The sequence below is a fragment of the Geotrypetes seraphini genome, chromosome 1, assembly GCF_902459505.1.
Source record: "Geotrypetes seraphini chromosome 1, aGeoSer1.1, whole genome shotgun sequence".
Lineage (NCBI taxonomy): Eukaryota > Metazoa > Chordata > Amphibia > Gymnophiona > Dermophiidae > Geotrypetes > Geotrypetes seraphini.
In genome coordinates this window covers 358,615,142-358,687,230 of record NC_047084.1, presented here as the reverse complement: position 1 = coordinate 358,687,230, position 72,089 = coordinate 358,615,142, and the positions used below count along the sequence as shown (strand labels likewise).

The 72,089-nt window shown below is 42.3% G+C and overlaps 1 protein-coding gene across 1 annotated transcript; it reads left to right on the top strand.

The window, feature by feature from the left end:
- Window positions 1–12,648: 12,648 nt before the first annotated feature.
- LOC117345677 (E3 SUMO-protein ligase KIAA1586-like) lies at window positions 12,649–16,797 on the top strand. The gene is made up of 2 exons (XM_033914690.1): window positions 12,649–12,658; window positions 14,377–16,797. The coding sequence occupies exon 2, from the start codon at window positions 14,410–14,412 to the stop codon at window positions 16,432–16,434; it is 2,025 nt and encodes a 674-aa protein (XP_033770581.1). The 5' UTR covers window positions 12,649–12,658; window positions 14,377–14,409; the 3' UTR covers window positions 16,435–16,797.
- The last annotated feature ends 55,292 nt before the right edge of the window (window positions 16,798–72,089 follow it).

The following is a 72,089-nucleotide window of genomic DNA, read 5'->3' as shown; positions in this document are numbered from 1 at the left end:
GAGGCTCTCATCTCCTCAACTTCCAGGACAGGACAACTTCCAGGATAGGACAACTTCCGGTTCTTCAGTTCAAGGGCCGGTGGAGTCACAATACCAATCTTGCAGGGTTCCGTAATCTGACTCCTTCCCTCAGCACAGCCTCTTCTTCCCCACTGCTGGAAATCTTTGACACCTCATGAGCTATTTCATCGATGTACCTCTCTTTCTCAGGGATACTTCTCAGTCTTGCCACCTCCTCTCTCAGTTCCTTTACTTCTTTAATGAGAGATTCAAGCTGAAGACAGCTTGCACATGGAACCACTCCCTCTGCCTGTGTAACATTTTCTGTTTGCACAGAGACAGAAGCTGTAACCTGATCAGTAGGTTTGGGGACACAATGTTTCCCAGCCATAAAAAGTACTTACACCTGGAAGAAAAAAGAAAGAACAGAAAAATCCTACCAAAGCAATGCCCTGTTCCTGGTTGGCTGAAGAGCCAAAAAAGCTCCGCCCTGGGTTGGGCGGGTGGGAACCAACCTCAAGGGCCACTTGTGGAGTCTGATCTCTAAAAACAATCCTCAGAGTTCAGTCTCAAACTAAGAGGCTGAAACCAGCCAGAGGTCTCTCCTCAAGGAGCACTTTCAGTTAGAGTGAGAGGATTCACACCCCCATGAAATATAGCGCCCATAGCCTGACTTTAAAAAGGTTTTTCAGGCCTCTCTCCCACTTACTACTCCCCAAAGTCTCAAAAAGGTCCTAAACAGATCCAAAGAAGCCTTTTAGTCAACAGCTCTCCTCAAACAAATATACGCAAATTATTTATGCAGTTCACAAGTTGCTGTTGAAACTATCTTTAATGCTGAGCCTCTACAACCTCTCCCGTAGAGCTAGGCTTATTGAGGGTTTGGAACTAGGCCAGCAGCACTCCCCTCGAGGGTTACCTGTGGAGTCTGATTTCTAAGAAAGTCCTCAGAGTTCAGTCTATAATCATAAAGAAAACCAATAACCACATATATCCTGCTGTTCTAATCATTTACATGCCTATTTATACCGGTAAGTATTTATAGAATTAACATAGTAACATAATAGATGACGGCAGATAAAGACCCGAATGGTCCATCCAGTCTTCCCAACCTGATTCAATTTAAATTTTTTTTTTTCTTCTTCTTAGCTATTTCTGGGTGAGAATCCCATAGGAGTCGTTTCACTAAGCTGATGCATACCTAATGAAAGAAAAATGGCCTAACGCAGGATGCGCTAAGGTGTTCTACATTAGTTTTGCCATTGGCGCATGCTAAGTATGTAGGGGTTTTTTCTTCTATATGTGGGGGGGCATGTTAGCAGTGGAGAATGGGCATGGTTGTGTTAATGAACTAGCACGCTGACATTAACACCGCACTAACTGATTAGCGCATCCACAACGCAGGAGTTTCAAGTTTATTAGGATTTTGTATACCGCCTATCAAGGTTATCTAAGCGGTTTTTACAATCAGGTACTCAAGCATTTTTCCCCTCTCTGTTCCGGTGGGCTCACAATCTGTCTAACGTACCTGGAGCTATGGAGGATTAAGTGACTTGCCCAGGGTCACAAGGAGCAGCGCGGGGTTTGAACCCACAACCCCAGGGTGCTAAGGCTGTAGATTCAACCACTGCGCCACACACTCCACTCCTGAACAGGAGACATTAACTGGAAGATTCTATAAAAAGTGAATGGAGAAGCACCCAGAGCTCCCATTTGGTGTCAATTAAGTGCTTGTTAACACTAATAATTGCAACAATTAAACAATTAAAGTTTCATGCAGATATCTGATTTTTTGATATATCAAATTTGGGGGTTCGAGTGCAAGAAAAACCTGGGTAAGGACACACTAATGCAGCTCTCGTGGTAAAAGGGCCTCATAGACTCTTAAATTGGATCTGATATTCAATTGGTATAATTGGGAAAATATGATCTCTGGATTTCTTTCCTATCAATAATCATGCTGTGATGTTCAGAAGCAGATTGGGCAAGAAGGATGTAATTTCTTAGAAGAGGGGTGCTATTGTGTCTCTCTTATACAGCCTGAGATTAATATAGAGTTTGTTTTTCCTGGTGCTTCCAGTCATTTCCTCTAGGTCTGTATTAAGATATTCAAAGCTGTCACCCTCCCCCCAAGCTGGTACTCTACAAGGTTTATGACTCTTTTGTCCATGCATGCCAAGTTCTGACATTTTGTGCAGAGTTGTAAAAAAAAAAATTTCTAACCATAGAGGATTTCAGATTTTCAGGCAATATAACAACCTCAGAGTCGTCATAATTCAAGGAATTGGACACAGACTCTTCGATACACGTCCATTAATAATCTTCCGCCCACATCATCTGAGTCAAATTGGAGCAGGCTGCAAATCAGCACAGATAAATCAGAACATTTTGATTTTTGTCTTTGCTTCATTCTTTGCTAGGCTCAATTTCAAAACTTTAGTTCTGGAGTGGCTAAAAATATTTTAAAGTTTATATAAATACTTATAACCTGCTTTTCCAATTAATAATCGCTTAGTGCAGAGAACAATACAACAGAAATAAAAACAATATTACATATCAATAAAAATATGCATAGGTAAAATGAACAAATAATTCTAATGTGACTATCTCAGATGTGCTAATATTTGTTTTTGGAGGGAACAAGTCCAACTCCTAGCCTGTGACTGTAATTGCATATGACAACTGATTGCTTTCTGGTTCTGGTAGGCAAAATTGTGGGAATTTATAGTGTATCAACAGTTTGTTGATTATATATATCTTCTAAGGTTACCTTCACCCTACACAACATGGTTCTCGACCACTCCATACTACTGTGAAATACTTGATTGATCGCATTTCCATATATACACCTTCTCGAAGTTTACATTCAGTCGATTCTGGAGATTTAAGTGACCCTCCTTTAAAGCAAATGAGATTACATACAACTAGAGTTACATACAACCTGGGCTCCCTCCAATTATTCCGCAAGCAACTGAAAACCTGGCTTTTCACTAAAATGTAATTCTATCCCCCCTTACTCTTCTCTTCTATATATAAGTTCATGTAAACCTTTTTTTCCTTCTCTTCCTATATTTTAAGTTCTTGTAAACTGTGCCGAGCTCCACAACATCCGTGGAGATGATGCGGTATATAAACTTAAGGTTTAGTTTAGTTAGTTTAGTTTAGAATTGGTTCATTTTCCTGTGTCGGCCCTGGTACTTGGAACAATATTCCAGTTGTATACCAAATGGTTCACTAGAATGTGGTTTTAATACCTTTAGGACCCCTGAGGAAGAAGTGTTTTTCGAAACACGGACCATGTCGGGTCCTGATTTCTAACCCAAAGTGAACTACATTTTTTGGATACAAACTGTATATTGATTCAGATTAAAGACTTGACATTTTGTGCATCACCTCTGCAGTTTTCCTTTTTCTTCGTTGTTTGACATATTACTGTAGTTTCGTTGGATTTCTTTACTTGTGTTTACATCATTCTGCTTTACTTTAGACAACAGGGAGATTTGAACACTTTTAAGATACTATTGAAATGTTACCTTTTTTGTAAAATGAAATGAGTGTTGAGCACTTATATTTTTATCTTAGAACTGAATGATGTGCTTCTGGGGAGGCTCTTGTAATTATTTGTTATTTATGGATGTTTTATAATGATTAATATGTGTGTACTTTCTGTGACCCACTTTGTTAAAGGTGGGCAATAAATAAATTATAAACTACTGAAGCTCTTTTATTAATTATAGGGCTCCTTTTATGAAGGTGCTCTAGTGTTTTTAGCACACGCACAAGATTAGCACGCACTAGCCCAAAAATTACTGCCTGCTTAAAAGGAGGCGGTAGCGACTAGCGCGTGGGGAATTTTAGCACATGCTAAGCACGCGCTAAAACCGCTAGCGCACCTTTGTAAAAGGAGCCCTTAGTTTCTGAGTTAAGAAAGATTATGGGGTCCTTTTATCAAGGCGCGGTAGGGGTTTAACGCGTGGAATACCACGCGTTAAACCGCCTGCCGCGCTAGTCGCTAACGCCTCCATTGACGAGGCGTTAGTATTTTGGCTTGCCGTGGGGGTTAGTGCGTGATGAAATGTCCGACGCGCTAACCCCCGTAGCGAACCTTGATAAAAGGAGCCCTATGAGTTTTAGAAAATGGACGTTATTGCTTCAGTTTGATATATCTGCAGCCTTTGATTCAACAGATTATAATATTATGCTGTGTAGACTGGGTACTATTGGAATGGGTAGAAAGGTATTGAATTGGTTTTCAGGTTTTTTAAGGACAAGAAGGTATTGTGTTAAAGGAATTAAGGTAATGTAAACACAGAGTATTGGAGTGCAAATTGTGGTGTTCCTCAAGGTCACCTGTGTCTCCATTGCTTTTTAATTTGTATATGAGCTCTTTCGGTGATGGTTGACACATTTAGGCATTTTTATCTTAAGTCCAGCATTGAATAATCTGGAGGAGGCTTTGAGATTTGTTCGAAAGGTAATTTATATTAGTGGATAATTGGGCAGCTGAATAATAATCCAAGTGGGTTTATTGGTCAGAAAATAGTACTGAGTACTGGAGAAATTCTTATGGCAGAAGAAAAATCTAGGATTTTGAAAATTATTTTAGACGAATTGGTACAGAGTCTTTTGTGTTTGCGTCAATTACAGGCAATATGATCTGTTTTATCTTTAGAATTGAAAAGTGACTGAGATTGTGAAAACTATATTGCAACACATTTTTGAGAAATAGAGACTGTTGAAAGTAAATAATATAAAATAAATTTGGAGGGGGAGGTTTTTATGCTGATTATTGAATTGATTATTGAATATATATATACACACACACAGGGTATACACACAGTATATATACACACAGGGTATACGAAAAGCTTCAGAACAAATGGAGCATAGCACCTTCACAGGTAATACAGCAATAATAGCTCCTAATTCAATAATCAGCATAAAAACCTCCCCCTCCTATATATAAAATATTGCCACTGGTCAAATGTGGGTAGGCTTTGGGCGATAAACTGAATGTTTTCCTAAGATAGGAAAAGCCTTCCAGTAGGAAAGCAGGACTTGATCTTCAGACCTGAGCAATGACTCACTACTCAAAAGAATGCTGCTCCTTCTTTTCCAAGTGGTTCTTTCACCAGAGTTTACCCATGAGTCTTCAGGGGCCACTGACCCTCCAGAGTAGGACCTGATTTATTTTTCTCCTTTAATGCCCATTAGTTTTATTTTAGTCAGCCTTGAATATTTCCTAAAATAAGGCCTTATATCTGTTGCAATTTGAGGGAAGGCCCAACCTGCAGGGAGTGACTAAACCCTTGAATGAATTCAGATACTCAGTTGCCTCCAAGGCTGAATTTTCCATTAGACACAGTAGGCACATGCCAAGGGGCACCTGAATTGTGCAGAACACCATGGATTTGCACATTCCTCACCCTCTTCCCTGGACAGGATCTTCCCCCACTGCCTCCCACCTAGGGGGAATGGCACTGTGTCTGAAGGCAAGAAAGATAAATTCAGCCCTAATTGCCTTGTAAGTCCCCGCTGCCAGCACTTAGATTAAATGTTTTCATTTACATATATATGTGTGTGTGTATATATATATATACACACACACACACAGGGTATACGAAAAGCTTCAGAACAAATGGAGCTTAGCACCTTCACAGGTGATACAGCAATAATAGCTCCTAATTCAATAATCAGCATAAAAACCTCCCTCTCCTATATATAAAATATTGCCACTGGTCAAATGTGGGTAAGCTTTGGGCGATAAACTGAATGTTTTCCTAAGATAGGAAAAGCCTTCCAGTAGGAAAGCAGGGCTTGATCTTCAGACCTGAGCGAGGACTCACTGCTCAAAAGAATGCTGCTCCTTCTTTTCCAAGTGGTTCTTTCACCAGAGTTTACCCATGAGTCTTCAGGGGCCACTGACCCTCCAGAGTAGGACCTGATTTATTTTTCTCCTTTAATGCCCATTAGTTTTATTTTAGTCAGCCTTGAATATTTCCTAAAATAAGGCCTTATATCTGTTGCAATTTGAGGGAAGGCCCAACCTGCAGGGAGTGACTAAACCCTTGAATGAATTCAGATACTCAGTTGCCTCCAAGGCTGAATTTTCCATTAGACACAGTAGGCACATGCCAAGGGGCACCTGAATTGTGCAGAACACCATGGATTTGCACATTCCTCACCCTCTTCCCTGGACAGGATCTTCCCCCACTGCCTCCCACCTAGGGGGAATGACACTGAAGACCCTGTGTCTGAAGGCAAGAAAGATAAATTCAGCCCTAATTGCCTTGTAAGTCCCCGCTGCCAGCACTTAGATTAAATGTTTTCATTTACATAATGCTAAGCTGCTTAATTAGTCTTTATTGACTTAAGTGTGAAAGTCATAAAATGCCATTGGCTTAATGTCTGAATACAATTGGCATTTCATTTTAATTCTCTAGGGAAACATGATAGGATAAAGGGTAATAGAAGAAGGCCTGCTGTCATGTAGTTAGAGGTCCTGGTGGCAAATTAACTAATCTGGGGCAGTCTGGGGTGATGACTTAAAAATAGTTAAGATCTACAAACCTGGAGAAAAGCTGAGCACAAAGAGAAGTCACACACTATAGCTGCCAAGCTTTTTATCTCTTTATTTTTTATTGACATATTTATATTCATATCTAAAATGGAAAAAAAGAGGAAATATTGCATTCTGTATAAAAATTCAATCAGGAAAAAGAAAACCCAAACTAAGGGGTCCTTTTATTATGGTGCACTAACCGATTTAGCGTGTGCTAAATGCTAAGGTATCCATAGAATATAATGGATGCCTTAGCATTTAGCGTGTGCTAATCTTTAGTGTGCCTTAATAAAAGGACCCGTAAGCCAGAATAATGAATAATGTAAGTGGTGACCCGCGCAAAGGTGAGGGGAAGGGAGGGAGATGGGCCTGGGGTGGAGGCTCGGAGTGAGAGAGAGAGAGAGAAAGGGCAGTTGGGCAGATGATGGAAGTGGGGAGAAGGGAGAGAGAGAAGAGGGCAGACGGATGTCAGTTGAGAGGGGAGAGCAGATGCTGAATGGAAGTGGAGAAAGAGTACACATACTGGATGGAAGGAGGGGAGATAGAAAAAGGCATATGCTGGATGGGGGAAAGAAGAGAGTTAGTGAGATAGTGGAGGGGTGAAGGAAAGGGGTGGCAATCTGTGGGTAGGCACAGTGAAAAGAGGGAAACTGAGGACTGAATAGTAAGAGAGAATTTAACTTAGACAGAAGAAGAAAATAGAGAAGAGAGAGATGCCAGAGCATGGGGGGAAAGGGGGAAGGAGACAGAAATATCAGATCTGAGTGGAGGAAATGAGAAGAGAGAGGGAAATGGAAGGAGAGAGATGCCAGACCATGAGGGGAACCGAGGGAAGAAGATGGATGCCAGACCAAGGGCGCAGGGGGAGAAATGGAAAGATGGAAAGGGGTTGGCAGACTGTTTCTGGAAGGGGCAGACAGTAGATGGAAGGAAGATAATGACAAGATGAAGAAAGCAGAAACTGGGAGACAAAGGTTGTTAGATTCCATCAACTCGTGCTCGAATCCTAGTCCAAGTTAGATGAATATTCGAAAAGAGCAAAGAACACCAAAGCCCTCTATAACTTTGCTTCATCGACTGGGTGGATTACAATAAACTATGGAGAACTCTAGTGCAAATGGGAATATCCAAAAACATAATTCAGCTGATAGAGAACCTATATGAAAATCAAGACAACAAAGCCTTCGGGCGAAACATGTTGAACCCATAGGTCCTACCCGATGTTCAAAGATTTAGCTGACAAAAACTACGGTTAAAGCTAAGTACAAAGTTTTTAACTATTAATTTAAAATTAGGAATTGATTTTCACAATGAATTATGCACATGAATTGCACGGAGCACTTTATAAAAATATAATTTATGTCTGATGATGAGACAAAAGCCAACAAGAGAAGTGAGCCTAAGAATAAATTGGCTGGTGGTTGGCTTGATCTGAAGACTAAATTAATTATAAAAAATTGCATAAACTATGACCAGCATCAGTGACAGCTCTCATGCTTGGTCTGCAGACTGGATACACAAAGTACTGTTATATTTAATGTAATTGGGAGAGTTGCACAAAAGAGTCCTACTATTTCAAGAGACTGGCCACCCAGACAATCACTGGAGCCTGGAAGAAAAATTTTAGCACCCACTGCTTGTTGAATCAAAGAAGATCTTTTTTTTCACCCTTACATATCTAGGTGGGTCTAATGAAGAACTTTGTCAACATCATGGACAAGACAAAAGCAGCTTTCAAGTATCTTCATGGAAAATGTTCAAGGTTAAGTGAAGCTAAGACAAAGATAAGTGTCTTTGTAGGTCTTCATATATGCCAACGTCTTCATGATAATGCATTTGATCATACACTGAGTGCCAAGGAAAAACAGCAAGGAAGTCCTTCCAGTTAGTGGTGACAAATTTTCTTGGCAATAACAAGGCTGACTATAAGCAGTTGGTAGAAAACTTTCTCTAGGCATACAAAAGCCTTGGCTGCAGCATGTATTCTCGTCTAGATCTTTATCCATCCAACTGCGGAGCGATGAGCATGATGAATAATTTCACCAAGACATTACCGGAATGGAGAAACATTATCAGGGCAAACAGAGCCCATCATTGCTTGCAGACTATTGCTGGTCATTGAAAAGAGATGTTCCATTTCATGAACACAAGAAACAGGCCAAGAAGCACCAAGTAAGCACAACTTATAAGGAATAAATGTGTCACAATCTAAGAAAAGGTACCAAGTCTTAGTGCATGCTTACTTGAGGAGAAACAAGGCAACAATGTCAGTTGGGTTCTGTTAATAACTAAAAATTTCTGCTAATTGAAACGATATATCTCTGGCAAATGAAATGATAGAAAGAAGTGGTTTACTGCACTTGAATCAGCATCTTCTTGATTACTTAGCCAGCTGAATAACTCAATTTCTAAGACTTGGAGCTCCTTTTACTAAGGTGGGCTAGGGCTTTAACGCGTGGAATAGCACGTACCACATTGCCGCGTGTGCTAGACCTTAACACTAGCATTGAGCTGGCGTTAGTTCTAGAAGCGTGGAGGGGCATAATAAAAAAAAAATGTCTAAGTCCCCTTTTGGTCTAAAGCCTTAAACGTTGAAAGTAGAAGCAGGGAAAATGTCCATTATCAAAAAAAATGTCCAAAAGGAGGTTTTTTCGATAATGGCTTGCCTCTACGTTCAGCTGTTTAAACGCCCAGACCACCACTATGTCTATACTAACAACATATAATCAACCTTAAAAAAGCCTAACTCCCAAACGCCCAAAACAAGAGTTTTTAGGTGAAGGAGGAGCCAGTCCTTCGTCTAAAAGCTGGACTCTGTAACCGGTGTCTGGCAAAAACAACACCGGTTACAGAATCCACCCCCACCCACCTACAACAATTGGGGCAAAAGGGAGCCCAAGCCAGCCCATGTGCTTAAAGCCCCACCCACATTGGCCCAGGCGCCTCAGGCCCTACTTGTGGGCAAGGTTTGAGCCGCGTAGGCCAATCAGGCCCTAAGGCCAGCCATTCAACGGATGGCTGGCCTGCCGGATTGATGGGCTTGGCACCCGTCCGTCCGGCCAACGATTTAAAGGTACGGGGGGATTGGGGTGGGGGGATCGAGGGGTCGGCGGGGGGGGTGTTGAGGGCAGGAGGGCCTGGGATCCCTCCTGCCCGTATTTTAGTGGGGGTGGGAGGTAGTGGGTTCACCTGGGCAGAAGTTTGGCTCCCTCCTGCCCGATCTTGTGGGGGGATCATGCTAGGAGGGCTTGGGCTCCCTCCTGGCCCCATCATAAATGGCGTGGGGGGAGGGGAGGTTGGGGATCACCGGGGCAAGAGGCTTCCTCTTGCCCCGATGCTGTCAGGGACGGTCAGGGCTGGCGGGGCAAGAGGACTTGGGCTCCCTCTTACCCCGATGCTTGTGGGAATGGTGGGGGCTGGCGAGGCAAGAGGGCTTGGGCCCCCTCATGCCCTGATGCTGTCAGGAGTTCGAGGTGTCGCCGGGCAGGAGGGCTTTGGCTCCCTCCTACCCGATCGTAATCGCCGGGGGAGGGCTGATCGCTGCAGCAGAGATGGCTCATCTCTCCTGCTGGTGATGGTGATCGCCCACCCCCCTCCGAACCGTGGCACTTCAGTTTGAGATTCGCCGGCAGGGGAGATGCCCTGCCGCAATGCTCACCCCAAAGTGCTGCAGTCTGGAGGGGGGTGGGCGATCACCATTGCGGCAGGAGAGATGAGCCATCTCTCCTGCAGCGAACGTTACAGTAGGGGGTAGACAGGTTGATGGGGCTGCAGCGATCAGCTCAGCGGCCCCTTTTCAGCAGTTATACCTGTTTTGACTTGGTCTAAGTCAAAACGTATAAGTGCCAACTAGGCAACCTGCCTAAAGTTTTGGTTATACCTGTTGCATGCCTAGGTCTAGGTCGGCCCACCTCCTGCCCTTTCCCCTCCTTTAAAAATGCCTCTTTTTGCTCTATGCATTTAGAGGCAGGGAAAGGCCTAAACTGGTTTTAGATACGTCTAAAACCAGCTTTGATTACGGTTACTTGGACGATCAGGTTTTTTGATCGTCCAAGTACCCATTTAGGCCACTTTTTAGACTCCACCATCCCTATTCGTATTTGTCTTATGCGGTCCCGCTCCTGGGTCTTCAGCTGTGAACACAGAACAGAAATATTTGTTAAGCAATTCAGCCTTTTCTTTAGCTTCCTCCCCTTCATTTTTGAATTTCACAATGCTACTTTTGTACTTCTTCCTATCACTGATATATTTTAAAAATGTTTTGTCTCCCCGTTTTACCATGTCAGCTATTTTTTCTTCCATTTGTATCTTTGCTTTTCTGACTTCTCGATCAGCCTCTCTTAACTTTTCCAGATATTTTTGCCTGTCTTCCTCTTTGTGTTATCTTTTGTAGTTTATGAAAGCTAACCCCTTATTCCTTACTTTCTCAGCTACTACATTTGAGAACCAAAGCAGCTTTCTTTTCCTCTTACTTTTACTTACTTGCCTCACAAAAAGATTTGTTGCCCTTACAATAACTTGTTTCAGTTTTGCCACCTGCATTTCTACTCCTTCCAGATGTTCCCAACCAGACAACAATTGTTTTTTTTATTATGAGCCCTATAGCGTGCGGTGTAGCATGTGGTAATTTCCAGCGTACACTAAAAACACTAGCCCTTGGTCCCTTTTCTTGGATTATGACACAAATTATAGCGTGCATATGAGCATATACTGTATACATAACAGATTTTGTCTCTTCTTTCACAACCAATTGTGCTTATAAAAATTTTTACAGATTTTTTTAAATTTTACATAAAGAGATCAGGTGAAATGTTGTCATGTAAAGCAAACAAACACAGATAAAAAGACCTAGGTTTACAATTTTTATTAAAACTATACTATCTAGATAATATATATATAGCTCACATATAAAATGTAAAAACTTAAATATCTTGGAAACAGAAACAGTAGCCAATCAGAGGTTTTGTCATATTTGAATTCAGCACATCAAAGTCCATAATAAATAGCGCATTTTATTATTGAGGCAGATGACTTCTAAAAAAAGTGTTATGTAAGGAGTACTAGAAACTTACACTGGACACCTGTCTTGTTAATGAAGACACCATCATAGCCAAGGTAAGCATAAAAAAATGTCTAATTAATCACTGTTAGAATCATAAACACAACTTATGAGCCTAGCAATCATACCTTCTTCAGACTATTATGGTTCACTCATAATGCATTTCCAAAATATGTCAAAAATAAATCAGGTAAATAATTTCAGATCCAGGAACAAGAACAACAGATGAATAAAAAATAAATAACAGGCAATTTTAAATTTCGAGGGATAGGTCTAGTTATGTTGACTGAAGGTTCTTCAAGGATAAAATACAGTAAAATGTGCCTGAGGTTGCCCTTATGATTTAAATTTATGAGTAATAAAATTGTTTTATAGATTCTAATTTGCTGAGTTGATCAGAGATTACATGGGTCATGCACATTACTGGGCATTCGCTGAATGTCAATGAGCTGCTTCAACAGCTGCCGATAACAGGCATACAATTTATACTGAGGCTCCAATACATCTTTCTTTCCTTTAATAAAGACATCTGCCAGCACCAGAAATGGTAATCATTGCAGAAGTTAATGGATCCAAGTGACCATTGCCTAACATTTGTATATATGACAGGACAGGATATTATGTGGATGGATGTGAGCAACCTGACCAAAGCAAACAAGGTTTTTCCAGTTTGCTCACTAGGAAAGCTGCTCCTTTAGCCTGAATAGTAGAATACGTGGTTTAAAACTACAGGGCTGCAGAGCCATATACTAATATGGAAAATCAAGGAAGCAGTTGTACTAGGAAGTGCATTGTTGTATACCACTGTAAACTCTGCCAATCTGGAGCATTCTTACATGGGTTTTCAGTCTCCTGTTTGGCAGACTGGGCACCCTTCATATGGTAGACTAGCCCCATCCTGATGAATCCCAGGAGGCACCATGCAAGGGAGAACGCCACCAGTGTTCCCGCTAAGCTGCGCTGGCGTGCGCTGGCGCACAAAATATTACATCGCAGCGCACAAGTTTCTCGTCACAGCGCGCACACGCGTCGCAAAGGTAAGGGGAGGCTGGGGGAGGAATCGGACGTCGGGGTGGGGGTGCGAGGGTTCACGGAAGTTTCGCCCCCCACATTTCGCCCCCAGCAATTCGCCCCTCACATTTCGCCCCCCACATTTCGCCCCCAGGTATGTTTCGCCCCCGGTGGTGTGGCTGCCGCCGTCTCATCTGCTCAGCGTGGCTGGAGTCCTTCCCCTCCCTGGGCGGCCCGGCTGTGTGGGAGGGGGGATTGGGGTTTCCGACCCTGGGCGGCCCGGCTGTGTGGGAGGGGGGATTGGGGTTTCCGACCCTGGCCCGGCTGTGTGGGAGGGGGGATTGGGGTTTCCGACCCTGGCCCGGCTGTGTGGGAGGGGGGATTGGGGTTTCCGACCCTGGCGGCCGCGTCGCTGTCTTCCCCTCCCTGGGCGGCCCGGCTGTGTGGGAGGGGGGATTGGGGTTTCCGACCCTGGCCCGGCTGTGTGGGAGGGGGGATTGGGGTTTCCGACCCTGGCCTGGCTGTGTGGGAGGGGGGATTGGGGTTTCCGACCCTGGCGGCCGCGTCGCTGTCTTCCCCTCCCTGGGCGGCCCGGCTGTGTGGGAGGGGGGATTGGGGTTTCCGACCCTGGCGGCCGCGTCGCTGTCTTCCCCTCCCTGGGCGGCCTGGCTGTGTGGGAGGGGGGATTGGGGTTTCCGACCCTGGCGGCCGCGTCGCTGTCTTCCCCTCCCTGGGCGGCCCGGCTGTGTGGGAGGGGGGATTGGGGTTTCCGAACCTGGCGGCCGCGTCGCTGTCTCCCAGCCGCCCTGCTCCGGCCCCGGGCAGGGCGCGATGCACTGGAGAGCCGGGGAGCCAGAGAGAGAGTTGGGGGAGGCAGAGAGCAGGTTGATTTCAGGGCTGCAGGGCTCAGGGGCGAAATGTGCAGGGGCGAAATGTGCGGGGGCGAAATGTGTGGGGGCAAAACATCCGGGGGGCGAAATGTGTGGGGGCGAAATGTGTGGGGGCGAAACATACCTGGGGGCGAAATGTGGGGGGCGAAATGTGAGGGGCGAATTGCTGGGGGCGAAATGTGGGGGGCGAACCTTCCGGATCCCGGGTGCGAGCAGGGAGGGGGGCGATCGGAAGAGGCGTACGGCAGATGGCAGGGCGGCGAGAGGAGAGTCGGGTGGGGGGGGGAGTAACACCGGAAGAGAGCGGCAAATCCGGGCAAGGCAAGACTTGCAGAGGCGTACCTAGGGGGTGCGGGGGGTCGATCCCGACGGTCCGCTCAGCTCGCCAACAAGGAGAGGCAGCCGGACTCGCGTACGCTCCGACCGCCTCTTCTTGCAAGAAGCCGGGTCTTATTCAATCAGGAGCTGCTTTGACATGCAGCTCCTGATTGGATAAGGCCCGACTTCGTGCAGGAAGAGGCGGTCAGAGCAGACGCGAGTGATTTCCTGCACTAGGCACCACATGAAGTCACCCACCGTACCACTCGATTCGGGTAAGCGCAGGTATCGGTGGGTGGCTTATTTGCGGGGGTGCCTTATTTTATATTTTTGTCTAAAAAGGGGGGGCTGTCTTATTTGATGGCCCTGCCTTATCATCGGGGAAACACGGTACTACTACTAGTAAATTAGTAATGCGCTACAAAACTGAGGCCGCACGAGCGCCATTGTTTATCTATACATGCATGAAGCAAGTTCTTTTCAAGTTTCGATCGTTTGAAGCGTGTGCATAAACTTTCTTTTGCGATCTTCCATAGATTCAGTCAAATAATTTTTACATCCATTCGAAAATGTCGAAGCGTAAAGAGAATGAAGAGTTTGGTAGCAGCACAAAGAAAAAGCGCAGCCAATTTAAGAAGGAATGGCTGACCGAGTTTTTGGTTGACACCACGTTGCCGCACGCGAGTGGACGGAAAACAGTGGCGATGAAAGAAATATTCGAATATAGCGACACGGACAACGCATTAATTTGCTCCCTATGCCGAAAAGCAGGTGTTAACGGAGAATGGAGCACAGGGAAGACTTGGTCTGAGTGGAAAATTGATTATTTAAAGCGTCATCTGAATCATAATTCTCATTTAGAAGCGGTTCAAAAGCTTCACAATCAAAGCCGAGGTTTTCTAATGAATTTCTTGAAAGAAACTCCCGATAGTCGGAACAACAGAATCGAATACGCACAGAGATATAAATCAAGTCCAGAGGAAGTTAACATTTTAATTGATAATATATTGCTAGCGGTAAAGTTGAATTCGTCCATGCTATCCGTCCAGGAAATTCACAATCACATGGCTAAATACGTAAAAATACCTGATAGCTGGAGAAGCAAAAACTATGCTTTCGAGTTCCTTGACTGCATAAATGCCATTGTTAAACGGGAAACATTTACAGAAATCCGGAGGTCTCCTTTTCATACCCTAATAATTGATGAAAGTACTGATATTTCTGTTTCGAAAATGCTCATAATATACATTAAATTTAGAAGAAGTGGCAGCAACATTCATGAGACAGTTTTTGCTGGCATCAAACATCTAACTGCTTGTGACAGCACAGCTATAGTTGATGCTATAAAGCAGTTTTATAGTGAGAACGATTTAGATTTCAGTCGTATGGTCATGTTCACGTCCGATGGAGCATCAGTCATGCTTGGGAAGCATAATGGTGTAGCTGCAAAGTTACGTCAATCAGTTCCTCATCTTCTAGAGCAACACTGTGTAGCTCACCGCGAAGATCTAGGCATAGACGATGCATGGAAAACGATCCCATTCATGAAAGAGATCGAAACTCTAATACGCACCGTGTATACGATTTTCAGTAGATCGAGCGTACGAAAAGCCAAACTGGAGGATATTGCTAATGCTGCAGACTCAGATGTCATTTCATTTAAAGCTATACATGATGTTAGGTGGCTGTCTCGGCACTTTGCTGTAAGTGCAGTGGTTAGAAATTATGACATCCTGTTAGAATATTGTCAAGAACAGGTGGAAGAAGACAATGATCCCGTGCACAAATACTGCCTGACTAAATTGAGTAATCTGGAATTTAAAGTTGCGCTATTTATTCTCTGCGATGTTCTTGAGGAGCTTGGATCACTGTGTAAGCTTCTTCAGAAGAGTTGTTTGGCACCTTTGGATGCATTCCAGTTCACTAAAGCCAAATTAAGGAAACTCAGATCTCAATATCTGGGAGAAAAACCACATTTCAATGAAAATGTTGAAACTCTCATTTCATCTTGTAATTCTGTAATTAAAACAGATCATATTCTTACATTTATTACACAAACTTGTGATCATATGGACAAAAGATTTCCTGACAATGAATTAGAGGACTGGCGTGTTTTCGACAAAGACTGTATCTCAAATCCGTCCAACTTAGAGGAATTTACATTTGGAAACGAACAATTTTCACGATTATCTAACCGTTATTTTCTGTTAATGAACAAAGATGATGAACATTGTTTCAAAAGGCAGCTTATTTCAGAATATTCGGAGTTCAAATATATTATTGCTGAAAAAGTAAAAGCAGGAGCTATACAAACGCTTCAGGAAATGTACAATTTTGCTCAGCAGCATAAACAGTTCAGTGGACTAAATGCTCTATTAGACGTGTGTGGCACCTTTCAGGCTTCAAGTGCCGATTGTGAGAGAGGATTTAGCTTGATGAATGCTATAAAGACAAAGACTCGTAATAAGTTAAGAGTAGAACATTTGGAATGCCTAATTAGAATCAAACTTTATTTAGCCACAGGAAATAATGTAAACATAGACAGTGTTTACAATTTTTGGAAATCAGAAAAAGGCAGAAGAGAACAATCTTAATAAAGAATTTTGGAGCCTAAAAGCCTATGGAGAACTTCCAGAACATGCTAAAATCAATGAAACGGACACATTTGGCCCCGGTGATGACGATGAAATCCAGTTTGATGATATTGGGGATGATGATGAAGATATTGATGATATCTAACTTGAGTGAAGAATTGATTCCATTCCAGTTTCACAACAATTATTCTACAACATATTGAGTGAACTCTTCTCACTGAAGGCAAACTTTGTGCCCAATAAAATGGTTTTCAATATTTTGTTTTAATGTATTTATACTTTTGTGTAGAAGCTGGAATTGATAGATTGTCTAGAAATTGAAAGCATCAAACGTATTGTCTTCTGGACTGTTTTTAATTTACAGTTTACACATATGGATGTAACAGACATAACTACATTTGTTGTAAAACATTTATTAAGATATCATTTCATCCCTACAATTTCTGTAGACTGTTTTAAAATAAATTTGAGTTTTTCTGGTAAAAAAAAAAAAAAATAAAAATAAAGAATTTTGTACTTTCAAGAATTAATGCGTTGTTTTGTGTTCTTAAAAATATTATTTAACGTTATTTAATTTAGCGTGTAGGCCTAAAATTCCTTTGAATACCTCGTCCTCATGTATCAGCAACTTTGACAACATATTTATTTGGCTCATAACTTGCTGGCGCCCGATATTTTTAGCTCACAGTGAAAAAAGTTTGCTCACAACACCCGCCCGCTTAGAGGGAACACTGAACGCCACTGTTTTGAAGATGACAGTTTGCAAGGCAGAAGTGGGTGAGCACATTCCTGCCTTATTTAAGGTATGAGAATCTGGGGGCATAGACATGAGGTCACGGGGTGGGGGGTGACCAAGGTTAAATTGAATGCAGGGGTGTGATAGAGGAAGGGAGGGTGCCACTAGACACCAAGGACATTGATAGAAAGAGAAAGTAGGAGAGAGGGAGGGGAGGAGAAAAAGAGAGAGATACAGAACAATGGAAGTGAGGAAGGTAAGAAAGGAAGAAGACAGATGGAATAGCCTATCGTACTACCTGCATCAGTTCTCTACCTACTACCAATTCAGGAAACTGTTGAACACATATCTCTTCTCATCATAATTCTCATGGCTTATAATCTAATCTAAGGCTTAACTTTATATACCGAGTCATCATTCTAAGAAAGCTCGACTCGGTTTACAGCAGTTAACTTAGATAGAAACCATAAGGAATAATGGCGAAATTTCAAGAAAGTTAATTTTCAAAGTGTTTGACAAATAGAGTGGTTTTTAAAGATTTACAAAAAAAATGGAAGTGAACCAGAACTCCTTAAAATAAAAGGAAGATCATTCCAAAGTTGAGAGAAAACCAAAGATTGACAAAAAATCTTGACTTCTTTACTCCCTTTTCTAGAAGGAAGGGAAAGTTCAAATTGTTGGATGCCTCTTGCAAAAGAAAATCTGTAAACATTCCAAGATAAAGGAATAAGAGGAGTAAAGATACCATATAGGATTTTGAAAACAACACAAGCACATTTAAACTGAACTCTAAAATAAACCGGAAGCCAATGAAGACTCTGAAGCAATGGAGTCACATGGTCAAATTTACGTTTCCCAAAGATCAATTTCGCAGCAGTATTCTGAATTAGTTGCAATCTATGAAGACAGATTTTTGTAATGCTGAGGTAGATAACATTGCAGTAATCAAGGCGAGATAGTATAATTGACTGAACTAAAATGGAAAAGTGACGGTGATGAAAGAGATGTCTAACCTTCCTCAGCATATGTAGATTAAAGAAGCATTTCTTGACCAAAGAGTTTATTTGATCCTTAAAAGAGAGAGAGGATCACAAAGGACTCCCAAAATCTTAGCAGAGAACTCCTTATAACTTACTAGCTGATGACCCGGCGTTGCACGGGTATTTAATTATGGCAATAACACTGTGAATGGATTCAAATAAAGATACTTTATACTGGTGAATTAAATTATTTTTTTACAGCTTAATAAAAAGTACAATATTCAAATTATAATGTTAAATATTTGACAAAATGAATACAATAAAACTAATGCAAAACGTGATTATAAACAACATTTTTAGTTTCACCTCCAGGAGCAAGAACATATAAATTGTTGGGTGAACCCACCCTTGAGCAAGCAACATAGAGTTGTGGGCCGAGAGACCCCCAGAACATATCACCCCAGTTAGTGAGGGATCTGCATACCAAGTTTCGTTCAAATCGGTCAAGCCGTTTTAGATTTACTGTGAGAATGGCAGCTGTTTACATTTTTTCCATTGACATGAATGGGTGAAATCTGATTTTATGTTTGTAGCACCGCCCACATGTGCAGGTGGGCCGTGAGACCCCCAGAACATATCACCCCAGGTAGTGAGGGATCCGCATACCAAGTTTCGTTCAAATCGGGCAAGCCGGTTTTGCGGAGGCAGTTTTTACATTTTTTCCATTGACATGAATGGGTGAAATCTGATTTTCTGTTTGTAGCTCCGCCCAGGTGTGCAGGTTGGCCGCGATACCCCCAGAACATATCACCCCAGGTAGTGAGGGATCTGCATACCAAGTTTCGTTCAAATCGGGCAAGCCGTTTTTGCGTTGGCAGCTGTTTTACATTTTTTCCATTGACATGAATGGGTGAAATCTGATTTTATGTTTGTAGCTCCGCCCACATGTGCAGGTGGGCCGTGAGACCCCCAGAACATATCACCCCAGGTAGTGAGGGATCGGCATACCAAGTTTCGTTCAAATCGGGCAAGCCGTTTTTGCGTTGGCAGCTCTTTACATTTTTTCCATTGACATGAATGGGTGAAATCCGATTATCTGTTTGTAGCTCCGCCCACGTGTGCAGGTGGGCCGCGAGACCCCCAGAACATATCATCCCGGGTAGTGAGGGATCCGCATACCAAGTTTCGTTCAAATCGGGCAAGCCGGTTTTGCGGAGGCAGTTTTTACATTTTTTCCATTGACATGAATGGGTGAAATCTGATTTTCTGTTTGTAGCTCCGCCCAGGTGTGCAGGTTGGCCGCGATACCCCAGAACATATCACCCCAGGTAGTGAGGGATCTGAATACCAAGTTTCGTTCAAATCGGGCAAGCCGTTTTTGCGTTGGCAGCTGTTTTACATTTTTTCCATTGACATGAATGGGTGAAATCTGATTTTATGTTTGTAGCTCCGCCCACATGTGCAGGTGGGCCGTGAGACACCCAGAACATATCACCCCAGGTAGTGAGGGATCGGCATACCAAGTTTCGTTCAAATCGGGCAAGCCGTTTTTGCGTTGGCAGCTCTTTACATTTTTTCCATTGACATGAATGGGTGAAATCCGATTATCTGTTTGTAGCTCCGCCCACGTGTGCATGTGGGCCGCGAGACCCCCAGAACATATCATCCCGGGTAGTGAGGGATCTGCATACCAAGTTTCGTTCAAATCGGTCAAGCCGTTTTTGCGTGATCGCGGCACATACATACATACATCCGATTTTATATATATAGATGAATTTTATTGTAACTTCAATGAATGCTCAGAATTCTTATTGTAAACCGAATGAATCCTTGTTGAAACTTACGGGATATAAGAAACTGTATGGTATGGTAAGAGTAGGATGTGAGAGAGGACAGCAAGAGTGGGGTGAGCAGAGAGAGTATGAATGGAAAGAGGGGCTGAATAGGAGACCCTAGAAAGAGGAAAATAGGTAGGAAGCATAGAAACATGATGCAGATAAAGGCCAAATGGCCTATCCAGTCTGCCCATCCACAGCATTCACTATCTCCTCCTCTTCCTAAGAGATCCCACATTCCTGCCCCACACTTTCTTGAATTCACAGTCTTTGTCTCCACCACCTCTACCGGGAGAAGATTCAATGCATCTATAGAAACATAGAAACATAATGGCAAATAGAAGCATGACACTAGGATCAAAACAAATGGGAAATATATATATATAGTTTCTTGTGGATTTTATTTTGAGTATTGGGTGGGAGGGTGGGGAAAAATTTAATTGTATATTAATGTCTGAAGGTATATTGTGCTTGTCTTGTGATATTTTATAAGCACATATAAGCACATAAGCATGGCCTCTGCCAAGTCAGACCATAGGTCCATCATGCCCAGCAGTCCGCTCCCGCGGCGGCCCCCCAGGTCAATGACCTGTAGTGATCTATTACTCAAGAGCATTTTGTCTTGTATAGTAACCCTCTAATTGTACCCCTGGATTCCCTTACTCCTCAGGAATTCGTCCAATCCCTTTTTGAAACCCAAAACCGTACTCTGCTCAACCACCCCCTCTGGAAGCGCATTCCAGGTGTCCACCACCCTCTGGGTAAAGAAGAACTTCCTAGCATTTGTTCTAAAACTATCTCCCTTCAATTTTTTTGAGTGTCCTCTAGTTCTTGTTGCCCCCGCCAGTCTGAAAAATCTGTCTCTCTCTACCTTCACTATACCCTTCATGATCTTATAAGTTTCTATCATATCCCCTCTAAGTCTCCTCTTTTCTAGGGAAAAGAGCCCCAACTTCTCCAGCCTCTCAGCATACGAGAGGTTTTCCATGCTCTTTATCATTTTTGTCGCTCTTCTCTGGACCCTCTCGAGTATCGCCATATCTTTCTTTAGGTACGGCGACCAGTACTGGACGCAGTACTCCAGATGCGGTCGCACCATTGCCCTGTACAGCGGGAGGATAACTTCCTTGGTTCTGGTAGTGATACCTTTTTTGATAATGCCCAACATTCTGTTCGCCTTTTTTGAGGCCGCTGCGCATTGTGCTGCCGGTTTCATTGTTTTATCCACCAAAACCCCCAAGTCCTTTTCTAGGTTGCCTTTTCCCAATGTCATCCCCCCCATCATGTAGTTGTACATCAGGTTCCCTTTCCCTATGTGCATAACTTTACATTTCTCCACATTAAAACTCATCTGCCATTTATCTGCCCACTCACTCAGTTTGTCCAGATCCCTTTGGAGTTTTTTACATTCCTCTACAGATCTAACCTTACCGGAGAGTTTTGTGTCATCCACAAATTTTATAACTTCACACTTTGTCCCTGTTTCCAAGTCATTAATAAATATATTGAATAGCAGCGGTCCCAGCACTGACCCTTGTGGGACGCCACTTGTGACCCCTTTCCAGTCAGAATAGTGTCCCTTTACTCCTACCCTCTGTTTCCTGTTTGCCAACCAGTTTTTGATCCATCTGTGTATGTCCCCTTCCACCCCGTGGTTCCACAGTTTCCTTAGAAGGCGCTCATGAGGTACCTTGTCGAAGGCTTTCTGGAAGTCTAGGTATACTATATCTATGGGGTCACCTTTGTCCAAATGTCCGCTTATCCCCTCGAAGAAGTGCAGTAGGTTTGTTTGGCAGGATCTTCCAGTACAGAAACCATGCTGGCTTGTTCTCATCAGCTTATTTTTTTTCTATGTGCTCACTGATACTGTTCTTGATCAATGATTCGGCCATCTTCCCCGGAACTGAGGTCAAGCTGACCGGTCTATAATTCCCCGGGTCGCCTCTGGTTCCTTTCTTGAAGATAGGTGTAACATTTGCTATCCTCCAGTCTTCCGGTATTACCCCTGTTTTCAGGGATAGGTTACAAATCTGTTGCAGTAACTCCGCTATTTCGTTTCTAAGTTCTCTTAGTATTCTTGGGTGAATTCCGTCCGGGCCTGGCGATTTGTCAGTTTTTAGCCTATCTATCTGTTTGAGTACGTCTTCGAGGCTTACCTCCATGCACGATAATTTTTCCTCTTGGTCCCCCTTGAAGAATTTTTCCGGTTCCGGAACATTGGATGTGTCCTCTTTTGTGAAGACCGACGAGAAGAACGTGTTTAGTCTGTCCGCCACTTCCTTTTCCTCCTTTACCACTCCTTTCCTATCCCCCTCATCCAGGGGTCCCACTTCCTCCCTCGCCGGCTGTTTCCCTTTCACATTTGTAGTTTGAAAATCTAATAAAGATATATATAAAAAAACAACAAATGGGAAAATGCAATGCTCAGACAACAAAGATAGAAAAAAAAATGTATTTTATTCCATATTTATTAATTGGTACATGTGCATTTCTGGTATCTTACATTTCAGTTTGTAGAACCCAGGTTTCAGACAGCCAAAGTTTCTGGACCTTCACTCAAACTTTTAAATATACCCGCTCTAGGGTAGATATATTCATGTCTTCAAGCCTCTTCTTGTATGTCTTTTGGCACAAACCCCACATCGTTTTTGTCACTTTCCTCTAAACTGCGTCAGTTTAGATTTCTTTATGGAGTCCTTTCACAGCTTAAAATGGCTTTTACCATGAGACATACTCAGGCTTCCTGTGGTAAGTTCCAAATCAGTTCCAAATATCCCGATCTCCTGATTGGCCAATGACTGGCTATGTCGCGTGACATAACCCGTTACCGCCAATATTCAGCAGCTTGCCAGCTAAGTTCAGTGGTCAAAGACAACCTTAGACTTAGCCAGCTAGCTGCTGAACATTGGCATAGATGTCTATGTCCCAGCTGCCCAAAAATAGACCAGAAATTTAATGCTGGCGGCCAGATATGGCAGTGGTATTGAATTTCTGGTATTGCTGTGGACCACGGAAGATCACCGGTGATGTACCAGGGTCTGAATATGAGCCTGAATAGGTATATGTCTGTTTCTGCAGGGCTCACAATTTAAAGGGAATAAAATAATAATAATTTTATTTCTTATATACCGCCCAACCAGAAGATCCGGGTGGCTCATAGCAAGAGAACTGAGGCATATCAGTGAAGATGCAAGATACACTAGATATCAGTAGAATTCAATTCTATACAATACAATAAAATAAAATACAACATGATACAATGTAGAGTGATACAAAGCAAAGTCATCACATAAATTTACCACACAGATAGGTTTTCAGTGATTTTCTAAAGTCATAGTAAGATTGGGAGTGGGCAATCAGAGAACACTTCCGAGAGTTCATTCTCCCCGCTTGAAAGGCTAGAGCAGGGGTGTCCAACCTATTGGCTTCCCTGGGCCGCATTGGCTGAAAAAAGTGTTTCTGGGGCTGCACAAATGCACAAACGCTGCAGCAAGAGAGAGGAGGGAGCCAGCAAGGAGGGAAACACTGCATCGCCCTCGACCGGGGCTGCACAAAATACTTCACAGGGCCACAGGTTGGACACCCCTGGGCTAGAGTTTTGTCTAAAATACTCTTATAGCAGCAGGCTTTTGGAGTAGGGTACATGAACATGCCTGAGTTTCTTGTGTTCTTGCTTGATGTGAAAGGATTTAATTGGGAAGATAATTATGATGGTTGTAATCTAAAGATAGCATTATAGCAGAAGCAGCTGAATTTAAAAATGACTCTAGCTTCAAAAGGGAGCCAATGGAGCTGCATGTAAAAAGGGGTTATATGGTCAAACTTTTTCAGTCCAAAGATCAAACGTACAGCAGCATTTTGAACCAGGTGAAGTCTTTGTAGTGTTTTCTTGGTTGACCCTAGATATGTGATATTACTATAATCTAAGGTGGATTGAACTAGTATCCTAAAGGACACCATGTCAAAATATTTTTTTACAGTTCTTAGTTTCCATAAAATAGTGAAGCATTTTTTAGTCAGTTGGTCTGTGTATTTCTTGAACGTTAGGTGTCGGTCTATAGTTGCTCCCAGGATTTTGATATAACTTGCTATTTCAAATTTTTTGTCATTAAGTTGGATGGAAGTTTCTCTGAGTTTATCATTAGGACTAACTAGGAAGATCTTAGTTTTCTCAGGGTTGAGTTTCAGTTTTGACTGCAACATCCATTGTTCTATTTTTTCCAGGATATTTGAGATTAGGTTGTTTAGCTCTGTTGAGAATGATTGGAGTGGTAGTATAGTGATATCATCAGCGTATATGTAGAATGTCACGTTTAGACTTTGTAGTAAATTAGCCAAAGGGACTAAATATATGTGGAACAGTGTTGGTGAAAATGGAGAGCCTTGCGAGACTCCGCAGGAGTTTGTCCATAGAGAAGAGTATTTACCTGCACTATATGTTTGATAAGATCTGTTTCTCAGGAAACCCTGGAACCATTTGTGTACATTACCCATGATTCCAATTGAATTCAAGCAGCCTATTATTAGATCATGATCTACCAGATCGAAGGCGCTGGTCAGGTCCAGTTGGAGGATCAGGACACTGGTACCTAAGCTAAATAAGTTGTTAAGTTGATTAATTAATGAAGCTAGTACGGTTTCTGTACTGTAACCTGAACGGAATCTGGATTGGGAATTGTGCAGGATATTAAATTTTTGTAAGTATTTGACCAGTTTGTCATTTGCTAAACCTTCAAGTATTTTAGTGAATAACAGAATACTGGCTACTGGCCTGTAATTATTAGCGCTTGTAATGGAGTCCTTTGGGGTTTTTTTTATGATAGGTGTGACTATGATTTGTCCTAGTTCCTGCCCAAATCGTCCTTCATGCAATTGGAAAGTGACCCATATGAAGAGGTTTGTTCTGAAAGAAAAGGGTGCATTGTTCAGCATGTTGCTTAGGCAGATATCTAACCAACAGTACTTTTTCGTATATTTAGAAAACAATTTGCAGAAAAAGTTCCAGTCGGGGGTGGCAAATTGGTTCCAGATCATGTCTGGTCTAATATCAACTGTTGGTCTAATTAAATTCGGTATGTCATTAGTTTGGCCTCCAAAATTGGCTCGTAGAATGCTAATTTTGGTTTTGAAAAAGTCTGCCAGTGTATCGGCAGTTGGGGGGGCTATTCATGATTGTTCGATTTTTGGAATCAACTTCAAATAGAGTATTGACCAGTTTAAATAGTTCTTTACTGTTGGTTTTGGCCTCGCCAATTGTTTGCAGGTAGTGATTACTTTGTTTTTCTGTGATCTTAGTTTTGTAGACTCTAACCTATGCTCTCCTTTTTGTCTTGTTGAAATGGGAATTAAACCTGGAGCCCCTGGTTTATAATCCAAAGCCCTGATAACTAGGCTACTCCCTGTTTGCTGCTTTGTTGAGAATGTACATAAAACCTGATGATATCGTAGAGTCTGGTATGCCTTTTGGTTTCACTTTCAGGAAGGAGACAGAAAGAGAGAGAAAGGACAGCAACCATTGGGGGGTTCATGAGGGGTCGTGCCCTAATCCCTCCAGTGGTCAGCTGTTCCATCAACATTTTTGTATCCTGGACATGACTGAAACAGGTCTAAATAAAATCGGGTTTTTTTAAGGCTTGGATGTTTTTCCTGATCGATTACCACTATCAGATGTCCTAATTTTGGGCCCTTCCTAGTCCCACCCAAAATGTGTCTAAAGCATGCTCCTGTGCTCTTCAGGACAAACTGCAGTGTGGAACATCCAAATTCTGCCATTCTAAAATCACTATTTGAACTTTTTGGGCAGATGGGCCTTTCTTTTGTTTTTTTTTTTAAAAACAAAACAGAAAAAAAGTGGGAAAGGAACACAGTGTCCCTTCCCCACTAATTTTCTGTTTTGTATTATTATACGTGGGATTGTGTTTTCCTTTTTTGGGGGGAGGGGGTACATTTTGAGATATCTATGTACAATACTTAGAAAATGAGCCCCATAGTGTTCAGTTTTAGAGGTTGTATCTTGCTAAGCACATAAAGGGGTCCTTTTACTAAGCTGCAGTAAAAAGTGAGTTTATTTTTCCCCCCATTGATGGTCGTTTGCGAATGCTGTCGTTAGTGTGTGACCATTAAAAAGAATTACCATGGGAGCACTTACTAACACCTATTTTGTAGGCAGTAAGGGTGCACGTGAAAATCCTATGCTAACCAGTTAGTGCACGGTAATGCAACTGCACTATTTAGCTTAGGAATGCCTACTCTGTGTCCCTCAGACATACCCCTCCAACAAAAAATTCTGAAATATTCAATTACTGGCAGATCTGTCCTAGTGCCCCCTTGAGATTTCGACAAACTGCAGATGAACAGCATAGAAATCTGTCTAGAAAATCGGTTTTGAAAAGCATGAATTGGGAAGGGTTTGGTGAGAGAAATATCTCCGTGCCACGGTTTGAACATTTTTCTCTTTTGAAAATGAGCCCCATAGCCACACAAAATGACATGGATGCCTAAGGGCTCCTTTTACTAAGGTGCGTTAGGGCATTAACGCGCGGAATAGCGCCCGCTGAATTGCCCCGCGCGCTAGACCTTAACGCCAGCATTGAGCTGGCGTTAGTTCTAGCCACATAGCGCACAGTAATATCCTGCCTGCACTAAAAACGCTAGCGCACCTTAGTAAAAGGAGCCCTAAGTTTCAAGCGTCAGTGCTAGGTTCCTTTTAACGGCAGGCTCAGTTATAAGCCTAAATTCAGCCATATAAAATGTTTACACCAAACTTCAGTTACTAATCTGATTTCTAACAGTGAAAGACAGAAAGAAGATTCCTACCCTAAAGTGATCAGTCGAGAGCATGAATACATTCTCAACACCTATTAATGGTGGGGAAGAATATCTGGCTTTGACACGGTGGTAAATGAGCCAAATAAATTCATGTCCCAGGTGAGCTTTTCCTAATCCAGATCTTTTGGAACATTCCCACAATCATGTTTTCTGATGCTTGTAAACAGCAAATATCACCACCAAATACCTCTCAGATGTTTATAAATCTTTAAATCCATTTCTTTTCCCCCACTCAGTACTAAGTACAGGATATGAGTGAAGCTGAACGGCCATTAGAAATGCAGCACCAGCTGTTAGAGTTTTATTACATGCAAAGTGTTTTAGAAATAAAGCACTTGGCGCCTTACCTTCTTTCCCCAGGCTCTTATCATCCAAAACCAACATTTATAATTCTGCCGTGTTCATTCCAAGAAGTACAAATTGTTTTGTGAGTTCTACACTGCACCCATGCTCCTTTGAGCTTCAAATACTATATGCTGCTCACCTCTCCAGATATCCATGCTGATACATTCAGTCTCAAAAGATGGTTTCTCTCACAATATGAAAGAGCACTCCTTTACAGTAAATCATTTTTCCGACTAAAAGAAATGCATTTTCTAATCTTTATAACCCAGTGTAGGGTAATAGTTATTACACAGGTGGTTCAGTTGAAGAAACCCCTCCATTGAAATGAACAGGAACAATATGTTGTGTGAACTGACCCTAATAGGTGATTTACTTCACTCTTCCAGGGAGGAGAAAGCCACTCATGACCAAGTACGACAATGACTACAGATTTGCAGGACTGTGCATAGATTATTTATTTAGTTGGTTAGTTATTGAAAATGAAGACATTTTTTTTTTTTAAAGAAATACAAATTTAAAAAAAAAGTTGGGTCCCATGACACTGTAAAAAAAAACAAAAAAGTTTCAAGTTTAATGAGGTTTTGATTGATCGCTTAATCATAATTCTAAGCGATGTACATGATAATAAAATTACAAAGTTTGGGAAACAATACAATACTAACAAAAACTAAGTCCAGTAGAACTATAGACAGACTTGACAAAACTAAGAACACAAGGAGAGGAAGGGAAAAGAACTACAAGTTATTTGAAAGAAAACAAGACATTCAGGGGGAGTACTCTCTCCTAACCTCCCCCTCCCCCCAACTTCCCCAGATCTCCCTTACCCCATTGGTGAAGTTATCTTTATAGGCAGGAACAATCCTGCCCTTCTGGTACTGCACTAGCAAATAGTGATAAAGGACCAAGGTTGGCACCATTCTTAATCTGCGTTGCGATAAATATCCCCAGTAAACCCTAAATCCAGCGCCATTTCCTACAGCTGCACCGAAGGGGCAAAAGCAACAAGAAATTGCTCCTGACCGATGATGAGATCATCCCCACCACAGATGGCACAAGAAGGTCCAGAAGGATTTTATTTATATTTTCTGCAGTAGTAGTTGGTCAAATTTTTTAAATCTAAATAACAAACCAGTATAGTTCCTAGAACATTTCCACAGAAGTTCTTTAGGACTTTCAGTAAGAGTTTGATTCTTTTTTCAAAGCAGAAAAGCATTTAAATATGTCATAAAGCTGAAGAAGGATGTTTTTGTCACACAAAAATGTTTAAGTTGAGCTTTTAAAGCTCGGATTTGAGATGTTTTTTTTTTCTGCAGTTCATCCAGATTTCAAGGGGACATTTTGGGAGAGATGTTTCAGATGGGACTTGGGCGTTAGACGTTTTTCTGCCACAATGGATCAAAACTAGAATGTCTAGGGCAAAAATTGAGACGTGTTGGTCTAGATCTGTGTGGTACCATAAGCGAGTCGAAGGGGCTGGCTCGGAGGGTAAAAGATACTTATCAAGCTCGGGTTATAACCACCAGACTGCCTTCAGCATGCTCAGCACGATAAGATAAGTACTAGTCTTTAAATATCTGTTTGAGTACTTTTCTAAACAAAGTTTATATTTAGGGTCAGCTAAGGTGGCGGGACTTGATGAAGCTATGATGGCCCCAAATATACCCATGCTAGTGAACTTTTAGTTTCACAATACACACTGGGTAGTGGGTCTGAGCACATCAATTCACATAACAAAAAGGATTTTACAATAGTAACTAAAAGCTAGTTAAATACTTATGTGCGTATGAAGTTTTGTGATATTCATTTGAACCTGCAATAACATAGCCAGACAAGATAGTAAAAGGTTAAAGCAAGCACTCTATCAACTCAAAAAATCTGAGGCCTGTTATTTCACAGGGTCAGGAACATAAGTAAATAGACTCTTAATTCAGAGAAAAAGTCTTGATGTGGGCCTTGGCTAACAGGCTCCAAGACATTGTCTCGCACGCCCTAAACACAGCCTGTATAGTGTCTCAGCGTCTCTCTCTCTACGTGGATTGCAAAATCTGGCTCCACTAGATATCACAACAAAAAGGAAAACACAACCCCAAGTATAATCAAACAGAAAATAAAAACAAGTGGAGGAGGGAATGTACACATCAGCCTTTAGAATAACTGTGCTTTATTAAACATACTCAAAATGTTAAAACAAGTCCATATATAAATATGGGACAATTTGGAGAGTCCTTTGTCCTTTTTCATTGGACCCAAAGCAGTCTGTGTTTCGGTTTGGAAAAGAAAGCCTTCTTCAGGGGTATACTGGTGATCTCCAGTAGATGGCGCCAATATGATGAAACTCTTTGAGGTTATGATATGAACTAAATCACTTGCGGAAATAGATAAACCTGGTCTAGTTCGTCGCTGGAAAATCCGTGTTGGGTCCAATGAAAAAGGACAAAGGACTCTCCAAATTGGCCCAAATTTATATATGGACTTGTTTTAACATTTTGAGTATGTTTAATAAAGCACAGTTGTTCTAAAGGCTGATGTGTACATTCCCTTCCCCACTTGTTTGAAGGACTGGCTCCAACCAGATCTCAAGACAGGGTTTTCAAATATCTGACACTCATAGAAATTCTATGAATTTAACTCACCAGCCCATGGAAGAAACCTCTACCATCATTTCATAAAACCCAGCGAAAATCACTAAGTCACTCATTTTCAAAAGAGAAAAACATCTCAAAAGTGGAAAAAAGCAGCAGATGAATGTTTTTCTCATCAAAATGTCTAAATTGAAATCTTTAAAAAGGCAGAATTGGGATTTTCACTGAGTTTGCCCTAATAGCAAGGGGGGGGGTATGTTGGAGGCATGTTTTGGGCAGGACTTGAATGGGCTTACAATCTGGACTTTTTTTTTTTCTTCTTTTTTTTTTTTTTTTGCTATAACGGAACAGAATAAAAGGTCTAGGGCATTAAAAAAAAGGTTGTTTTTTTTGGGGGGGGGGTTTAAATCTAGACTTGTTTCAGTCATGAATAATACTGAAAAAGGTGCTCTAACTGTCCAGCTAACCACTGGAGGGATGAAGACATGACTCTCCCTTTTATCCCCAAGTGGTCACTGATCCCCTCCCACCCCCCCAAAGACACGACAGTGACATTACATTCCAGGCTCTATAAAAGCTCCATTTATGGTTATTCCTTAAGAAAACATCAAGCAAGTAGATGGAGTAGCCTAGTGGTCACTGCGGTGGACAGTGAACAACAAGATCCAGGTTCAATCCACACTATAACTCTTTCATTTCAGTAGAAATACGTGAACCCTCCTAAAACATAGAAATACCTCCTGTACCTAAATATATGTGACCTGCAAGCCTGAGGGCTGTTGTAGTGGTGGACATTTTGGTACAATAAGTTTTCTCTGTTCCTGGAGGGCTCACTATACAATAAAAAGGGTTTTAGGTAGGATTTGTACCTGGGTCCCTTTATGTGATGTCCACTGCACTGACCATTGGGCTGCCCTTCTGCACTGCTGGGATGTCTGTGTGGCCATTTCATTAGGAATGCTGCCAGACAAACATCCCTATGGTTTTTCTACATTTTTCCCTGGGATTTTTTTTATTTTTCTTCTAAAATGGTTCAGCCTGAAAATGTCTAGCTCAAAACCATAATCAAATCCGAAATGTAGATGTTTTTCTGGATAGATTATGGCTGTGTGCTAGATGCTGGATTGAGATATTTTTGGCAAAATGGCCAATTCGGAGTTAGACATCATATTGGAAATGCCCCTCCACATATTAAAGTTATTCAAAATTATTATTTGGAAACCATTAAATATACAGACCAAGTTTTCCAAAGAGGTTTTAAAAGCAGACTTTCTGCTATCCATAGCAATCAAACTAATCTTGCTTAACTGCAAAGATAAATAACACTGGATTTAAATATGTAGTGGAATATAGGTTTGTATTATCCATACATCTAAAGTTAATGCTTGAAATGAAAAAGGATTAGTGTATAAATGTCATCAGATACGGTTCTCTGTTGATCAGTTTTCTAAAGCTTAACAGCCTTATAATGCAATTACTATATGGTTGTTTACAGTTCACATTGTTTTGATGTATTCTGGTTTTCATCATAATTTAGAACAAATATTTGAATACAAAAAAAGATTCCCTCTTGCAGGTAAAAGAGGAAGGGACTTGATATACTTCTTTTTCTATGTGGTTTACACAATCAAAGTGGTTTTTGTAAGATCTGGATCTATATGTGAGGATGAATGCCCAATATGGAGTTCTTACTCCAAAGGTTACCCAATGTCATAGGGTCAACTATACTGTATTGAGATCTCCTACTTTGTCGCTATTGGAAAAATGCTTAGCACATCACATCAACTCCCAGATTCTACAAAAGTTGGGAACCCAAATTTCCCAACTAGTGCGCCAATTTGGGTGCACAAGTTATAGAATAGTGCCAGTTGTACGCCTAACTTAATGGTTAAATTAGGCACCAATTGGCATTAAATACCAATAATAAACCTAAAGTGGTATTAATTGATGTTAATTTCCACTGATTTGGAGGACATTATGCTTCTTCGATGCTGCCTTCAACTCATAACACACGCCATAGCCTAACCTCCCCCACCCCTATTGTCTGTCAGTTTATGCTTAGATTGTAAGCTCTTCGAGCAGGGACCTCCTGCTTATATGTACTGATGACTATTGTACAGCACTGCGTATGCCTTATAGCACTTTAGAAATGCTTAGTAGTAGTAGTAGCAGCACTGCACTTCGATGCTAATCTATAAACATAGCACCTAAATGCCATAGAGCACCACTGAAAAGGGAGCGTGTCTTGCATTTATGCATGTTAAGTTACAGAATACTATCACTTTTGCACGCAACTGCCTACTTTAGGCAGCATTTATAGCAGCCTTTGGCATGATGTATTTAAGTGCCCTTGCCAACAGTTAGGTCTGCTCATGTCAATTTATGACCTATCCTATAACAAAATATATATCATACGAGGAGTCTTAATTAGTTTATCTGATTTAGACTTCTTAGGCTTACAGACCTCAGTGGTACCTCCTGTATGCCACTAAACTTTTAGATCATACAGAATACTGGTACCCATAGTCGTCATCGGCCACTAAAATGACTTTTTAAATATTTTTAAATGTTTTTAAATACTTTAGTATAAATCAATATAAATATAGATACTCATCTTCATCTACACAGGTGGGGGTAGGCACTCCAACATAGATCTACGTTTCGCCCCAAAGGGCTGTATCAAGGAAATCCCCCTTAAATCCAACGGCTCATGCTCCCCTCGTTATAGATTTAATCCTATAACAGACATTCGGTGCACAATTGCCATTGCAACGTGCTCGACTTCAAGAAACGATGGGATAAACGTGTGGGTTCACTCCGGGGAAATGCTTAGGGGAGGGTTCTTTTAGGGGGAGGGTTCTTTAAGTGGGCAGACTTGTTGGGCCGTCGGCCCTTTTCTGCTGTCATACTCTATGTATTCTATGAATTGGCGCTTAGCCCCCATGCTTTTGGCATCCTTTGTAGAATCTACCCCCAAGTCCATGACGACATCTTTATCCCTTGCATCTTCCTCCTGCTTAATTCACTAGCAGGGGGGGAGGGGGTGCAGCTGTGGCTGCTACTCCTTCACGTTATACATTAGTGCCAAAGTACTGTCAACATGTTTTCAATATTTCTCAGGTGACTGAATGCACAAGGTCAACCTTATACCCCCAGAGCTGATTGATATTCCCTCCTCCAAAAACACTGCCTGTTCCATTTTATTTCTTAATTATATTGGTTTATGTCAGAGCAAGAAAAAAAACCAACAAAAAAAACAATACAGGAGTGACTGATAGATCGTGCTTAGGATTCTTGATGAGATTTTGCTTAAAACAACTGAACTTCCAATTACTGATGCCTCAACTTTTCCTCAGCGTTGCCCCTGTTTCAGCATGACAGTTTCATCACCTTAATTAGCTGCCTTGTTAGTTTGTGTCCTGAAGAAGACCCAGCATGGGAAGTACACAGACTGTTCTCACTGTGCCTGTTATTTGTCTAAGAATAATACAAGACAGTAAATGATGTTCAGATGGTGAATCGTGTTAACAAAATATGTTGTTCAATGAACTAAGAGGCCAATTTAGTGAGCTGTGATAAAACAGTGAGTTCTTCTACTATTTTACTGTAGAAAAACCGCTGCAGTGTCACTAAAATGTGGTAGCTAAACCCTACAAGGAAGGCTGCACCATTTTGGAGCAGAGGCTGCCTCATGAACGAGCAAAAGCATTCTTTGCACAAAGTCCCCCTCTACCAGGAACCTCATGCCCTCTATACCACTGCATATTATTGGTGTCCGATTCACAACTCGAACTGATTCACCGATTCAGTTTGGCTAAATCGATTTGGTTTAAAAAAAAAATTGGACTCACTAATTCAGGTGGGGGTGGGGGATTGGCAGTCTGTCCCGACTGCAGGCCATAAGAGGGTGCTCCCGGGGTTGGCGGCCAAACCTTCCCCTTCTGACGGCAGCAGCAGCCTTCAGTGCCGAGCAGCAGCACCAAAGTGCACTCCTGCTTGATGCTACTCAGCGGCTGAAGAAACCCGATCTCGCGGCAGCCACCACTGACTGGGAAAAATGGGGGTCTCAACTTATATTCAGATCAACTTATATATCTGTCAGCCTAGCATTGCTAGCAATTAGCATTTTCGGTTAGCCTAACCAATGTCAACAAAGGCCTATGGGAGATCATATCATTCATGTCTGACCTTAGGGAATGTCATTGCAGACAGCCTTAATTAAATCAATGCTTTAAAGTAGAGAATGACACGGTGGCGGTTTACCCGCGGCTACTGCGTTTAGCCGCGAGTAACCCGCCAAAAACGGGGAATGAAAATTAGCAGCCTCTGCGGGGACGGAGACAAGGCCATCACCGCCCCGTGGAGCGGTGAATGGTCTTGTCACCGCAGTGAGGCATAAAGGATCGTGCGGTCCCCGCACCCCCATCCGCCCACCCGCACGCCGGCTCGATCGTTTAACCAGCTTCCTCTCTCCACCTCACCTTAGTTTGCCGGCTTTCTTTTTCGGCGACCGGAACGCTTTCAAAAGAGCCGCGCACGCGCGGCTGCTCAGTATTCAATCTTCTGCTCTGACCCAACCGGAAACAGGAAGTTGCAGCAGAGCAGAAGATTGAACTTTGAGCTGCTGCGCGTGCGCGGCTCTTTGAAAGCGTGCCGGTCGCCGAAAAAGAAAACCGGCAAACTAAGGAGAGCTGGAGAGCAGTAGCGTATCAAGGGGGGGGCGGGAGGGGCGAAAAAGGTAATGGCGCCAGGCCTTGGAGCACCGAGGCAGACCGCTTCTCCCCCCTCCCAGCCGAACCCCCGCTGACCCTCCTATCTCCCCCCCAAGTGAACCTTTCCGACCCTCCCAGCGAAAGCAGCAAACCTCCCTCCAGTAGCGTCGACTTGCTCCTCCCTCTGCCGCATCACTGATGACGTCATCAGTGACGCGGCAGAGGGAGGAGAAAGCCGCGAAGGAGGTTTGCTGCTCTCACTGGGAGGGTCGGAAAGGTTCACGGGAGGGGGAGATAGGAGGGTCAGCGGGGATTCGGCTGGGAGGGGGGAGAAGCGGTCTGCCTCGGTGCTTCATTACCTTCTTCGGGCAGCAGCAGCGTTTACAATTCGCTGCTGTTGTCGGCTTCAGGCCTTGTTCTCTGCCGGGTCCTGCCTACTTCCTTTTTTTTTTTTTTTTTTTTTTTCTTTTTCTTTTTATTATTCAACAAAATTTTACAAGAATACATCTTGTTACATTAAATACAGGAAAGAAAAACAATACAGAAGTATTACAGATTCATACTTATAAAAATAAATTTTTCCTTTCTTAGACCACCATAATAGGGGGATAGTCAATCGAAACTTTTTGAGAGAAATTTAACGAGGAATTTAAATTAAACGATTAGGCTTTATGTTCTAAACACCAGCTATAATTTCTATTTTCCCTCAGTCCTTGATGATTTTCTTTACATCCAAGAATTCCTTCAGGTGATTAGGAGAAAAAAATGTGTATTTAACTCCCAAATACCTAACTAAGCATTTACAGGGATATGCTAACAGGAAAGTTGCTCCCAGTTTTATAATATCTTGACGCATAGAAATAAATTCTTTCCTCCGTTCTTGTGTAGTCTTTGCGACATCAGGATATATCCAAACTTTTTGCTCCCCAAATAATTTCTGTGAGTTTTTAAAGAATAGTTTCATAATCATATTCACGTCTTGTTCGAAAACAAATGATACTAAGAGCGTAGCTCTAACAGTATCAGTAGTAATTGTTTGTTCAAGAAGACCTACTTCCTGTTTTCATGAAGACAGGACCCGACAGAGAGGAAGGCCTGAAGCGGGCAACATCAGTGAATTGTGAATGCTGCTGCTGCCCAATGAAGTTCAGGACATCAGGACATCGAGGAAGGAGCAGGGTGAAATCGGCTGCTGGCTTGGGGGTGAGAGTAGGGAAAGAATCGTGGAAGTGGAGAAATTGGCACGATGGCTTTGTGGGGGCTAGGGGGAGAGAGAAAGAAAGGAAAAAATAAAGAGGGGGGGCAGGGGGAGAGAGAAAGAAAGGCAGAAATAAAGAGGGGTCAGGGGGAGAGAGAAAGAAAGGCAGAAAGAAAGAGGGGGACCAAGGGGAGAGAGAAAGAAAGGCAGAAATAAAGAGGGGGTCAAGAGGGAGAGAAAGAAAGGCAGAAAGAAAGAGGGGAGCCAGGGGGAGAGAGAAAGAAAGAGGGGGGGGGCAGGAGAAGAAAGAAGAAGGATCAGAAGAAGGACCAGAGACTCATGAAATCACCAGACAAAAAGGTAGGAAAAATGATTTTATTTTCAACTTAGTGATCAAAATGTGTCCGTTTTGAGAATTTATATCTGCTGTCTATATTTTGCACTATGGCCCCCTTTTACTAAAACGCAATAGCGGTTTTTAGAGCAGGGAGCCTATGAGCGTCGAGAGCAGCGTGGGGCATTCAGCGCAGCTCCCTGCGCTAAAAACCGCTATCGCAGTTTAGTAAAAAGGGAGGGGGAATATTTGTCTATTTTTGTATAGTTGTTACTGAGGTGACATTGCATAAAGTCATCTGCCTTGACCTCTTTGAAAACCCGCGGAATATAAATGATAATTAACATTTTCTCTGCGTACAGCGTGCTTTGTGTTTTTAAAATTTTATTGTTGGTAGATCATTTTGACTTGGCCACAAAGGTAAGGGGGAGGGAGGGAGGGGAGCTGCTGAAAGACATCTAGTAATCCTTGCAGGCTTGACTGTGCAGGGAATTATTTTTGTAAAATCATGTTTTGTTATGTGACTGGCATTATCTAGACTTTAATTTCTATGAATGAATAGAATGAAAATGATATAAAATTACTTGCTTGCGGGGACCGCGTGTTCCGGCTCACACAAGGAAGGAGGGGGTGAAAGGGAAAAAGTTTCTCTTCCTTGGAAATAGATTCTGAAGTGACCTCATCAAAGAAGACCAGCACTAAATGTACAATAAATCCCTTAAACAATGTCAAAAGAGCCCAAAATAGAAAACTGCTACTGCCTTGAGACTCCATTATTGAAGGAATCAACTTGAAATCACAGAAGAGACAGGAAAAGGTTAAATGCCTCATGGAATCCTCAGGTACAAAACACAAACCAAATTGTGAATGAAATCAGAGCAGACAGTAAGAATTATAAAATTGATGTCATTATCCATCTGGAAAAAAAGGCGTACTAGAAATAATGCCTCAGCAATACAATTTTCAGAAGTTCTATTTGCTCATGGTAAGGGAGAAGAGAGACTGCTATTGATGGTGGGGGGACTGATAGAAGATATGAAAGAAGGGTGGTAGAAAGGAACAGATGGTAAAGGAGGGAGGGAAGGGTGGTGGTGGAAAGGAATAGAACAGACCCTGAAAGGAAATGTGGAAGGCAGAGTGGGGAGAAGACGCTGGAAGGGAAGAAGACAGATGCCAGACTATGGGGGAGCGGAGGGAAGAAAATGGGTGCTAGACGGGGACGGTGACGGGGCGGTGAATGGGATGGCAGTGGCGGTGACGGGGCGGTGAAAGGGATGGCGTGACGGTGACGGGGCGGTGAAAGGAACGGCGGTGACGGGGCGGTGCAGAGGATGGTGGGCCGGGGACGGTGCAGTGACGGGGACAGATTTTTTCCCCGTGTCATTCTCTACTTTAAAGGTAACAAATGAACTTGTAGCTAAGAGGTGCGAAGAGGTGTTAAGATGTCTGGTGCTTAAGAAGGACAGCTTAGGAGTACAATGGGTCCAGGTGCACAGATAACTAAGATTAATCAGAAACTATTGTCAGAGGCATACTGGAAAGTACATTTGACTCCAGTCTATTCTTCTCCAGTCTAGCACACCTCACTCACCTTCCTGATCAGTGAAACTAACCATTGTTTCAGACAGTTTACTAAGGATGGGGATGCTTAACTTCAATAGATTCTATTGAAGTTTAATAGATTCTATTTGTTATAAAAAGCCCCTTCTCAACATCAACCCCCCTTCTTGCTCTACCTGGAACTTCACGCTTCTCTTTCCCTTGGATTTTTTCTTTGTCTGTCCTCTTTCATTCACAGGAGCACAGATCAGTCTCTGTATTTGTAAAACTTATTGCTTAATTGTAATGCTTAATCTTTACGAACCTTGCTTTTCTATAATATTATGTCTATTTCTATATTATATTCTTTATGCAATCACTTCTGGCTGTGCTTGTTATTTGATTCTACTTCCTTGTGAATCTTCTGTGAGGGTATTGAACTCGTGGCCGCAGATTGTAAGGCTGCTTCAACCATAACTCCACCAAACCTTACATTTTGGGCACACATCCAACCTTACAATATCGACTTATATTCTTATGTATCTATGGTATGTTCAGCAAAAGGATTATTCCTAATCCATTTCTCCTCAAATTTTTGCATAAAGAGATTGGCTACAGAAGGTGCTATAGTGACACCCATAGCTACTCCTGAAATCTGTTGAAAATATCTATTTTTGTACCAAAAATAATTCTTTTGCATCACCAGAGCCACAATCTCAATCAAAAAAATCTACAGGAATTCTTGTTGCATCTGCATATTTGTCTAAAAATTCTTTAATAATGGAAATCGCTTCTAGTAGCGTAATCATTGTATCTAATGCTTTGACACCCAAAGTTACAAGATTCGTCACCTCAGAGATGTTGGTAAGATCTGCTAGTTTTGACAAAAATGTGAAGAGTCTTGCAAATAGGAGAAACAACTTGTCACAATCAATCCAAGAAAGATGGCAACAAAACTCGACAGTGGTTCCAGCAGAGAACCTCTACTGGAAACAATGGAACATCCCGGGGGGGGGTACTGATCATGTCCTTATGAATCTTTGGTAAAATATAGAATGCCGGCATTCTTGGAGTTTCTATATTTAGATATTCAAATTCATGTCTAGTCAAAAAACCCTTATCTGGCCTAGCTGATATTAAATTTTGGATAATCTCAGCTAATACTGGAGTAGGATCCTGATCCTGTTCCAAATAATCAGTAGGGACCATCAGAAGCTTCATGATGTCTTCATATATCAACATGTCCATGACCACCACTGCCCCACCTTTATCAGCCTTGCAAATGCGCAAAGACTCATTTCCTTGAAGAGATTTTAAAGCTAGAAATTCATCTTTGGAGAGATTGTAAGGCTGATATATCTTCCTTTAACTCGTGAATCTTTTAAAATCCCTCATCACCAAGTCTTTAAATGTGAGATGAGCACTGGGGGGACAAGACAAGAGCAGGTAAGGAACATATGATAGTAGCAAAAAAGGCAAAAGTGTACATTTGGCAAGTAAATGTAATGTAATGTAATTTATTTCTTATATACCGCTACATCCGTTAGGTTCTAAGCGGTTTACAGAAAATATACATTAAGATTAGAAATAAGAAAGGTACTTGAAAAATTCCCTTACTGTCCCGAAGGCTCACAATCTAACTAAAGTACCTGGAGGGTAATAGAGAAGTGAAAAGTAGAGTTAGAGGAAAAATAAAAATAAAATAAACATTTTAACAAGACAGCATTGATCTAAATACTTTGGAAGGTAGAAGAGAGGAGAGAAAGGAATAGAAGCAGAAGGGGGAGCCGTTGAACAGTAGAATTCTGGAGAAATTTAAATGATAGAAATAGAAGAAGAAAGAAAGAGAAGTTGTGTATCTGAAATAATTATTGCTGATGCATTTTTTTCCCTTTAATCATTAATCCTTCAATGCATAAGAGCCAGCTCTGTGGGTGTCAGTGGGCATGAAGCACCCCCAATATTAAGTAAGCTCCTTCATTGTGTCTAGGGAGGGGTAATTTGTGTTTTGTTTGGCAGAGTAGGGAGGGATGACCTGATTTGCAACCATTCATTTCCTCCTCCTCTGGCTGCAAGATCGTAGTGGGGAAGAAGGAGAGGGAATGAACAAAGCAACTGCTGCTGATGCCTGCAAATTCCATATGGGAAGTGCAGAATTCTGCACACTCTGAGGACATGGGGGATACCCATGTCTGTTTCATTATTCCCTCTGTCAGAAATTCCCTGACACCTATTTGTTTTGTTTGTCTGTTTTAAATTATATGGTAGGCTCTATTGAGCAGGGATTGTCTCTTACGCGTTTAATGTACAGCGCTGCATACATCTAGCAACGCTATAGAAATGATAGGTAGTAATAGTAGATTCTATGCAAATCCTGCACCGTGATTGTGCAGAATTCCCCAAGATGTAAACATCAGAGCCACCATAACTTCCCTTAGGTCCCTTAATGCCATTGGCTATATCCTGTCTGGTCCCATCACTTTTTCTCATTTAAGTCAGGCCAACTGCTCATGAGCACAGTGTTTTGAATTTACTCAAGGTTCACCCCACTTCCATTCCTGTTGTTGCCTCTTTTCTACAGTTCCACTCCCAGCCCTTCCTCAGTGAACTCAGAAATATTTTTAAACAATGCCACTATTTTCTTACCATTTTCCTCCTATTCAAGTTTCAAGTTTATTTTTGATTTTTTGAATCGCTTAATTTAATTTCCTAAGCGATTTACAGATAAAAAAAAAAATAGGTACATCAGATTAATTATAAAAGGATACATAGGTTTGACACACTATCATACAAAATAATAAATAATGTCATACAAACTAACAGATACACGGGGGAAGAAAGGGTAGAACTACAAACGTATATATAAAAGAGAACATAAATGGTAAAAACAACAGGTAGGGTAGATATTGGGGGAATAAAAAGATAAAAAGGAAAAATTTGATAATAATCATTAATTAAACGCATCTTTAAAAAGGAAACTCTTCAAACTGCCTTTAAACTGTTTCAGATCATTTTCTTCTCTAAGATACTGGGCAAGCTATTCCATAATTGTGGGGCTATTACAGAAAAAATATTCCTCCCTTTCTCCTTTGAGTCTCAAATTGCCACTTCCGCTTCCACCTGTCACTTATGCACCTATAAACAAAAGTATTTTCCACTTGTTTTACCATTTCAGCTACATGTTTTCCCATTTGTATCGCCACTCTTCTGATTACTTTGTTAGTTTCTCTTTTCTGGATATTATTGCCTGTTCACCCTTTCCTGTGATCTCTCGTATTTCATGAACACTACTAGTCTTTAAATCCATTACATTAACAGGTGCTAGAATAGATGTGTGTGTCTGTCTTTCTTTCTTTCTCTTTCTCTCTCCTTGGCCGCTTTCTGTCTGTATGTCTTTCTTTCTGTCTCTCTCTTTCCTCGGCAGTCCACCACTACCCCTTGCCTGCTCCCCCTGTCCAGCAGCAACCTTTCTCCCTTTCTTTTACCTCCCCTGTGTCCAGCAGCACCCCTTCCCTGCTCCCCTTGTCCAGCAGCACTCCTTACTTGCTCCCCCTGTCCCTCTTCCCTGCTCCCCCTGTCCAACAGCACCCCTTACCTGCTCCCTCCTGTCCAGCATGCGACTTCCTGGTCATTTGCATCTGCCCTCCTCTTTTTTAAAGCAGCCTGCTGAGGATCGCGGCCGGCTTTAGCGAACCTCGCATGCTGCTCTGAACCTCAGTAGCACATTCCCTCTGACACGATCATGTACATCAGAGGGAACGTGCTACCGAGGTGCAGAGCAGCCTGTGAGGTTCGCTACAGCTGGCCACGATCCTCAGCAGTCTGCTTTGAAGAGGAGCAGCGGCATCGGCAGCGGTTGGTGAATGAGGGCGGAAGGGGAGAGTCGTCGGCATGTTCCCAGCCTCCGTGTTCAAAAGTGGAATTCGGCACGGAGAGACACAGCATGGCGGCAGCAGTTACAAAACCCCAAGTGCACATGTGCGCTTAGGGTTTTATTATAGAGGATTCACTGCTCCTTACCTTTCATCTACTTCTTTGGGAAACTATAACAATCTCTTTTCCTTTTTAGCCTTACTGACTTTTCTAACAAAAGGTTTGTTGCTCACGGATCTTCTACTTTCCTTTGATCTTCCCATCCTTGCCTCATTTAAATGCTCATCGGTCTTAAGACTGAACAAACTGCAGCTCTACACTCTTGAGGAGCGTAGAGAAAGGGGAGACATGATTGAGACGTTTAAGTACATCACAGGTCGTGTCGAGGCGGAAAGCGATATTTTCTGCCCCAAGGGATCCTCGATCACAAGGGGACACCCGTTCAAACTCAGAGGAGGGAAATTTAATGGTGACACCAGGAAGTATTTCTTTACAGAAAGGGTAGTAGATCACTGGAACAAACTTCCGGTGCAAGTGGTCGAAGCCACCAGAGTACTCGACTTTAAAAATAAATGGGACATCCACGTAGGATCCCTACGGGGGTCGAGCTAAGGAACTGGGTCATTAGTACTCGGACTCGATGGGGTGGGACAGAAGAGTGGGCAGACTTGGTGGGCTGTAGCCCTTTTCTGCCGTCATCTTTCTATGTTTCTATGTTTCTAACCATCTCTACCTGTTCTCTAATTTCAAACTGCAGCATCTTGTGATCACTGGATGCCAGATAAACACTTACTATGACACTGAAAATACTCTCCAGTCGTAAGTACTAGGTCTAACATTGACCCCTTCTATATTGATTTTGTTACTAGTTGCCAAAACAGTTCTCCCTGCAGAAAATCAAGGATCCTCCAACTTCGAGATGACACTACAGCCAGGATGTCCTAATTCACATATGGCAAATTGCAATCTCCTGTCAGTATTATTAGTTCCCCTTCTATATCAATTTTATGAAAGTCTTCAATTAAACTTAGGACCACATAATCAGCAATCCAATTCAATCAGCCAAGTCGACTGTATTTGTGTAGGATACCCAGTTCTCATATTTTAATTCATTTTAAAATGCAGTCTAGGGGCGTAGGGTTTTTTTTTCTGATGCTTCTCATACTTTTTCTACAGAGTCAGTTTCCCTTATGAATACAGGCTTAAAAGATTAAGAAGTCTTACCCATTTTGTAAATGAATGAGCTTGCAGCAGCAGCAGAAATGTCTTTCAAAGCTTACATGATAAAGTTCTAATGCATCAGTTAATGCCCAACCTTCTTCTACATTAGTTGGTCCTATGTTAGAAGGGCTAAGGAATTATCTATTTTGTAAAACTATCTTTAAGAGTCCCTATTGGCTGTGGCCAGTATTAGTAGCCAAGACAGTATGAAGATCACCTTGCACACTTCAAAAGAGAGAGCAAGAAGCAGACAGAGGTAATGATGCCTGACTTGCTCTGGGAAGCACGAGGAGAGCAAAGCGGAAGCAGAGCTGAAAGAACTAAACTGGCTGGAAGAAAGTCACAGGTCATCATGAATACCAAAACTGTAGAATTGTCTTTATATTCTTGGTAGGACATGCATTCACTACTAGTGCTACTATTAATTATTTCTATAGCGCTCCCAGACATATGCAGCGCTGTACAGACTCACAAAGAAGACAGTCCCTGCTCGAAGGAGCTTACAATCTAAACAGACAAGACATACAAACAGGATGTCATGGATACCGTTAAGGGGAATGGTTAATCTGCTGGCTGGGTTAAGCGGTATATCAAATTTTAAATAAACTAAAAAAAAAAAAAAGTACTGAACTGTGTAAATAAATATTGTTCTTCTGAATATAAACTGATCTTTTAATTTTTTTAATTCTATTTATTGCACACTTCCTAAATTTATTATCTGGGCTATGGGTCACCATTAAAGTTAAGTACTAAAGCGGTGGTCTCAAACTTGCGGCCCACCAGGTACTATTTTGAGGCCCTCGGTATTATAAAGAATGATTCTTTAAGGAAAAGTTGTGCCTTAAGTGTCCGGCAGTTGCGTTCTTGAACGCTGCCCATTTCACTGTCCTCTCCACTCTACCACACAATCATGTATAGACGCAGGAAAGCGCTTGCATGAAGTTACAGCAGTGAGGCAGGCAATGTTCCAGAACATAGGGTAACCATTGAAGGCACTGCAGCTTGTGCATGTGTCTGGTGCTGGAAGAGGTAAGAGCTGAAGGCGGTTGCGGACACGACCACTGGACACTTAAGGTACAAGTTTTCCATAAAGAATCAATCTTTATAATACCAAGGGCCTCAAAACAGTTGGTCCAAAATCTTGTCTCTTGCAGTTGATACTTTCTCACTTTCTGCATGTTGCACTGCTTTCAGCTGTGTATAGCTGAAATTATCAGAAAGATTTATAAACTACTAGTGTTTAAGCCCGTTAAATTAACGGGTATTAGAATATATGTGTAGACTTAACAGATCACAAAATTTAATGAAAACTTACCTTGTGAGCAGTCTGTCTTTTTTTCTTTGTCTCTCTCTCCTTGGCCGCTGGCTGTCTGTCTCTCTCCCTGGCCCCCTGTCTGTCTGTCTTTCTTTCTTGCTTTCTGTCTGTCTCTTTCTCCGGCCCCGTCTATCTGTCTTTCATGCTTTCTGTCTCTCTCCCTGCCCGCTGTCTTTCTGTGTGCATCTGTCTTTTGTTCTCGTGCGCTGCCAGCCTGTCTTTCTGTCTCTTTCTGTGGCCTCCCTGCCTGCCTGCCTGTCTCTCACTGTGGCACCATGCCTGCCTGCCTTTCTTTCTGTCTCTCTCTGTGGCCCCCTTCTGTCTCCCCCCCAGAGCAAACCAAGATTGCTGCCTGCCCCCCAGCACACCCCTCCCCCCAAAGCATAGCAAGTTTGCTCCCTTGTCCCCTTTCTCTTCCCCTCCCACTTCCTGTGCGGCAGCACCCCTTTCCTGCTCCCCCTGTCCTGCAGTAGCCCTCTCCCTTTCTTTTACCTCCCCCTGTCCAGCAACACCCATTCCATTCTCCCTGTCCAGCAGTAGCCCTTTTCCTTTCCTTTTCCCTCCCCCCTGTCCAGCAGCACCCCTTCCCTGCTCCCCCTGTCCTGTAGTAGGCCAGCCATCAGTAGCGTTTCTCATCCCCCCCTCTCCCTTCTCCTCCCGGGTCTCACACAATGGCCAGCAGCGGTAGGTCGCAGCTCCTGCTTGCTTTGGTCCTACTTTCTTTTTGGATGAAGGCAGGAGCAGGACTCGGCAGTGAGGAAGGCTGAAAGCGACGTCAACAAATCAACTGCCAGACTCCACCCTCATCCGCGATTCCACCCGCACGTGCCGCAAGCCACCCCACATGCCAGAAATTGAATTTGGCAAGAAGTCAGATCCCACGGATGCAGGGATCACAGATTTTCTACTGCGCATGTGCAGTAAGGGTTTTATAATTAAGGATAGTTATTTCCTTAATTGCTTCTGATAATTTCAGATAATTCACATTTTGGATTTGTAGGTACTTACCTCATGCAAGGTTGTCATTTCTTTAATAAGACATTAACTATTATTTTTGCAACCCTCCAAGTACCTACAAATCCAAAATGTGGCTCTGCAAAGGGTTTGAGCTTAAGACCACTGTGCTAAAGGATTCTTTAACCCACAGAGAGCTGATCAGGTTTGTACAGGTAATAATCTTCCAGCTGGTCCTAGGGCCTTTCAGTGAGTCAAGGAAGCCTGCAAAATAGGAGGTCTCAGTGTTCTGAAACTCATAATTGTGAGGGGAAAAAAACAGATATAGAAGCAGAATAGAAACATAGAAAGATGAAACATAGAAAGATGACGGCAGATAAGGGCTATAGCCCATCAAGTCTGCCCACTCTATTGACCCACCCTTTAAGTCTACTGACCCCCTTAATTATACTGCCACTCTACTGACCCGCTCCTTCAAGTCTATACCCTAGTGACCCTATTCCTTGACTTGACCCTCGTAGGGATCCCACATAGGTATCCCATTTATTCTTAAAGTCTGGGATGCTGCTGTCCTCAATCACTTGCACTGGAAGCTTGTTCCAATGCTCAATCACTCTTTCCGTGAAGAAGTACTTCTGGCGTCTCCACGAAACTTCCCTCCCCTGAGTTTGAGCGGATGCCCTCTTGTGGTCGAGGGTCCTTTGAGAAGGAAGATATCATCTTCCACCTCGACACGTCCCGTGATGTACTTAAATGTCTCAATCATGTCTCCCCTCTCACTAAGCTCTTCAAGAGTGTAGAGCTGCAATTTGTTCAGTCTTTCTTCGTACGAGAGACCCTCGAGCCCCGAGACCATCCTGGTGGCCATCCGCTGAACTGACTCAATTCTGAGTACATCTTTACGGTAATGTGGCCTCCAGAATTGCACACAGTATTCCAGATGAGGTCTCACCATGGCTCTGTACAATGGCATTATGACTTCAGGCTTCAAGCTTCTTTTGATACAACCTATCATCTGCCGTGCCTTAGATGAAGCCTTCGCCACTTGAGTGGCAGTTTTCATGTCTGCACTGATAATTACTCCTAAATCACGTTCTGCTGGTTAAAATTTCTCCATTCAAGGTGTAAGCATTGCATGGATTTCCACATCCGAGGTGCATGACCTTACATTTCTTGGCGTTGAAGCCCAGCTGCCAGGTCGAGGACCAACTTTCTAATGTACGCAGCCATAGTATCCTGTAGATTGCAGTCGCTTACTATATTGCATAGTTTGGCGTCATCAGTGAATAAGTTTACCTTACCTTGAAGCCCTTGAGTCAGATCCCCAATGAATATGTTGAAGAGGAGTGGGCCCAGGACTGAGCCCTGCAGCACTCTGCTTGTCACCTCTGATGTTTCAGAAAGGGTACCGTTAACCACCACCCTCTGAAGTCTGCCACTTAGCCAATCATTAACTCATGCAGTTAGTGTCTCTCCTAACCCCATCGATTCCATCTTGTTCAGCAGCCTGCGGTGTGGGACGCTGTCAAAAGCCTTGCTGAAGTCCAGGTACACGACGTCCAAGGACTCTCCCAAGTCCTGCCTTCTTGTTACCCAGTCAAAGAAGCTGATGAGATTGGATTGGCAGAACCTACCCTTGGTGAATCCATGTTGACTGGGATCCCGGAGACTCCCCTCATTCAAGATCGTATCTAATTTATGCTTAATTAGTGTTTCCATGAGTTTGCAAACTATTGAAGTGAGACTCACCGGTCTATAGTTCGCAGCCTCTGCCTTGCAACCCTTTTTATGCAGAGGAACGACATTAGCTGTTTTCCAGTCCAAAGGAACTTACCCCTTACTTAGTGAGAGATTGAAGAGCACGGCCAACGGTTTCGCCAGAACATCTCTCAATTCTCTGAGCACTCTTGGGTGTAAATTGTCCGGTCCCATGACCTTGTTTATCTTGAGCCCTGTCAGTTCGCTGTAGATGTCTCCTGGTGTGAACTCAAAATTCTGAAAAAGGTCTTCCGCGTTTTGTTTTGCCTTCAACTGTGGTCCGTGTCCCGGTGCCTCGCGGGTGAAGACTGAGCAGAAGTATTCATTCAGTAGTTCAGCTTTTTTGGAATCCGCTACCGCGTAGTTTCCGTCCGGTCTTCTAAGGCGTACTATCCCGTCCGTGTTCCTTTTCCTATCACTAATATACCTGAAGAAGGATTTGTCCCCTTTCTTAATATTTTTTGTCAGAGTTTCTTCCACTCGAAGTTTGGCCTCCCTAACTGCCGTTTTGACTGCTGCAGACCTGGTCCTATATTCTACTTTAGCTTCTTTTTTCTGCGTACGCTTGTAGGAAAGAAATGCTTTTTTCTTCTCCTTAACGAGGTGCGAGATCTCCTTAGTGAACCATTGGGGTTTATTGTTTCTTTGCCATTTATCTACTGATTTTATGTAGCGACTAGTTGCTTCGTGTATGGATGATTTCAGGGACGACCACATAGCTTCCACATTACCGGTCTCTGCTTGGTCCTGCAGCGTCCGAAGGATGAAATCTCCCATGCGTGCAAAGTCAGTACCCTGGAAATTGAGTACCTTTGTTTTTGTGATTGATTTAGGGAAGCCTTTCCTAAGGTTGAACCATACTATGTTATGGTCGCTGGAGGCTAGCGTATCTCCTACCGAGACCTCTGAGACGCTTTCCCCATTGGTGAGTACCAGGTCGAGGATCTGTTACCATCTGTTTGAGACGTGCTCCCTTTATGGAGGTTAATAGCCTCCTGCTGCTGCTGGTTGTCGCTGAAAATGTGTTCCAGTCTGCATCAGGCATGTTGAAGTCCCCTAGCAGTACAGCGTCGCCCCTTAGAGTGATATTCTCTATGTCTTCAATTAATTCTGTGTCCATGTCTTCTAATTGTCTTGGGGGTCTGTATACCACACCAAGATACAGGCATTTTTTGCCGCCTCTTGCCAGGTTTACTCAGAGGGACTCCCCGGTGTACTTGACATCTGTGATCCTGGTAGTTTTGATGTCCTCTTTAATGTATAGTGCTACCCCTCCACCTAACCTGCCCTCTCTGTCCTGACAAAGTAAATTGTACCCCGGTATAGTCATATCCCACCCATGTGTGTCCGTGAACCAAATTTCGGATATCACCACCATGTCTAAGTTGGCATCCCTTATTTCAGGTTCCAGTTCTAGAATTTTATTGCCTAAACTGTGTGCATTAACATACATGGCCCTCCATACCTTGTGTTTGCTAAGTCCCTATGAGGCGTTTCCTACCTGAGTCTGTGTGGCTCCTAGAGAACTGTTTACAATGTGGGTCCCTACCTCGGAAGCAGAGTGTCGACCCATCCCATCAGGATAGTTCCTTTCCACACCAGTATATGAGTAGGTACCCTCCCCCAACTTACCTAGTTTAAAGCCCTATGAAGCAGGTGGGCTAGTCAGTGTCCGAAGATGTTGGTCCTTTTCCTTTCAGAGGCTGTACTCCCTCTCCCCAGTAGGCCCTGCCTGTTTCATTACATCATCTGTTTGACTTCTGATGGTTGGGAACCTTAAAAGCTATGTAACCACAGTGTCACTTCTGAATGAATTTCCAGGCTGTTGGTATAGGTAAGAGCAAGAATTCCATTCTCTACCTCTCAAGCTATGTTGGGTAGGGGAGGATGCAGTTTCAAGACCCAACTTCTGTTAATCTCTTCCCTTGTGTGTCCAGTTCTCAGCAGGCTGATGTTCTTAAGCAATAAAACAAATCTTTTCTTGAAAGGATGTTCAGAGCAGCTTAAAGAGAATAAACAGGCAAAAATCAGGCTTCAGTTCTGTGGTACATCAACAGTACCTAATGTAGCTGGGTTTAAAAAAAAGGTTTGGACAAATTCCTGTAGAAAAGTCCACAAGTTGGCCTATCCTTTACATACATAGTGCAGTAGCAAATGATTGCAACATGCTTTTAAGAGAGCAAATGTTACCACTCTTCATTACCGAGGTACAAGATTTCATAATAAGGACATAATAAATTGGAATATATGACTCCTGATGCAGGCATCTTCACCAAAACACAGCCATGTTGGGTCGTTGCTCAAAAACTGCCTTTCCTTATCTATGTATGTATAATAATAATTTATTTTCTTATATACCGCCCCAACAGCAGTTCTGGGCAGTTCATAACAAGAATATAGGGTTACCAGATTGTACTTGCATAAAATCTGGACCCATAGACCTGCCCCAGGCCTGCCCAGTTACACCCACACTATGCCCCAGCCCCGCCGCCCTCAGCCTGTTCTCGTCAGATGTGATGCAATGATATCACGCACGGGTGCGCGTGATGTCACTGCGTTGCAACCGCACCCTCCCGATGTGATCTGAAGAGGAAGCTTTTCAAAACCCGGACAAAGTGCTGGGTTTTGAAAAGCCGTCCGGGTAAACAGGACAATCTGGTAACCCTATATATGTGCAAACATTTTTTATGCACTGGATAATTAAAACCAATAATTTTATTTGGAGTGACTTAGGCCTGGATTCTATAAGTGGCGCTGTCAGTGGCAGCCACCTAGAAAACGGCCGCCGATCGCATGTCAATCACGCAACGTTGCCATTTATAAAATTGCGGGTTTGTGAAAGGTAGGCACTGGAAACGTACGCCAGGGTTTTCAAGGCCTGCATTTCCGGCACCTACCTTTCATGTGGATCGTGGTTACAGAGGTGCTTTATGATGCCTAATGCCAACAACAGCGTTAGGCTTCGTAAAGCGCCTTTTCGTAGGCACCGGTGGGCACCTACTCTTAAAAAAAACTGCTTTTATTCCTTTTTAAACGGTGTTTTGCAGTTAAGTTAGGTGTCTAACTTAAGGCGCCGTTTATAGAATATGAGCCTTAGTATATTGCTATTCTTGGTTCTTTTGCTTTTGGTTAGTCTCACTACTTTGTTGTATTGAAAAAGTCTATATAGCATTATTACATTACATTACATTAGAGATTTCTATTCCGCCATTGCCTTGCGGTTCAAGGCAGATTACAAAAGAATTACAAAACACGTTTTACAGGAAGATATCTGGTAATTTCTAGAGGAGATAAAGAGTAGATGAGGTTGCTTTGGGGAATCGGGAAGGTATTGGGAAGTGGGAAGGAGCAAGTGGTATTAAGTCGTTTGCATGAATTTCTTGAAAAGTAGAGTATTATTAAGGTACTACTGCTAGACATATGTTATACATTAAACATGTAAGAGACAATCCCTGCTCAATAGAGCTTATAATCTAATTAAAATAAACAGGACAAATAGGGGTTAGGGTAAAGGTAGACTGAGGAAAGTCACTGCTTTTCCCTGATGTTAAGTAGAATGGAATCTTGCTACTTTTGGGGACTCTTCTATATTCTTGTGACCCAGACTGGCCTCAGTTAGAAACAGACCAATGGACTAAATGGACCCTTGGTCTGACCCTGTAGGGCAACTCTTATGTTTTTAGGCCCTGATTCTATATAGGTCACCTAAAAAGTTGCCACCAACTCGTGTGGCACTAAGCATGATTCAATAAAAGTTAGGAATATTGTATAGAATCACACTTAGCGCCATTTATGACAGGGTTTTCTTGGCCTAAAAGTGTGTGCCTAAATTAAATGTACAATAGCTCCTATTTCAAAAACAGGAACCTAAGTGCAAAACACACTCATGTTCCGCGCTTTGGATTAGGTGGTAGGTGCCTGCCAAGTTAGGGGCCTAACTTCCAATTAACTCCTATCGATGCCAATTTTGAAGTGTTAAGTGCCAATTATCGGCGCCAATTAAGCCTACTAGGCGCCTCCATCAGCTAGGCACACAGATGTAAGTGCCTAACTTTAGGCGCACTTTATAGAATTTGGGGGGAGGGGGGGTTGTCCTAGGCACAAGATAATAATAATAATAATTTTATTTTTTATATACCGCCATACCCGGAGAGTTCTAGGCGGTTTACATCAATTAGATTAGGATCTACGTTTACAAGCAGATTTACAAACAAATAATCGATTATGTAATAAGTAAAAACCGAAAATTGACAGAGGATGGAAGGAGCTTGTTGAAGATAGGGAAGAGAGAAGCTATTAAGAAGGGGGGAGAAGGGGAGGAAGGGGAGGCGAGGTGATAATGTGAACCGGGGGCCATTAGGGGTCTTGTTTGCTGAATAGGTAAGTTTTGAGTGATTTTCTGAAGTCGAAGTAGATTTACAACGTACTTTGGAAACCCAACATTCGCCGTAGAGATCCTGAAAACTCGGCAGACCGTGGGGTGAACAGGCTGAACTTAGAAACTGCTGAGTTAGAACATTGCCTTTAAAACCCAAAAGCTTAATACAGACGACAACTCATTTACCGCATGCATTGCATGCATTCCGCCAACCTTATTAAAAGCATGTAGTATAATAGACTTTATTTGAATTATAATTGATCCACCTTCTCTTGCCCTTTTACCCTTGAAATGTGAGACATGCATACCTATGTGAACGCTTCTATTAGGGTTTTGGGATTAGAATGCAGGAACAGTCCAGAGATATCTTTCTTTCGCCAGCTGGCAATCAGCAGCATTCCTAAATACTTTTAACAGTTTGCTGCCTCAAACACATTGCAAACTTCATTAAAGGTAAATTTCCTATTAAAGACAGAGCTTTTGAACCTAACAAAGTGCCTGTGTGTTTTGCTCAGTGGCTTTTTCTAAACCAACCCTAATATTGTTTTAAATATAAAAATGAAAGGCAAAACACCAGGTAACTGAACACTTGACCCAGATGTTGGGACTAGAATAGGGCCTGAAATAAAATACCTTATTTTTTTGGTCCAAAGCACCTTCAGATATGAAACAGTGAAAGTGCAACCTGAGTAGCATAAACAAAATTAAAAAGGATTCATTTAAAACTGAAAAGAAATCCTGCACGGGCAGACTAATGTGATCTGAGTCACAAAAAAAAATGTTAACACACCCCACATGCAGATATTTTGTGTGTATAAAATTGGCATATTGAAGGTGCATTCAAGAGTATCATTCATATACAACGGCTTACAAGCCACAGATTTCTAGTGAGCTCCTTCAGCCTGGAGGCAACTGAATGTCAAGATAAAAACATCATTCGTGTCCTGCTGTTTTCTGTGGAGTTTTACCCTTTGTCGCCCCCTCTTTGTTTCAACATCCTGCTCACAGAAGTTTCTATGCCCAGCGAAACAATAGACCCTTGTCGAGGTCCTGGATTGTGACCCCCATACAAATACACACACACACACACACCCCTTTATTTGGCTATTTGGCTAGTGAATTTTCAAGCTAAGTGTGTTCACTATTTTTCTTATATCACTGTAAGGATTTTTTGCATTAGTTGATATTTTGGGGGAATTTTGTTGTGAGCTCACTCTAGAGATTGTTATTCCTTACTTTTGAAGATTTTTGTGCTAAAAGATTCTGGTTTTCTTGGGAGCAGTGGACTTTTCTCCTGTTCTGAAGTCTTTTAGGAGGTTTTTTACCCACTGCTTTTTGTTTCCAGACCTATTGGAAACCTATGATTGGGTGGGACTTCTCTGTAGGTGGATATGTTGAGTATCAATTATCTCCCCTTGAAGTTATGAGGTTTCATTTGGTGTACATATGTGATGCATTTTTGGCATAACACATTCTAGATTGTTTTCATTTAGCAAAACAGTTTGAGGGATATTTAAGATATATGTTTTGCTACTTGCTTTGATATTCTTCATATATTGACATAACCATGCCTGGAGCTAGAACTGTAGTCATTGATAAGCCTCTTAAAGGTTTCATAAGGATGCTACTGCCTTTTTATCTTCTTGCATAGAAATCCCCCATTTTTTTCTGTGAGTATCTTTCCATTCCAAGGACTAGGGAAACTTTCAGTAACAGGCAACAGTCTATCCATAAGCATCATTATGGGGTAGCAAGCACCACCACCAAATAAATGATTTGCCACCCAGTTTGTAATTTGGGAGGAAAATAGCAGGCCAGGATGCCTCACTCCCAATATGCAGTATACCCCACCCCCATCCCCAAGATCCAGCATTGTTTCTTCTTCCCCTTCCCCTCTCTTCCTCCCCCCCCCCCGCAGTCTAGTTTCTCTCTCTTCTGATGCAACTTCTGTCCCTGTGTTGGGTAATGAACTAGAAGGCGGGAGGATCACTGTAGGGAAGAGGAAGAGAATAGAGAGAGATACTGGACCACAGAGAATTGGGGGAGAGGAAGAGGAAGAGATGCCGGAGCTCAGGAGTGAGGGGGGGAGAAGAAAAAGATACTGCATCCACAGGCGGGGGAAGAGAAACAAAGATGCCTGACCATGAAGCTGACAGGGAGGGAAATATATACTAAACTGGGATGGGGAGTTGGCATGGAGAGAAGATAGAGATTGGATGAGGCAGTAGGAGAGATACTGAGACTGGAATGGGGATGAGCAGGGAGAAAAGAGAGAGACCAAATGGTGAGAAGTGTGAGCAGAAGGGAAGAGAAACCAGATGGGAGAAGGAGAGTGGGAGAGATATGGGACCTAAAGATGGAGAGAGAAAATAAAGAGATGCAGAAATGCTGCCCCTGGGATGGGGGGATGCAGGAAGAAAAGGGAAGAGTGGGGAGAAATTGAACATGAGAAAGAAGGATTCAGAGGAAGGGGAAGGGATAGGGATAGGGACACTGAGGGCAAATGCTAAACAGGATACATAAGGAATGATAGTGGGCATGGAGAGAAAAGACTTGTCAAATGGACCTGAGACCCTCAAAAAAGAGCTGAAGATGGGACTCAGGGGTGGTGGAACAGAGAAGAATATGAATGGAATTAGGGGGAGTTGGGAGGATGACTGGGACCTGGTGATTGAGTTGGGGGGAAACTATGGATGGGAGAAATAAAGACTTTCTAGGGGATAGTGAGGACCTGGCAATTGATAGGTATGACTAGAAGTTTTGGTGGGTTGGAAAAATGAGTGAGGGCGTGAAAAGGTGGAATGCGAAAGGGGATGAAATATGGGGGAATGCTGAGACTTAATGTGAATGACATGGAAGACTAGTTTCTTCAGTTTGGCTGAAACTGAATCTGCAGCTGAAATTTGCCACTTGTTTCCAGCTGAAGCTGGCACAGCCCCTCCCCCCCCCCAACTGAAGGACCTCAACAACCTTCCTCCCTCCCCTGAACATAAGTACCCCTTCCTGGAGTCACCTGTAGGCCCCTCCCTGGGCCTTCCATACCATCCTGGCTGCCAGATCTTCCAGTAGCAATCTCATGAGACTGCTGCTGGAAGATGTGGCATCCATTTTTAATTGTTGAGATGGCAGCGCAGGAGCAACTGGGGTAGGGTTGTCATATTTGTGAAGACAAAATAGAGGACACATGGCCCTTGCCCAGCCCCGCCCCACCCCCAGTCTCGCCTCTCTCTTAGGTGGCTGTATGCAGTCAGGATCATAGCAAGCTATAATTGTGCACCATGCGACTTCCATGGCCTTCCATGGCGTCCCCCTATCTTTTCTTGTGCTGCCCCCACCCTCTCCCCATCCAGGGTCCCTTTTTTCTCTCCCATCCTTCTGTAACCAGTCTAAAAAATGTATTTAAAAATTTTTTTAACTCATCTGGAAAGGATCTGGCTGAAGTAGACAGGGTCCGATATAGGTGATGGGCTTCGGTGCTCTGGGCCGGTGGGATCTCAGCAACACGGACAAGCAGCTGAAATCAGCTGTTTCCCCAACGACCGCAGCACTCTATGGTTCTGCATGCTGGCTGCCGGGGTGAAGTCAGAAAAAGTTGTTATGCAATAAAGAAAGCGCCTAGTAGCACAGGAGCACACTGAAGAATAAAGGGGAGGAGGCTGAATAGAGCAGAGAGGAACCCCTTCCCGCGTTACCTCCTTGGCTTCTGTTCCCTCCTGCTGCTGCTTCCAACACAGGACCACTCTGCTGAGGAGCCGTTGTTGACTGTGCTGGTCCTCTGCCCCCTCTGACGTCAATTCCTGTTCCAATGCAGAGAAACAGCACAGCCAATAGCATGGAAATTTTGCCTTTGTCGAAAAAACCCCCCCAAAAAAACACTCGGAAGCCCAACAGATCCCGGACATCTGGTATCCTTAAACTGAGACTTGCTCCTACCTTGACTAGCTACTAGACCACCATGGTGTTATGGTAGGCCCAGGAGAGCCTACATTTGGGCCTGGGAGATGGGATTTCTTCTGCTCAAAGAGGGAGGAAGTTGAGCTCCTTCATTTTTGGGTGACAGGAGGAGAACCAAGTTTCAGTTTCAACTGAAAATGCACTGGCATTTTTGACCAAAACTAAAACATTACATTAGTGACTTCTATTCCGCCAATACCTTGCAGGATAACTGGACATTTCCAGGAGAATTACAGGTTAGGGTACTAATTACATGATTGAATCTTAGCTGGGAAATTTACAAGGGGATAGTTAAATTATACTTTAAAAATAAAGAGGCTAAATTTTCTGGTGAGTAGATCAGTCTGAGGGACTAGGGATTGAACTAGAAGACGGTATTGCTCTGTTGAAGACTTTTTTTATTTTCACAGGTTACGCATGACTGCAAAGGATTTCTGGATGGTCTTGTTGATTTGTAGTTGCATAGAGCAGTATCTGTCTATCATCAAATGTTTACTAATACCCTTTATCTTCTCTAAAGAGCTTAGCTCCTCTCAGTACAACAGTCTTTTTCTTCCCTCTTTCCAACTTTTCATATTGGACACAATGAAGAACACAATATTTAGTATCAAAGGCCCCTTATTATAGAATGCTTTTCCTTCCTACCTTGGTTGAGAGTGCCCTTTCCAGAAGTTCAACACTGGGTTCAAGAAAACCTCTCAATTCAGTATCATTCCTATTCTCAGAGATTCCCATAAACTGCAAAGTACTGTAACATGCCTATTTTATAAGTCATTCAGCTTTTCAGCCTGCCGATCCACTGTTCCTCTCGGGACAGCTGATTCCTCTGTCACATACTTCATGGCATTCTTAACTGTCAATACTCGATTCTCTACTTCAGACATAAGGAATGGCAAGTCAAATGTCAATTGTCGCTAATAAGGAAGGCAAAGAGAGACTTGAAAAGAAGATTGTGCAGGAAGTAAAAACACATAGTAAAAGTTTTTTTAGGTATATTAAAATCAAGAAGCCAGAAAGAGAATCAGTCGGGCTGCTAGATGACTGAGGGATAACAGGCCGAAGGATAGACAAGGCCATAGTGGAGAGATTAAATGAATTCTTTGCTTTGGTCTTCACTGAGGAAGATGTGGGGAAGTTACAGTGCCAGAAATGGTATTCAATTCTGATGTCTCAGAGAAAAACAAATCTCTGTAACAGTGGAAGATGTAATGGGTCAGTTTGACAAACTGAATGGTAGCAAATCACCTAGACCACAGTTCTTCAACCGCCGGTCCGCGGACCGGTGCCGGTCCGTAGAAAATTTCTGCCGGTCCGCGCAGGGCCGGTGAGATCAAGTCGGCAGTTAAATTTCCTGCCGACTGCGGTTCCTGCTGACTAATGTTCATCCCAGCCTCAGGCGATCAAGATAGGCTGCCAACGTCGGGGCCTTCCCTCTCTGAGTCTCGCCTGTTCGGAAACAGGAAGTTGAAACAAAATAGGCGGGACTCAGAGAGTGAAGGTCCCGACGTCGGCAGCGTGTCTTGATCGCCGCCCCTGCCGAGTTGCTGAAGAGGGCTGCGGGGAAGTTGCGATTAGAATGGAGAGAGCTGCAGATTCAGGTGCAGGTACAGGTGGAGGGAGATGGTCAGTGTGTGCGAGCAAGATCCTAGGGAGCCTTCACAGTTACTTCCTTCCATCCCACCAGCTCTTCTACTTGCCAGGGCAGTGATTTACCAGCAACTTCCTGCAGGCAAGTACTGAGAGCTGCTGGAAGGGGAGGAAGCCACTGTAGGAGGCTGGGAAGGTGCTGGATAAAGGGAGAGCTGTTACTGGACTTGAAGGGAGTTAGAAGGAGAGATGCTGCTGGGAGGGGAGGAGGGAAAGGGATGGGAAGAGAGTTAATGTTGGATAGAGGGAGGAGAAAAGGGAGAAGGAAAAAAAGGAATGAAGGTAGGGAGAAAGAAAAAAGGAAGGAAACAGCTGGCAGGGAGATTACAGGAGGGGAAGGGGGTCAGGGTAGAATGGAGAGATCAGATGAGGGAAAGGGGAGAGAGAGGAATGAGAAAGTAGAGAGACATTGATGCTGGAAAGGGGGTCAGCAGAGAAATGAAAGAAGGATAAAGATGCTAGATCTGGTGTAGGAGAGATAAAAATGAAGAAGGCAGTGAAGCTGGAATGAATGATGTAAAAAGGAGAGAGGAGAAACAGACTGGATGGACAGGGAAGAGGGGCATAGAAAGAAGTCAGATACATATGGAAGGGGGAGAGGGCAGACATTGGATGGAACGGGCAGATGCTGGAAGGAAAAGAGTGAAAAGAAGATGAAAGCAGAAACCAGAGACAACAAAAGGTAGAAAAAAATAATTTTATTTCTTTTTTGTCATTAGAATATATCAGATTTGAAATATATATCCTGCTAGAGACATAACTGGGGACTGCAGTATTCTGTTAGCATGATATTTCTATGTAGCATTCTATAATAACTTGGCTTGTTCAGTTTTCTTGATAGTAGAGGGGATATATGTGAAGGGGAGGGGAGACAGGGGTTTTGTTGGTCTGTGCTCTGTATATTTGTATTTATAAAATCACAATTGTTCAGAATATTGTTTCTTTTTATACTTTAATAAAATACGTTCAATATAAAATCATAATTGCGGCTTGTGCAGATGGGATCAGATGGTTTGCGGGGACCGAGCTCGCGGAGATGGGGCGTAAACGGGGTTTTTAAATTTTAGTCCTAGTAGTTTGCCGGTCCACAAAATAATTCTTTTATTTCTGCCGGTCCACAGGTGTAAAAAGGTTGAAGAACATTGACCTAGACCACATAGTATACATCCCACAGTGCTGAAAAAATTGAAAAATGAACTTGCAGAGCTATTGTTAGTAAATTTATTTTTTCTTTAAAATCTAGCATAGTACCAGAAAACTGGAAGGTGGCCAATGTGACACTGATTTTTTAAAAAGGTTCCAGAGGTGATACGGAAAATTATAGTCTGGTGAGTCTGATATCAGTGCCGACAGAACATATATATAATCATGGATTCATGAAAGAAAGCCAATATGGATTTAGTCAAAGGAAATATTGCCTCACCAAACTACTGCATTTCTTTGAATGGGTAACTGAACGTATGGATAAAGGTAAGCCAGTTGATATTATGTATTTGGATTTTCAAAAGGCATTTGAAAAAGTACCGTGCCTCATGAAAGATTTCTAGAAAAATTAGAAAATCATGGGATAGGTAATGTCCTATTATGGATTAAGAAATGGTTTTTCACTCAGAGAATAGTTAAGCTCTGGAACGCATTGCCAGAGATTGTGGTAAGAGTGGATAGCTGGTTGTAAGAAATGTTTGGACAAGTTCCTGGAGGAAAAGTCTATAGTGTGTTGTTGTGAAAGACATGTGGAAGCCTCTGCTTACCCTGGATCGGTAGCATGGAAAGTTGCTACTCTTTGGGATTCTAGAATCGTGCTTGTCTTTGAGGATTCTGTATGGAATGATGCTACTCTTTGGGTTTTGGCCAGGTACTAGAGACCTGGATTGGCCACCATGGGACTGGGCTACTGGGCTTGATGGACCATTGGTCTGACCCAGTAAGGCTATTCTTAGGTTCTTATGAAAGAAAACAGAGAGAAGATTTAAATGGTCAATATTCTCAATGGAGAAGGGTAAATAGTGGGGGTTCCTCAGGTGTCTGTGCTGGGACTACAGCTTTTTAACATAATTATCAATGATCTAGAGATGGGAATAGCTAGTGAGATAATTAAATTTGCTGATGACATAAAGTTGTTCAAAGTTGTTAAAATCGCAAGAGGACCTTGTGAGACTGGGAGACTGGGCATCAAAATGGCAGATGAGGTTTAATATAAGCAAGTATAAAGTGATGCATTTGGGAAAGAGGCACCCGAACTATAGCTACTGTATGTGATGCAGGGTTCCACATTAGGAGTCACTGCTCAGGAAAAGGATTTACGTGTCATCATTGAAGATATGTTGAAAACCTCAGCTCATTGTGCAGCAGCAACTAAGAAAGCACATAGAATATTAGGAATTATCAGGAAAACAAAGATGAAAATGTTATAATGCCCTTCTATTGCTCTATGATACGATTCTACCTCGAATACTGTGTACAATTCTGGTCACTGTATCTCAAAAAAGATATAGCAGAATTAGAAAAGGTACAGATAGGGGGCAACAAAAATGATAAAAAGGAGTAGATGACAATGAGGAAAGGCTCAAGCAACTAGGGCTTATCAGCTTAGAGAAGAGACGGAGTGAAAGGGTAGATGTGAGTCACTTGTTTACTCTTTCCAAAAATACTAGAACTAGGGGGCATGTGATGAAGCTTCTATGTAGTAGATTTAAAGAAAACCAGAGAAAAATGTTTTTCACACAACGTGTGGTGAAATCAGTTAGCTTAGCAGGGTTTAATAAAAGTTTGGATAATTTTCTTAAAAAAGAAGTCCTAGGCCATTATTGATATGGCTAGGGTAAATTCAAGTTTCATGTTTATTATGGATTTGATTAATCGCTTATTCAAAATTCTAAGCGATGTACAAAGGAGTAAAATAATGAATTCCAATTATCAAGGGGAAACCAACCAGATAAATACGACTGATTTGTCAAAACATATGGTACAAAAGGAAAAAATAGAGAAAGAAATACAAGTTAATGATAGTAAGTAAGACGAGTAAGGGAAAAACAATAGGAAGGGAAAACGGTGAGCTTCAAAGAAATTAAGAACTAAGGTTCAGTTGATGCACCTAATCTGATTTTCTAGTTGTCAAATGCATCTTTAAAAAGGAAAAAAAAAATTCACTGCTTATTCCTAGGATAAGCAGCATAAAATCTGTTTTGCTACTTGGGACCTGGGTTGGCCACTGTTGGAAACAGGATACTGGTCTTGATGGACCTTCAGTCTGTCCCAGTATGGCAATTCTTATGTTCTTATGCTAAAAGGCAGTAAGCACTGGCATTATACCATCTAACTTCTCATACAGGCAATCAAACTTGTTATTCAATATGCACACTACTGCCTCTAACATCTCATCCGCAGTTGCCCTCTGGGTGGGTAATTGAAGTGCGCATCCACCAAACTGCCTTATTCGATAGATATATCACCTAAACAAAATCTTCACCGAACACTTTTTTTCTTGTTTCGTTTTCCCAATAGGCCCCCTCTGAAAATTCTTAACAAACTGTATATTGTAATTTTCACTGTATTTTTTTGTAATTCGCAACCTCTCTCAAACAGGTCCTCTCGGAAATTTCTTAGCAAACTGTATATTTTAATTTTTTGCTTTCTTAAAGTTTCTGTACTCTGTATTTCCTCTGACTATCTGCATATTGTAACTCGCTGAATGTCCAGCTCTCTTGCATGTAAACCGCCTAGAAGTCGCAAGATTGTGGCAGTATAGAAGAATAAAGTTATTATTATTATTATTATTATTATCTTAGTTGATTGAATCCATGTATTTTCATTCTATTTCTTTAAATTTCACATTGCCATAAACCACAGAACACCTTTGGATAACATACTGCCTAGCCAGTTCTCTTAATTACCCCTAGGGGTTATCCAAACCACCAAAGCTCAGTGGAAATAGAGCCAATATGCAGGGAGGGTCCAGGAGTTCCAAAGTTCTACGTCTACCCTAGAACTCACTACCACCTTCATGATTATGAATATACTAGTATTTTAGCCCGTTACATTAACGGGTGCTAGCTGTCTTTCTTTCTTTCCCCCCCCCCCCCCCACTTCCCTGTGCAGCAGCCATAGTAGCATTCCCTCCCCCTCCATGTCCCTGTGCAGCATAATTTTCCCCCACCCTACTTCCCTGTACAGCAGCATTTCGATCCCCTCCACTTCCCTGTGCAGCAGCAGCATTCCCTTCCCCCACACCACTTCCCTGTGCAGCAGTAGCGTTTCCCTTACCCCCCTACCCTTCCCTTCCCGCGGTCCCGACAAACCTGCTGATTCCAGCAGCGTGTGCAGCACTCTACACACGCTGCTTCAGGGCCTTCTACTGCCCTGATTTACTCTGGCACGTCCCTGATGACATCATCAGAGACGCGGCAGAGCAAATCAGGGCAGTAGAGTACTGCACACGCTGCTGGAATCGGCAGTTTTGGAGTCGGGACCGCGAAGTACGTAGCAGCTGGAGTGTTTTTTTGGTGCTTCCCTTCCCGCCCCGCGAGGTGTTGCCGTGGATCCTCTCAATCCCCCAGCGCCGGAAGCCTTCTCCGGCGCTGGTGCCGTTGGTGAGAGGAGCCGAATATTGTGGAGAGCAGGGAGTCCAGTGCTGGCGGCCAATCCTGTCGGCGAGTGTAGGTAGGTGCTGGGAAGAAGGCTGGGGACTTGCGCATGCGCACTCCTGCGGCCACAGACCTACGGATCATGGAAGCACGCAGTTAAGAGTGCGCATGCACGGCTAGGGTTTTATTATATAGGATATGCATTAAAAGTAGACATCTTGTCTTCTTCTTGAAATTCTTTCAAGAATTCAGTTCTTTATTCTTTGAAAATGTAATGCTAAGAATGACATATATTGTGCTATGAAGTGAACCCTTCACAAGAACCCTCCCCCCAAGTTCTGAAAATCTCTTTCATGTAGTTATCACATAATCTCAAAATATAATCTAAAGGATCTTACAGTTTGGAACTGAGTTTGAAATTCACTTGGAGGTGAAGAAATACAGTAATTGATTCTGGAATAGATTCTGTAAAGATGAACGAAAAAGAGAATGTCAGTACAAATGGGATTATGAGAAATTTCCTCTGGTGCAATAGTTGCATAAAAGGGATTCCCAGAACTTGGAAGTGGGGGAATGGTGAAGGGCTGGCATAATTTATATCATCCCTAGCATTTTATTTTCAAAGAGCAGAGCTGAATTCTTGGAAGAATGTCATGAAGAAGTCAATGGGCCTGATTCCATAAACGGCACCTAACTTGTAGGCACCATTAAGTGTGGTTGTCAATCAACCAATCATGTCTACTGGCGCTTAAGCTGACTTGGCATCCTAGAGGTAGGCGCCAGAATATTAGGCCAAGTTTAACCTGGCCTAATTTACCTCAAACGCCTAGTGATGCCTAAGTCTACCATGCTTATTCTCCACCCCACCCTTAATGTTACCATCATTAAGACCCTCATGCGATTGTTTTTATATCTTTGACCTCTGCTTTTTACCTGTTATGTACTTGTTCTTTTAAGACTGTATGCATTTTAAACTGTGTATGTGAATTGTGAGCCACTTTGGTAAAAATGTGGATTATAAATGTTTTCAATAAATAACCATGCCTACTTTTCATGTAGGCATTGGAGGACACCTCAACTTAGGTATCACTAGGTATCAGTAGTGTGCAACACTAATTAGCAATTAAAATAATTTTTTAATAGGTTTTTAATGGCGTGGTCAATTACTACGATATTTAACCAATTAAGGGCTCCTTTTACTAAGGTGCGTTAGGGCATTAACACGCAGAATAGCGCGAGCTGAATTGCCCCTCGCACTAGACCTTAACACCAGCATTGAGCTGACGTTAGTTCTAGCCGCGTAGCGTGTGGTGTAGCGCACGGTAATATCTTGCGTGCGCTAAAAATACTAGCGCACCTTAGTAAAAGGAGCCCTAAGTTATATGCAAATTTTAGTTAGGCATCTGTGATTAGGCACCTAGTGGTGCCTAATGTATGAGGGGCTGCTGGAAAGATCTCAACCCAACCAAAAAGAGAATGACGTGGAGCCATGAAACTTACAAGTTATTCCGCGCTTGACTCTTTTTGTTTAGTTTCATATAATTGAAATGAAAAGTGTTAAGAAAAGTGTGGAATAACTTGTAAGTTTCATGGTTCCACATCATTCTCTTCTTGGCTGGGTGAGAACTTTTCAGCAGTCCCTCATATTGTGATGTCATAAGACCTCATTCCACCAAAGCCTGAGAGTCAGCCTCATTGGTGATGTCACAATGGCTTGGTTTCCCTATACTTGTGCCCATTTACCAGATGCATTTGCCTCACTGAAACAAAAAATGTCAAGAAAAGTGAGGAATAACTTGAAAGATTCATGGCTCCACATCATTCTCTTCTTGGTTTGGCTGAGAACTTTTCAGCTACCCCTAGCAGGTGCAGTTTATAGAATCAGGCCCATGTCTACTTTTGGTGCATATATAATATAATAAAAGTGAAGCTTTCTCCAAAAATCAGTCCTTGGCTGCACGAAACACTCTTTTTGACAGCCAGGACATTAGACACAGTAACAATAAACCATTATCAAATGGAGGAGGAGAAGCCTAATGGTTAGAGCAATGGGCTATGCAAAGGGTTTAAATGTCACTGACACTTCTTGTGATGGGGGTTTTTGCTCCTGGGAGTCATCTGTTTCTCAAATGAAAGATGAATAAATCAATGAACGTTTCCTCGTCCGCCTGCTGATTGCTTTCAATATCCTATCAGTGGGAATCATTTTACCTGTTAATGTGTCTGGAGATTTGCAGAATTTTATGTTTTATGCTGTTGTTAATTTGAAATATTTGGGATTTTATTTTCTTTTTGACCGATTCTGTTTTGATAATATGAGTTTTGTTATTGTAACCCGCTTTAATAGGTTTTCCTCCAAAGTGGTATATTGGTATATACCCTTTTCTTCTGTAACATTCCCCTCATGCATTTGTAATTCGCTGAATGTCCAGCCTTCTTTCGATGTGAACTGCCTAGAAGTCGACTGACTATGGCGGTATAGAAAAATAAAGTTTATTATTATTATTATTAAATTGTCAATAAACTTAAACTTACTTAACCCACTGATGCCTCAGGTGCAAACAGAGACTGTATGCTCACTGAAGAAATAGAAATACCCATAGCACCTAAATTTGATTCATCTTGAATTAATTCCAAAAAAGGTGTGAACTAAATCCAAATCACTTACTTAGCATATTACTTTGATTAAAAAAATTGTTCCAATAACCAAAGAAGCAAACAACTTGAATATTTTTCTCAAGGGACAGACTGATCAGTGCTTAATTAATCTAGTTGTAGGCAGCCTAATTACTTGCTTAATTAAATAGTAATCTCGGTTATTATACAAATAATTTACAATCCCTATAGATTACTCCAAATCTAGAGAGAAGTTGACGAAGGAATGCTACAGTTCACACGGTTACTACTATTTCATGAAATAAAGACATTAGTAAAGGAATGAGTTACAGCATAACATTTTATTGCAATTTTGGGTCTAACATTCGAGGATGGGGGGGAGGGATCATGATATGAAATTGAAGGGAAGGAGTACTGGGATATAATGAGACAACTATTTTTTACTGATTAAACTTTCCAGAGTATAGAAGCAGTCCATAACAAGCAAGGAAGCAATCCCAGAATTTAAGTACTAGTCTAGAACAGTGTTCTTCAACCTTTTTACACCTATGGACTGCGGAAATAAAATAATTATTTTGTGGACCAGCACTGGTCCGCGGACTGATGGTTGAAGAACACTGGGCTAAGTCATGGGCCAGACCCCACCCATCTCCGCCCTAATAATAGTACTACTAATTGTAAAACAATTTTTTCCATTCATTTTTCATATATACACACACAATATAATCTTATTAACAACACATAATGGTTAACCACAAAATTAAACTACACAAAGCACACTGTATGCTTCTCAACATTCATTCCTACCAGAACACAGATAACCCCTTTGGAAATACGGGATCAAAAACTAAAAGTACTAATATATACAAACAACTCCTAAGATGTAAGACTCTGCATGCATGCAGTACAACTCCAGAGAAAAAGAAACATATGCTTTTATTCCTGATCAGTGCAAAATACAGACAGGAGATGTAAATGTCATGAAAACGGCCCCGATCCACTTCAAAGCCAATGTGTTGGCATGGGTCAACTTTTTACTATCCTCAAGAAATTTACCAGTAGAGCAAGGCCACATCATGATAACTCCAATTATAAAAAACACAAAAGAACCACCCAACGCCCCATCTAATTACAGACCTATCGCTAGCATCCCGCTAGTCACCAAAATAGCAGAAGGGGTGGTAAACACCGAACTCACTACATATCTGGAAAAATTCAATATCTTACACAACAACCAATCGTGCTTTCGTTCTGGCCACAGCACCAAAACCATCATAGCCTCCCTATTCGATCACCTGCACATACTCTTCAGCCAAGGCTCCAGCGCCCTGATCTTACAACTTGACCTGAGCAGTGCTTTCGACCTAGTCGACCACACTATTTTCCTAGATTGCCTTGCACACATAGGCATCTCTGGCCAGGTTCTCAACTGGTTCCAAAGAAACAGATCATACAGGGTATGTAAGAACGACTCTGTCTCCTACAGCTGGAACAACTCCTGTGGGGTTCCCCAGGGCTTCCCCCCTGTCCCCCACCCTGTTTAACGTCTATCTCGTCACCTTGGGAAACCTACTGCAAAGTTTTAAGCTCAAATTCTTCATCTACACAGATGACTTTACAATAGTCATCCCACTAACCTGTTTCACACCAGAGTTGCTTAACTCTCTATCAAGCTTACTCAGTCAAATAGAACTCTGGATGTTATCCTATGGATTAAAATTAAACTCTGACAAAACCAAATTCTTCCTAGCCACCTCCAACGACAAAATCAAAGATACCATAATACAAGTGAATGGATCGGATTTCCCCCTAGAACAAACCTTAAAAATACTGGGAGTCACCTTAGATAAACATCTATCCCTTGAGAAACATACTGATCTTACTGTCAGGAAAAGCTTCTCGGTGCTCTGAAAACTCCGCACTATAAAAAAATACTTCGACGACAACTCATTTCGCCTGTTAGTACAATCCTCCATTCTCAGCATCCTGGATTACTGCAACATCATCTATTTGGGCTCCATGAAGAAAACCACCAGGAGACTAAAACTGATTCAGAACACCGCCGTCCGCCTAATATTTGGCTTAAACAAATGGGAACACATCACCCCCTTCTACCATAATCTGCACTGGTTACCATTTGAATCCAGAATCATATTCAAGTTCGCATGCCTCTGCTACAAAACAGTTTTTGATATATCCCCGAGCTACCTCTACCCATACTTCAATCTAAATTACAACAATAAGAACTCCCGCAGAATTCACCTGTTCACCTTCCCCTCCCTAAAACTATGTCATTCCAAAAGGTCCCTTGACAAAACCTTCTCCTTCCAGGCGGCTAAACTGAACCCATGGCTATACCAAATTGTGCTCGACGCCCCACCTACCTTGACTTCAGAAAAAAACTCAAAACACACTTATTCCACAGACAGAACCCGTAACACATCCTCTTCTTCTTCTTCAACTCCCCTCAATGCACGTGAACCTCCAACTACTCCTTCTTATTGCACTCTCCTAACCTGTTAACTTTAATGACCTGTATTTTTCCTGTAAATAAATTTTACCTTTCTATTGTACACTCTTGTATATCTCGGTCAACTTCAATGACCTGTACATTTCTAAACTGTTAACTCCAACGACTTCATTGTTTGTAACCTTAATTAATTGATGTGAACTGCCTAGAACTCCCTGGGTATGGCGGTATACAATTCCCCCTACTTTTTTTTGTATCCCTCCCTCCCTGCTGTGGCTTAACTTCTGGCCTGCTCCCTCCTGGCCATTTTATGCTGCTCCCGGTGTTATCTTCGGGCTGGATCCCTCTTCCTCATTGACACAGTGCACAAAGCAGCGGGCAGTGACTCCTCGCGCATCCCACGCCTCATCTGGAAGCCTTCCCTCTGACGTTGCGACGTCATAGAGAAGGCTTCCAGTTCAGGCACAGGACGTGTGTAGGAGCCACTGCCCAAAGCTTTGTGCCCTGCAGCACTGAGGAAGAGGGAGCCTGCCCGACGATAACGCCGCATCGATCGCACCGTGGACCAGCAGTTGAAGAACACTGTCTCGGCCCGATGCACGTGCCAGCCCTGTGGACCGGCAGGAAATTTCTGCGGACCGGCACCAGTCCACGGACCAGCGATTAAAGAACACTGCTCTAGAACACTTCCTATTTATTTATTTACTTATTTAATTTGGTTTTTTGTTTTTTGTTTTTTTCTATCCCGTTCTTCCCAAAGTGACATACATAGTATACAGTTAACAGGTTACAATTTGCAATAGTTCCAGTGCAAGGTTCTTCAATACAAGTTTTATTCTACTTGACACATTCTTGGGATCTAATACCAATATATAGTACATAGAGTAATATACAGTTTACAGGATAAATTTGATATAGTTACAGTTCAAGATTTATTAATATAAGTTTTTATCTTATGTGACACATACTGAGGATCTGGTACCAATATACATTTATATTTCTTTGTAATCGATTGGCCTTAGGCAAGGGAGTTAGGTAAAGAGGTTTGTTTTTATTGCGTTCCTAAAGCTGAGGAGTCCTTCAAGGGATCTGATCTGTGGGGGCAGTCGATTCCAGTAGCTCGATATGAAGTGGGAGAAGGAACATCATTTCACGGTTTGCAGTTTAAGGGCACAACCAGAGGACGTTTTGAGGCGTATTTCATTCTGGGAGCGGAGGGACCTGTTCGGCACGTACAGAGGAAGCGTAGTCATCATGTAGCCTGGCGCCATGTTATGCAAGGTTTTGAACGCTAGGATCAGGCCCTTGAAGACACAATGTTTGCCTATGGGCAGTCTATGAGTCGACAGAGCCTCGGAGACAGGGTGGCAGGTATGGAGGATTTTTAGAAGTCTGATTGCTCAAGACATTGTATGTTCTTCGCTGTGAGAACTTCTCCTTTGGTAAGACAATAAGCCAACTGTGAGAGTCAACTAACTTTTTATTACCAACTATATATTTTTTTCTTTTACAGATGTGTTCATCTAACATAGTAGTCATCATGTATTCTGAACAGCTGTAGCAACCATAATGCCTCCATATAAATACTTTCATGTGTCATTACAGAACACTGTACTATAGTTCTATATATTCACTTAACCTTTTTGAAATTAGCTCATATCAATCAAATGCATACAACTTAATTTTAAATTTAACATTTCAATTAAAATTGTTAGATTCTACAGGTCAAGTTCACATGACTAGTAAGTGGTGCCAGATGTATCACGCATGATATTGAAATAATTATCAGCATGCAGACGGTGAGCCTTGATGCTTTGTCATCCCCATTATATAGGCCTTGGAAGTCCAAATGATTCTTGAAGAGGTTTTTTGTTTGTTTTTTTAAACTTTATTGATTTTCAAATCTAGAACAGTGCTTACAAATTATATATGCAGTTATCATCAGAGATAGCACCTACAATCAATCAGATATTAATACAAAATAATTATCCCCACCCTCCCTCCCATCCTAGTTTGAGAACAAAATGAAAAGTATTAAATTATACATGAAATTAAAATCCCAGACAACATTTGTTAAGTATATACCCCCTCCCTCCCTCCCACCCATACTTGATATGCAATCTAAAAGGGAAAATAAAGGTATAATTCAATTTAATCAGAATGAACTAAATTTGTCAATGGACCCCATCTTAATTTAAACTGCTTATTATAGCACGATGATGGTTCCGAATTAATTCTCTCATATTTATAATATAAGCATAAAAATTCCCACCAAAAGGTAAAATGGAGTCTGTCCCGATTTTTCCAGTTTTTAGTGATCATTTGCATGGCTATCCCAGTCATAATCATCAATCGTCTACTCCTGTGCCTATCTAATGAAGGTTTAGTCTTGGAGAGTTAAGATACTTTATTCCAGTGTCTCGCAAACTTTTTGGCATCACGGCACACTAAACCCAGTGCTGCGGCCAGAAGGCATCCGGAAGTGCATGAATGTTGACGCAATGATGTCACGCACATGCGTGATGTCATTGCACTGACATCTGTGTATGCGCAGAGGCCCTCCAGCCACTACCCTGAACCTGTCACTTTGCTGGTGGGTGATTCTGGAGGAGAGGAGGTGCGGAGAGAGGAGGAGCGATCCCGGCGAGGAGGAGCATCATCGACGCCGGCTGACTGCCTACAGGACATGCCTCTCGTTGTGAGAGGCTCGTTCTGTAAGCAGTCAACCAGGCACCAGCGCCTCTCCTCTTTGCTGGCATCTCACGGCACACCTGGAATCTGCCACGGCACACAGTTTGCGATACACTGCTCTATTCTGTGAACAGCAAATAAAATGTATCCCTCTTTCACAATGCAAGCTCCCCCTGCAACTATATTACCCTCCATCTCAATGCATGGTATTCTTTCCTCCTGAAATTGTATAACCTCCTTCATCTCTATATTGTAACTTTTCTCTATGCTGTTTCATGGGCCTCTTATCCTGTAAATCGCCTTGAACCTGTACTGGAAAAAAAGTGATGAAGAAATTCTGACTAGATTAGAAAATACTGCTCTAAACCAGATCACTTTGGGGTCCTTTTACACAGCTGCAGTAACATGCATACCCATAGTTTAAAATGGCGTACCGTGGGACATGCTGAGATGTCCTGTGATAATTTTTGCATGTGTACGTGCAAACCGCAAGCTCTTTTTTTCATGGAGGGGCATGTCTGAGGAGCAGAAAGTGGGCGCATTTATGCAAATCAGTTAGCATGTTGACATTGCCATGCGCTAACCAATTTGTGCAGGTTTAACGTGTAAATTCCTACCACCTACAAATTAGATGACGGTAGGGGCTCAAGAGCTAATGGCCATTAATGAAAAAAAAAATCTGAAATTCTGTCATTTTACCCCTGAGGTAAAAATGAACTTAGTACTCAGAAAGACCCGCATAAGGGCATGCTAAAGTTACTTTTTGCTGCATCTTTGCAAAAAGACCCCTATGTGATTCTTCCACTATTCCCCATAACACAGTATGCCTGATACAAAATTGTGTCTTATTTTGAATATATTTTTTTTAAAAAAAGAACAATAGACTATAATGATATCCTATCAAAGTGTATATACTGAATTTTGAATTACCATTACCAAAGTTTAACCACTCCTCTAAAACTTCCACTGAAAACATCACACTTAACAATAGGTACCTCTTCAGAAAACACTGTTCAAAAAACAAACACTAAAGCAATCACTGTTATTCTGCATGCTACTACAAATCTGCTGGGTCCCTCTACCTTTCACTCACAGGTCATTTACTATGTTACAAGGCAGAGTCTCAAACTAAGAACATAAAAATAGCCTTACTGGGTCAGACCAATGGTCCATCAAGCCCAGTAGCCCGTTCTCACGGTGGCCAATCCAGGTCACTAGTACCTGCCCAAAACCCAAGGTGTAGCAATGTTCCATGCTACCAATACAGGGCAAGCAGTGGCTTTTCTCAAAAACAGACTATGGACTTTTCCTCCAGGAACTTGTCCAAACATTTCTTAAAACCAGCTATGTTATCCGCTCTTACCACATCCTCTGGCAACGCGTTCCAGAGCTTAACTATTCTCTGAGTGAAAAAAAATTTCCTCCTATTGGTTTTAAGAGTATTTCCCTGTAACTTCATCGAGTGTCCCCTAGTCTTTGTAATTTTTGACGGAGTGAAAAATCGATCCACTTGTACCCATTCTACTCCACTCAGGATTTTGTAGACTTCAATCATATCTCCCCTCAGCCGTCTCTTTTCCAAGCTGAAGAGCTCTAACCCTTTTAGTCTTTCCTCATACGAGAGGAGTTCCATCCTCTTTACCATCTTGGTCGCTCTTCTTTGAACCAGAATTAAATGCAATACTCCAAATGAGGTTGCATCATGGAGCGATACAGGGGCATTATGACATTCTTAGTCTTGTTAACCATCCCTTTTTAAATAATTCCCAGCATCCTGTTTGCTTTTTTGGCAGCCTCTCTCTTTTTTTCAGCAATTTCTTCAAAGTCAAATTTCTGTTGGTTAATTTGAATGGCAATACTGGCACAGCTTCTCATTAGCTTAAGGCAGATGTTCTCAACTCAGTCCTCAGGACATACCTAGCCAATCAGGTTTTCAGGATATCTATAATGGATACACTTGAGATAAATTTGCATGCACTGCCATCATTATATGCAGATCTATCTCATGCATATTCCTTGTAGGTATCTTGAAAATCTGACAGGCTGGCTATGTCCCAAGGATTGGATTGAGAACCACTGGTTTAAGGACATGAATAACTAATATAAGATTAGATTATGGGGTTTTCTTTCAATTTACTTCTGAGCTGTTAACATAACCTGGGACCTTTTTTAAAAAAAAATAAAAAAATAAGCATGCAACATTCTTGTCTTTTGAATTCAAATTTAAGTCAACTCATATAAATTTCCTTGTACCAAAATGTACTTTTAGTGATTAATGTTTTAAACTCGTGCCATATAGGGCTCCTTTTATCAAGTTGCGGGAGGCGGTTAACGTGCAGAATACCGCACGTTCAACCACCTGCCGCGCTAGTTGCTAACGCCTCCATTGACGAGGCGTTAGTTTTTTGGTGTGCCGCGGGGGGTTAGCACGTGATGAAATGTCCGACGCGCTAACTCCCATAGCGCACCTTGATAAAAGGAGCCCATAGTTTTATCATAAGTATCTAGCTAGGGCTCCCTGCTCAGCAGGCTTTCTATGGCATATTCTCTTATAGCAGTCCCTGTGTATGCATATTTTCCTTACAATGCATACATTCTAGCGCACTAATCATTCAAACAGCTTAATTCTATGTATGGCACTAAATATGGCGTGCATGCCCAATTTCCACATGCAATTTACTTAATTAGGAAGCCAATTAGTGTCAATTAGGAACTAATTATCAGCACTAATTGGCATCAATTAAAATTTACATGCACATTTTTTGGCACCAGGATCCATGTGGGAATTTTACGTGTAGATCTAAAAATTGGGTGTGGCCATGGGAGGGGCATGAGTGGATTGGAATTTATGCTAATTTTATAGAATAAAAGAAGATCACATTTTTCTCCATTTAAAAAAAAAATTACACTGGTTACTGGTATCATTTCCTGTTCAATTTTAAAAATCTTAAAACTAGTCCAACAAGGTGTTTATGCCAGCTTGGTCATGGATCCTGGCGCCAAACATTATTTTATAACAGTGTCCAACATTGAGCGCCATTTGTACATTAGATAGATTGTGAGCCTGCAGGGACAGACAGGGAAAAAATGCTTTAGTACCTGAATA

Bases quoted from the DNA above. Each gene is read 5' to 3' on its own strand.
- LOC117345677 (XM_033914690.1), top strand. From the start codon at position 14,410: ATGTCGAAGCGTAAAGAGAATGAAGAGTTTGGTAGCAGCACAAAGAAA.